The sequence below is a fragment of the Mytilus trossulus genome, chromosome 4 (genome assembly GCF_036588685.1).
Source record: "Mytilus trossulus isolate FHL-02 chromosome 4, PNRI_Mtr1.1.1.hap1, whole genome shotgun sequence".
Lineage (NCBI taxonomy): Eukaryota > Metazoa > Mollusca > Bivalvia > Mytilida > Mytilidae > Mytilus > Mytilus trossulus.
This window is the reverse complement of record NC_086376.1, coordinates 44,644,824-44,716,912: the sequence shown is the minus strand read 5'-3', so window position 1 is coordinate 44,716,912 and position 72,089 is coordinate 44,644,824. Positions and strand designations below refer to the sequence as shown.

The 72,089-nt window shown below is 31.6% G+C and overlaps 4 protein-coding genes across 4 annotated transcripts; 2 read left to right on the top strand and 2 right to left on the bottom strand.

Annotated features, from left to right (window-relative positions):
* Positions 1–11,488: 11,488 nt before the first annotated feature.
* Positions 11,489–11,971, top strand: LOC134716641 (potassium voltage-gated channel protein Shaw-like). The gene has a single exon (XM_063579651.1). The coding sequence runs from the start codon at positions 11,489–11,491 to the stop codon at positions 11,969–11,971; it is 483 nt and encodes a 160-aa protein (XP_063435721.1).
* Positions 11,972–19,340: 7,369 nt separating this feature from the next.
* Positions 19,341–22,643, top strand: LOC134713964 (potassium voltage-gated channel protein Shab-like). Its single transcript, XM_063575228.1, has 2 exons — positions 19,341–19,818; positions 21,577–22,643. Exons 1-2 carry the CDS (start codon positions 19,375–19,377, stop codon positions 22,639–22,641), a joined length of 1,509 nt encoding a protein of 502 aa, XP_063431298.1. The 5' UTR covers positions 19,341–19,374; the 3' UTR covers positions 22,642–22,643.
* Positions 22,644–27,930: 5,287 nt separating this feature from the next.
* On the bottom strand, positions 27,931–34,472 carry LOC134713963 (uncharacterized). Its single transcript, XM_063575227.1, has 6 exons — positions 34,300–34,472; positions 32,044–32,151; positions 30,610–30,694; positions 29,815–29,976; positions 29,200–29,282; positions 27,931–28,181 (listed from the first exon to the last, which is right to left on the bottom strand). The coding sequence occupies exons 1-6, from the start codon at positions 34,414–34,416 to the stop codon at positions 28,173–28,175; spliced, it is 564 nt and encodes a 187-aa protein (XP_063431297.1). The 5' UTR covers positions 34,417–34,472; the 3' UTR covers positions 27,931–28,172.
* Positions 34,473–40,591: 6,119 nt separating this feature from the next.
* LOC134713962 (uncharacterized) lies at positions 40,592–51,418 on the bottom strand. The gene is made up of 6 exons (XM_063575226.1): positions 51,276–51,418; positions 48,737–48,844; positions 46,242–46,326; positions 41,773–41,934; positions 41,236–41,318; positions 40,592–40,650 (listed from the first exon to the last, which is right to left on the bottom strand). Exons 1-6 carry the CDS (start codon positions 51,393–51,395, stop codon positions 40,642–40,644), a joined length of 567 nt encoding a protein of 188 aa, XP_063431296.1. The 5' UTR covers positions 51,396–51,418; the 3' UTR covers positions 40,592–40,641.
* Positions 51,419–72,089: the final 20,671 nt, after the last annotated feature.

The following is a 72,089-nucleotide window of genomic DNA, read 5'->3' as shown; positions in this document are numbered from 1 at the left end:
CAAATGCGGCAATTAACAAATTCAACATTTTAGAAGTTCAAAATGAGGAAAAAAATACATTAGATCAATCTGGTAAAGCGTTTTTAATGCTTCAATATGTTAAAAACATGTGTGTCTATTCTAGGAATACATTTTAAATTTATGAAAATAGCGACCCTACAAAAACGGCGTGCAACTGTTGACACAGCTAAAATAGATTCGTAACATACGAACATATATTTCAAATGATTCAATTTAATGGTCGTCCCGATATAGCCTTTCTGTGCTGTTAAGGGCCAAACAATCAATCTAAAATAGCAACTGTCAGTGATTAATTGAGATTTTATTCATATGAATCAGTCAACACACGTACGAACTGGTCTTTGCAACTTCCATCGTTCCTTATAAAGCAAGTTAAGGCGTTGAATGTTTTAAATGTGATTTTCAACTAATAGAAAAATAGATATTGTATTTTAACAACATGTTTAACAAACACAAATAAACGCAACAAAACTCCTAATTATCACTCTAATTATCATCATATAGAAACATGCTTAGTCCACGGTTTTAGTTTGTAACCCGGATTGTTTCTGTTATTCGATTTATAACTTTTGTACACTGGTATACTATTGTTGCCTTAATATGCCATAACTGTAATTATATTTTTTTGTAGTATCTGATCATATCAAATCATTTATAATCGCGTTCTGAATGATTTTTGATTGTCAACTGAACAATATTACAAACACATTAAAAAAACGACAAAACGTATAACAATTGAATTATTTAGTATGTTCTAAAAAGGTGGTGGACCGGGAAAACTTATTAATGAGGTCAATGCCAGTACTGGTGTTTTTTCAACTCATCGACTTTGTACTTGTTTGGCTTTCTAACTATTTTGATCTTAGCGTGACTAGTGAGTCTTATGTAGACAAAACGCGCGTCTGGTGTAATAATTTATAATACTGGTTCCTTATTCCTGATATAAAATTGAGAATGGAAATGGGGAATGTGTCAAAGCGGCAACAACACGACCATAGAGCAGACAACAGCCGAAGGCCAACAATGGGTTATTGAATTATAATCCTGGTACCTTTGATAACCAATTAATGCACGAGACAGGTCGACAAAAGTAGATTCAGATTCAGATTCAATAGTTTTAAAAATAGTCTCACCACATACAACATCATGAAAACAAGATAAATTATATAGTTAAATATACAGTAAACATATTTAAAACATTGAATATATGTATGTGCCATTCTTAAAAGTATTATGAGAGACTATTAAAATACATATCTATTCTGTAACTTGGCATTGCACAAGGTAATGTTTTTTTCTGGCCGTTTATGACGTCTTTACACTAAATCCATTGTATGTTGGATGTGTACGGATTGAGTGTTTAGTCTAAGAGGCATGATTTTTTCATTAGTTGTTAGTGGCTTTGGACTAGCTGTCAGATAACTGCGAGTACTCTCAGATCTGTTCATTGTGTCCTTTTGTGTCGGGATGTTTAAGGTCCCGGCCACGTCCACTTTTATTTTTTGTCTATCTGATGAGTTAAGCCTTTTTCAACTGATTTTTTTATAGTTCGTTTCTAATGTTGTACTGTTATACCACTGTCCCAGGTTAGGGGAGGGTTGGGATCCCGCCAACATGTTTTACCCCGCCACATTATTGATGTATGTGCCTGTCCCAAGTCAGGAGCCTGTAATTCTGTTGTTGTCGTTTGTTTATGTGTTACATATTTGTTTTTCGTTCATTTTTTTACATAAATAAGGCCGTTAGTTTTCTCGTTTAATTGTTTTACATTGTCTTATCGGGACCTTTTATAGCTGACTATGCGGTATGGGCCTTGCTCATTGTTTAAGGCCGTACGGTGACCTATAGTTGTTAATTTTTGTGTCATTATGGTCTTTTGTGGATAGTTGTCTCATTGGCAATCATACCAAATCTTCTTTTTTAAATTTCATTTTATATAATACTTCAAATAGTTAATGATATAAAATACTGTTTCTCCTTGTTAAAATGTTATAGCAGGTTTTGGCAACAATGTTATGCGTTTACCTTTCTACATTGGCTAGAGGTATACATGTTTAACCCCGCCGCATTTTGCGCCTGTCCCAAGTCAGGATCATCTGGCCTTTGTTAGTCTTGTATTATTCTAATTTAGTATGGCGTTCATTATCACTGAACTAGTATATGTTTGTTTAGGGGCCAGCTGAAGGACGCCTCCGGGTGCGGAAATTTCTCGCTACATTAAAGACCTGTTGGTGACCTTCTGCTCTTGTTTTTTTTTCTACGGTCGGGTTGTTGTCACTTTGACACATTCCCCATTTCCATTCTCAATTTTCCATTGGTATTTTAAACATATATTCAAATAAATGTTTCTTCTTCTGACAAAAAGTAGAAGAAGAATGTTTTACCAATAATCATAGACGACACTTTACCTTTATCAAAGATAAAATATGCTTTTAATTTTAATATTTGCGAGGTATTGGACAATTACTATGAAAAAAGGTTTAGACATTGATAACTGGAAACACATTACTATAAATGTTTGAGAGGACAGAACACCACGTCAAAATGTTTTTCCGAATTGATTTGTGACAGACTGAATGTTTCCAGCTGTCAAGCACAAGTACATCTAAATATCAACTCTGTCCTTATTTCCACCATTGGATTGGGTTAGTCCATTAATTTAATATAGTATTTCAAGACCGTCATAGCCATGATAATTATTTGGACCAGTATTGTAAAAAAAGTTGTAAATGTTTTGGATCTTATATAATAGTATGAATTTTAATATAATTTATTCGTCAGAAAAATTACGTCACTGTTTGTGGTGTGCTCGGCTGTTTTTTGAAGGAAATTGTCTGATGTTATTTTGCAGTTTACATGTTGAAATGTACTATTATATTATTATATCTGCGTTTCTCTGTGCTAATTATTCTTGGTTTTGCGTGTACTGTATTTGTCACGTAGTTTTGTCATTTTAAAAATATTTTGAATATTGCCATATTAGCGGGAAAAGAATATCTTGATCAAAATAATAATGTGCGGTTAAGATAAAATTCCTGTTTGATGTGTAGATATTTTAACAACAAGTTCTTCTTTAAGTTATGGAAAATCTGTCAAATTTTTTGATACGGAAAGTAGTTTGTGATGTGCTCTGCTGTTTTTTTTTAAGGAAGATGACTGTTGTTATTTTAATTAATAAAATGTAATTCGAAAAGATCTATCATCAGTTGAATGTCAAACTTTTGCCAATGATGTACATTTTGTTAGGCCAATTCATGAATATATCATATTTTGTCTCTAGCTATATATAGTGTATTGTTTTTTTTCTATTTCAGGTGTCAAATAAAAAAATCGTTTTACATTTTGTTAATTAACAAAATGTAAATCCAATTGCTCTACTATAATGTTCTAAAGTCAAATTATTGCACTTAATGTATTATTTTAGATTAATTTTTCCAAAATATAACCATAATGACTCTGATGTTTCACTTTTACTTTTTTGATCCATTTCGGGTGTTAAAATTATTAATTGATTTATATACTTAATCAACTTCGTACTTTATTTGGCCTTTTTAACTCTTTTGGATTCGAGCGTCACTGATGAGTCTCTTGTAGACGAAACACGCGTATGGCGTATACTAAATTTAGTCCTGGTATCTATGATGAGTTTATTTGGACATTGAATTCTATTTGGCAAAATCAAAATACGCGTAATTGACCCAAAGCAAAATGGTTCAACATTACAATATTTAGCCTCTACTGTATTTGTGAAACAGTTATAAATATCATAAATATTTCGACTTATGGTTGTATGAAAATCTTATTACATTTTTAATAGAGTAATCTTTCCTGTTACCTTAGACCTTAACAGAATGATCAAATACGATCACTAATTGATTGGACCAAATGACGATGAATTAAACATAATTTGTGATTTTGAGTTAAATTCATCATATTACACTGTTGGTTCCCGAGGAGTTTTATCAACTAATTGTCAATCAATGTCTCGGTACTGGTATGATAGTACACATTCTTCTTCCATTCTAATTTGAAAATTTAGAAATTTAAAATCATTTAGAAAAAAAAAGGTTTCATTTCTCTCTAGGAAAGTTGACGTCTGCATAATTTGGATAATCTTTTATGTATCTTTTAGTCGTATAGCTCCTGCAGTATTCAAATTCTCATAATTCCTTTAATAAAAAAAATAGAACTGATCTGTTCACTTCTTATTTTCATTCGTATTTGATGAAAACTTAAGAACTTAAAGAAATCAATGAATAAAGTTATTGAGTTTCTGCTGTTTTGCGCATACTAACTTTGACTTTTTCAGGTAACTGAACTTTTGCCAAAAATATGCAGTCAATGGAGTTATTTTCGAATAACACTTTTAAATTTATCAATGTGATGAAACTGTAAAACTATAAGATGTATAGGTGCTTATTTTTACAGAGAAAATATAAGGAAAGTCGAACGGCATCTGGAAATGTTGACCTTAGAGTGTAAGCTATCCTTGCATGTCCATTCTTGCCATTAAGCTCTTGATGTTTTATCCACCCTTTGCTTTCATTTGTTTTGTTGTTTTGGTTTTTGAGCGTCATTCCGCATGAAGATAAATGTATACGTTCATAAAATATCTTGAAGTAGCATAGATTGTTTAAAATTTGATTAGATTGAGTAGGTGTGCTACATTTTACACAAATCATTGATGTGGATTATTTATTTTTTTCCTTCTCAAAACATATAGGTATTTAAATTCATTCTTTTTTTTATACTCATCTTTTAGTTAAGATCTTCTTTTAAAGGCAACATAAGACACGATGAACATGCTAGTAGAATAGCGATCATGGTATAGAGTCCCTTTAAGATACCACCAGGGTTATCTGATCTGACACAAAACCAAATTATAGATTTTACTTAAGTCAATATCTTATGCGGATACAAATAAACAGTTCTTTAAAACACTCTCCTACAGAAATATACAAATTTCAGTCAGTTTAAAAGTTGTTATCATTCTGTGTTGAAGCGAGACTGTTCGTTTACCATTTGCCATTTCACATTAAAGAACATGGTGTGACCCTCGAATATTCTCACCCGTCTCACTTGTCTTACTTTCGTTAAAACAAATGTGACAAATAGAATACGACTTTCGTTTTTATTGAAAAAATAATATTTTAAAAGAATTATCCAAACATTTATTACATAATCAATCTCATCGAGTGATATGTTAATGAATATATCTATAACATGGCTGGTAATCTACACACGCAGAACATTTGGTTCTGCAATGAAAACCGTGAGAGCATCGTCCAGTTGTGCTTGAGTGGAGTTATTATCACCGCTTCAAAAGGTATGTACATTTCTAAATCGTAGTTTTCTTATTCAACCGATCAAAATATTGAAAATCGGAGAATGCTATGCTGTGGTGAAGACTTGAACGAAGCGATACATGTATCATTTATGGTTGTACGTGGAGATGAACTCCTACAAAATTAGTTGCCCCACGAGAAATTGCTTAAAAAAGTGACATTTAAATTTTGAAATGGTTATATTAACAGACCAACAAGTTCAAATGTAGGTTTTTTTCGGTCGATTGGTATATATGTCTTTTTGGGCGTCGTGTATGCTGTCCGGTGTTGATAGACGTCTTTATAAATCTAAAAACAACATGTTTTCATTATTTTATGCGTGAGGGGATCGGTTCTGATTGAGGACATCGTGAATGTGTCAGGGGACGTGAAATCGTATATTTATTTCCAAGCTATGAGTTGTTGAAAGTTGCCAAAATTTGTTGAGATTGTTCATGAACACATTTGAGTGCATAGGTAAAATATGAGATACTGTAGAAGCTTGAAATTAATTTTGGGAAGATAGGTTTAATATTATATCTTTTACGAAGAAGAATAAAAAAGATGTGTAAACTTTTTTGCTTTCTTGATTCAAGTAAAAATTTTAATTTTCCCTATCAGCCCAATATATATTTTTTACGAAAATAGTTTTCTCCCCTTTATTGTTTATTTGAAGAAAAAAAATGATTGTGAAAACACAACTGTTGTTTGTTAAAATATTTTGATTTATACAATAAACCACCAAGTCTTTTGGGTGCAGATTTGGGAAACTAATCGGTTTACTTATTTGCCCAAATCTACAAATTTTGAGACAGATTCACAATTTATTGGTTAGACTGTTTATGTATATAAAGAAAAGATCGACGCAATTGAAAAATGAAAACGTCATACGCCAAATATTTCATTTGAAATTCGATCTCATAATTTTTGCTGCACACAAATCTGTTTTTTTCATGAACAATCTAACCACAATTTAGGCAATTTTCAACAACTCATAGTTAGGATATATAGAAAATAACTGTCTTTAAATATCAGCTGTATTTGTACGAGGCTAGGAAACAAGATGTATGCGAGCTTTAAGCGAGCTACTACACTTGTTTCGAGCCGAGTACAAATACTGCTGATGTTTAAAGACACTAAACAGTAACTGTTATTGTCTTTATCCTGCAATTAATTCTGTATATTATTTGTGTTTTGAAAGACACAAAAACACATTTACGATACAGTAATCACATATTCAGCTGAAGAAACCCGAATGGTCAACAAAAATACATTGCTCAAGGTGAATAATTATCTATTTTTACATAACAACTAATTCCAACAGATAAAACAAATAACAAAACATTGTCCAATTTGCAAGATGAGTGTACGAGTTGTCCTACGCTTCAGACTCGACATTCACTAAACATTCATGCTGAAATCGACATGGTTGTTTTTGTTTCATACACATTCAAGTTTTGAAATGGATAGTTGTCATCGTAGAAAAGACTGCTTTTAATGTGTGTATGTTATCAGAAAATTGGTGTGACTCTTATTGCTCTAAAGAAATGTTTAAAAACAAACAGTACAGAACGTATAAAAGAATCGTAAATTCGCAATCAGTACGTTATTGGAATGCATCTGAAATACACATTCTGAGGTCACGCATGTTCATACAATACTTCGTCCGGCAGTGGGCGGACCCTTAAAGCGATATCTGTATATTATACTGATACAGCATAGCGATATCTGTAGGGATGTACAAATGTATCTGTATAGAAGAACATCCAATTGCAGGATAAAAAGATATGATTTCACGTCCCCTCACGCATTCACGATGTCCTCAATCAGAACCAATCCCCTCACGCATAAAATAATGAAAACATGTAGTTTTTAGATTTTTTAAGACGTCTATGAACACCGGACAGTATACACGACGCCCAAAACGACATATATACCAATCGACCGAAAAAAAACCTAAATTTGAACTTGTAGGTCTGTTAATATAACCATTTCAAAATTAAATTTCACTTTTTTAAGCAATTTCTCGTGGGGCAACTAATTTTGTAGGAGGTCATCTCCACGTACAACCATAAATGATGTATCGCTTTGTCCAAGTATTCACCACAGCAAAGCATTCTCCGATTTTCAATATTTTGATCGGTTGAATAAGAAAATTACGATTTAGAAATGTCCATACCTTTTGAAGCGGTTATAATAACTCCACTCAAGCACAACCGGACGATCCTCTCACGGTTTTCATTGCAGAACCAAATGTTCTGCGTGTGTAGATTACCAGCCGTGTATAAGTGATATTACGGAACTGGCAAAACACTTTTTCCATTTGTATTTCAGAGAGTTTAGTATGAATTCCTTGTATGTAATATGAGTAGGAGTACAAAATTTGAACGAGTTGGAATATAGTTCTATCATATTAAACAAATATGTTGTCGACCAAGGAGTTCAACATTTTTATGGTGTCGTGTTAGTTTGTATTTGCTGAATCGGTTATGTTCGTGGCACAAAGTTATATTTCTCTTGACCTAAAACAAGAACGTTGTATCTATGTTTAACGTTTGTTTGTGTGTGTGTGTGTGTAGAAAAGCAACTATTCAGTGAGAAAATATACTAGTGATCACGCAAAAACTGTTTGGTTTGATTATAATACATTTATCGATTGATAATCTATTGTTTTTTTTAGACAAATTATCCAAACATAGTGAGGCACTTTTTTTGTTTGTTTTGCAAAACTAGAACAAATAGTCTCAAGCCGGATTCAATTGTGCTACATAATTGTTAAATATACAACACTTCTATTTAAATGACTTTGTCTTCATCGAATTAAATTCTGTCAGTCTAAAAACCTGTAAGAACTTTTGTATCCTCGCTGCTCTCCAACTTCATACTTTATTTGGCCTTTTTAACTTTTTTTTTAATCGAACTTAACTGTTGAGTCCTTTGTAGACAAAACGCGCGTCTGGCGTAAACATAAAATTTCAATCCTGGTATCTATGATAAGTTTATTTACAACTACTGGGTCGATACCACTGCTGGTGAAATTTTTGTTCCCCAAGGGTATCACCAGCCCAGTAGTCAGCACTTCTGTGTTGACATGAATATTTATTGATATGGTCGCAATTATAGGAAATTTATATGTTTATTACTTTTGGTGTAGATTGAACTGATTTTTATTTCTCTTCAAGTATGTCTTGCATATACACATTGTTCCTGTTGTTTTATAGGCTGACTATATAAAGTGGCACAAATTGTTTATAGAAATAATTGCTGCAGGTTTCTTCTTAAATTTCAATGTTTCAGCTGTTATATTTTTCTTTCTCCACAATTTTGTTTTTCGAGTCATGTGACGGACAGTTAGTGGTTCTGTTGTGTTATGTCGTGGGGTGTTTTACGTGTTCGTTATTTTTCTGTGGTAAGCATGTCAAAATCTACTATTGTAGTGTTTTTTTTCTTGGTATTTCTCTGTCCAGAATGTTCTTGCATTTATTTGTACTGTATTCCTGTCAGGTAAAGTTGTCGTTTTAATGGTATATTTAGCATTACAATAAAAGAGTTTTGGCTAGCCACAAAACCAGGTTCAACCCACCATTTTGTCTTAAAATGTCCTGTACCAAGTCAGGAAAATAGCAGTTGTTATCTGATAGTTCGTTTCTGTGCGTGTTGCATTGTCGTTTTTTATTTGTTTGTTGCACTTCAGTTTTTCTTCTGTTTCGTTACTTTTCTCTTACAGTTGATTTGTTTTCCTCGGTTTTAGTTGCAACCTGGATTTATTTTCTCTCAATTGATTTATGACTTTTCGACAGTGGTATACTTCTTTTGCCTATTGATCATTTTTATTTCTTTTAAAAGATTGCCATTAAAGGTACTAAGTGTGATTAGTACATTCAATCAGCACTGGCAATCAGATCCACGTATGGATTCTTTAAAGTTCTACAGACGTATATCGAAAATCTCTCGTCATAATCTTTGCAATGTTGCAGTATTCCCCTTGCTCAATTGATAGATCGGTGAACAGAGCTTTTTAAAATAAAGAAAATGGTAAACGAAGATACAAATTCCATGGTTTGGATAATCAAACTTCTTGCTTTGTGGAGAGCCACACAAAAGCTATCGACCGGTACAATGATTGTATTATCAAGATGCATGACCTTTTTATCGATAACAAATTTGATGAGTCGAATCAATAACTATTTAAGTAGGGAGTTGGTAATTAGTATTCTATCGAGTATTAATTGTGCACCACTGCCTGACGTCTTGATTTTGTGTTCGTATGTAGCAAAATTCATAGTTACCTTGTTTGAAGACACCTTGCTAGCTAGGTTCTTTAGTTTCAAGTTCACATTCACCACAAAACCTGTATCTAAAAGTGCCGGCTTGGTGGTCTCGTTGTGGCGTGTTCGCCTCGAGCTGGGTTCTAAGTTATAGTCGGAGTTCCATCAGACACTCATACAATCAAAGAAGTCTGGTAATTTAATTTAATATTCTGATATATTGATGATGTTCTTTCCATGAACAATTAAAAACTTTCTGATTGGGTTCCATTAATGTATCCTCTAGAAAATGAAATACAAGGCTTTCTCTGCCTCGATCTTATACTCATACCTCGAATTAGACATAATCGGTCATTTCAGTACCAGAATCTATGACAAACGAGACGATTAAAATTTTGAAATTATAAATTCCCTCCGCCTAATCAGTAATATAATAAATTTACCTGATTATGGGATAAACATTTCCCAACTTCTTATGTATTCAAGAGCCTGCAGCTGTTACTCAAACTTTATAAAATGTCACCATTTTCGGAGAAAACTTAACAAATAATACATGATGGTCTTGAAGTTTAGATTATAGTTACTGACGGTGTTTATCATCTTTTAATTTGTCTTTTTTTGTATATTTTCCATCTTTAGTCCCTTTTCCAGGTAATATCATATTTTGTATTCCTGTCTTTCATTTTTGCTCATTTGCCTTGTCTTTTGAGTGTCGACAGGTCGTTTTATTCCTCTTTGATGACAAAGTTTTTTTTATAGTGATTAAGAAATTTCACACATTTGACTGCGTACCTGATTTTTGACATGTTAACCTTTTATATCTGTTTGTTTGACATGTTGTTGTGAGTATAATGGAATTTTACTTGAATGTCATACAAGTGAAAGGTAAAGCTTGCTTTGAATCCAGATGTATTCCCTCATTCACTACTTAAGAAGAAACCTGTACCAAGTCAGGAATATGAAAGTTTTTGTCCATTCGATTGATGTGTTTTATCATTTGAATTTGCCATTTGATTAGGAAATATCCGTTTTGAATTTTCCTCAGAGTTCAGTATTTTTCGGATTTTATTTTTTTCCATAACGGTAAATTTTCGATGGGATGATTTCAACTTCTCCACTTTGAACTCTTGGTTGAAAAGTTTCCTGGTGAGCAGCAATTCTCTATCAATGAAATCATAGAAGGAAATAAAAGCCCTGAAATATCGTATCAACAGGGAGATATATACTCCATATGCATATGCTGCTCAAATGTTGCTTCATAAGTTAACTTCCAATTTGATATAGTTCACAATTTGTTCTTTCATTGTCGTACTTCTGTATATTTTTTATTTTGCGGTTTGGTATTTACTACATTTTTATATTTCTGAATGTTTCTACATTTGAATTAGGATCCGAACCTTTTTCTTATCAAGTATTTGTTATGGGATAAATTTTTGAATGATTTCTGTTAATTAATTTTATTGATATGAACTAACATCCTAGGTGATATCAAATGCGTTTATAAAAGGTTTCAAGTACTGGAGATGACATTAATATATCTTTCGAAAAAACATCAATTTCAATACAAACCACATAATTAAAGTCTACCAAGCTTAGACTAAGATGGAATTAATCATCAAATACCAGACATGCTGAACGAACAAGTTCATACATTGACAAGAATAAAAGGAAAAACATTGATAGTGCATTCCCATTGAGAAAGTAATTGGTTTATTATTGTTTTAATGAGTGTTTACAATTTTCTTTCATTTCCCTAATTATCAATACTTCATTCGATTATGCTATTAAATGTTTCAGTTCTGGCATCTCTATAATTTTGTAAGGTTGGTATTACATATTATTGGATATAGGGTAATCATTCCAAGTATACTGAAGATGGAACCCTTTACAAACTCGAGCAGAATTCTTTTGAACATATCTGGGACTAAATACGAAGTTACTCGAAAATCCCTTCTTACTCATCCTAGCTCACGTTTAGGAAAACTAGTAAGTGCATCTCAAAGCACAAAGCAAGAAGAACTTCATTTTAATAGACCACCCATGTGTTTTGAATCAATTCTAGTGTTTTATCAGACCGGAAAATTACACTTGCCTCCAAACGTTTGTCCAAATGTTTTCAAAGAGGAATTAGAGTACTGGGAAATAGATCATGAACTTATGGAACAATGCTGTTTAATGAATTACATGCAGTTTTTAGAAGGTTACAAAACTAAAACAGAGTTCAAGAACAGTATTATACAAAGCGACAAAGGTACTTCAAAACCATGCAGTGGTAAAACTCGTATCTGGAGGATTATTGATTATAAGGAAAGAACATGGTTAGCAAAGGTAAGAAACGAATGGAAAGAACATGGTTAGCAAAGGTAAGAAAGGAAAGAACATGGTTAGCAAAGGTAAGAAAGGAAAGGACATGGCTAGCAAAGGTAAGAAAGGAAAGGACATGGCTAGCAAAGGTAGGCAAGGAAAGGAAATGGCTAGCAAAGGTAAGAAAGAAAAGGACAAGGCTAGCAAAGGTAAGAAAGAAAAGGACATGGCTAGCAAAGGTGAGAAACGAAAGGTCATAGCTAGCAAAGGTAAGAAACGAAAGGAAATGGCTAGCAAAGGTGAGAAACGAAAGGAAAGAACATGGTTAGCAAAGGTAGGAAAGGAAAGGAAATGGCTAGCAAAAGTAAGAAACGAAAGGAAAGGACATGGTTAACAAAGGTAAGAAACGAAATAAAAGGAAATGGCTAGCAAAGCTTATACCGAAAAGGAAGATAAAGTCATGGTTAGCAAAGGTAAGAGAGGAAAAGACATGGCTAGCAAAAGTAAGAAACGAAAGGAAAGGACATGGTTAACAAAGGTAAGAAACGAAATGAAAGGAAATGGCTAGCAAAGCTTATACCGAAAAGGAAGATAAAGTCATGGCTAGCAAAGGTAAGAAACGAAAGGAAAGGACATGGTTAACAAAGCTAAGAAACGAAAGGAAAGAACATAGTTAGCAAAGTTAAGAAAGATTAGGACATGGTTACAAAGGTAAAAGTAAGAGGGGAAAGCAGCTAAATTGAATAACAATGAGATGAAATTGAACGAGGTAGCAACATAATTTGGTACGGAAGCGATTTATTATTCTTATTCTTATGTTTACTAGTTTTTCAAAAGTATTAAAGTCAAGACACGAAAAACAGTCTTTTCGTTGGATTTTGAAACATGACACGTTTGCCCTTAAGCTATTATTATTTTTAAGTTACAGTATTTAGTCTTCATGTTTTTAAAATTCTTCGATTTCAAGAATATTTGACGCACTTCAAAGAAAGATTTCTTCAAATCTATAAATGATCTTTAATCATAAGTATTGTTTATAAATTCTCAATTTGCTAACACCTTTCTTAATACAATTCGACACAACTCGTCACATTCATTATACATAATTTCACTCCAATAAACGCTACTTTATAGTGAGGGGAAAAAATTTCGGAGAAGTAGGTCAGGATTTAGATTTTATTTCAGGTAAGCGGTAATGGTAGCCTTACCCTCATTCCTCTGCTTATATCATAAAATTGGATATGTAAAAACTCGCATTTTCGCATACAAGAATCAATTGTAATATTTAGGCTTTTTATTTAAATAATTGCTAGGGAAATGTATATCATTAAGAGTTTATAACACAAATCCATCTTAATACAGAAATATGGAAAAAAGAAATTAAAAAAGTTTAAATGGATGAAAAATTCTATTCAAAATTTCAATTTTTATAATTATTTTTTTTTTTTTAAATTTAAACATTTGCTTATGAAAGGTTTCAATGAGCGTTTTTTGAATACAGAAATAATGGAGAAAGAGGGAAAAGAATTAAAAAAAACCCAAAATGGATTAAAACTTCTATACAAACATCAATTTGAATATTCAATCTATTTTATTCAAATATTTGCTAATGATTTTTCGATAACACATTTCGCAAGGAAGTGTTTTTTAAAATATTATTATTCGGCCTCGAAGGAGGCTGCCGACCCTAAAATGACCATAAACAAATCATAAGTGAACTCCGAATGAGACGAAAAGACTTCATAGAAAACTCACGACTAATCAGCCGTAAAAGATTGCAAAACAAGATACTTGTATTTACGTTGGTCATTTTTTTTTTATGAAACAAAGCAATACCAACTCTTTCAATTTATCTTTAAGTTTGGAATGTTGAAAACTGGTGTAAAGTGTAGAAAATGTTTTAATACTATTGCAAGATGAAAGACAGTTACATTGTATGCATTCTAAAATATCTTTGGAATTATTAAGTATCATAACTGATTCACGCCAATTCTAAAATAGACAGTTTCACAAAAAATTTGAAGTCCGGCTTTGATTGCTGATAGATGGATGTTAATAATTTAGAAAGAGGTTTCATGGAACACTTGGAAGATCCAGCAATATGTCGTTGTTTGTAAGGACATTTATGTAGTTTAGGTATCCAATACAGTGATGGAAGACCCAGTTCTTCATTTTTGGTTCAAATTCCAATAAAACATAGAACAGACCAATGATTATCCAGGATTTCCTCTTTGGTAAGTCTCGAGAGGGTATATATTGAGTTTCCAAGTGAATTACCAATACCTTTTTCCTTTATAAAGCAGTTAATGTAATGAGTTTTACGCACAAAAACGATAAGTTTTATTTCCAATTTATAGATTTAGGTTCACGATATTTCGGACCCTCGTGCAATTAGGAGGTTTAGACTTGAAGATGTAAACATTGAGATCCTGCAAAACGTGTTTGTTATTGAATGCACACAGGAAAAGGGGGTGGATATGATACAAACTTTAAGACAGGAGTTTTGACGACTCACATACTTCTTATATTACATGTATGTTCCCCAAGGATGACGCGATAACCTATGATTTTTTTTGTTTGTCCTCTTTGTATCTACCTAATGAGTAAATGAAATTTGAATATCTTGGCCGAAAAAATAACTCGTATGAATGATACTAGTATTGCGATTTGCCGATGTTATATAAAACAAAAGCGTACACCATTTAGATCATCTAGCAAATATTGAGCAAACATATTTTTCATGCCTTGATTTATTCTTTTCAGTTATTCCTGTTCGTTGGTATTGGTTTCGTCTTACTGTCCGTAATTACGCTCGCTCTTAGCTCTTTGCCAGAGTACAGAAGAACCCTAACCGCGTGTGAATGGCATGAGTATGTTTCCGCCGATCATGAAATGGACGTCGAAGTGAAAAAATATTTCGGGAAATACGACTGTAAAACGCTTCAACTAATAACCAGTGGAAGTGATTTTCATTTCGACATTGTTGAAGATGATGACCATAAAGGACATTTCCATGAGGATGAACATTTCAATGGAAGGAATCCTGAAATCTCAACCACTTTTGAAAATTTTACGATAGAGGGACTACAAGATGGTACTGATATCAACGAGGGAGGAAGACGAGAAACCACATTGAAAACCACATTACCAGATGTGACTCTCAAGAATAACATTTTCTATCAGATTGATTATATTGCAACAGCTTTCTTCACAGTAGAACTGTTATTACGGCTTTGCGTTTGTCCATGTTTAAAACTATATTTTATCAATTTTCTCAATGCTGTTGAATGTATTGTTCTTTTTGGTACATACGTTGACATCATTATGTTTAATATGAAAAGTATATACAAGTTTTCCTCTATTCTTACAAGCATTATTGATTTCATCAAGTTTTTGAGAGTTATAAGATTATTGCGGTATTGTCAACACTTAGCTGCTGTACAAGTTCTGAGATTTTCAATTCGGAAAAATGCCAAAGACCTCCTTGTATTGTTTTTTCACATCGTTATAATTTTGCTCCTTTTTGCAAATATTATTTTCTTGGTAGAGGAAAGAGACAATATCAATAGCATACCACAAGGATGGTGGCTCGGTTTAGTTACCTTGACAACGGTTGGTTATGGGGACTTGACACCAAAATCCTTTTTGGGGAAAATAGCCTGCTCCTTATGCGCTTTGTGTGGAATCATAATGATGTCGTTAACTATTCCAATTTTTGTAGAAACTTTCGTAAATTTATACGGCATCCCTCACATTGGGAATAGGTCAAAAAAGAAAGTTGGTCAGTCCATGATGTTGGCCAACGTTAAGAAGATCGGTATAAAAACTGAAAATACTTCAAGAAAAATTGAGTATTAGAAACTCTCCACCAGTTTAGAAACAATGTGTTCTTTTTTTTTGTATATTTAATTGTTTTATCAATTTGATTCCCACATCGTTCAATTGTAATATTTTGTTACAACTTGGCAGCAGCTCTTCTCGCATAGAAACATTATTTCTATAGATATTTTCTTGAATTGAAACGTTTTTCATTTTGTCAAAGATTATTTGCATAGCATACATGAGATATATGTGTGAATAAACTATATAACATTTCAACTTGCTTAACAATGTAATTATTAAATATGCATTGCAAACGTAAGTCGAAGGTATAAATGTCTCAAATGTATTCAAAAAGTCACTTATTTATGATTTTAGCGTTTAAACAAAATTAGTATTGAGTGATGTCTTTTTAATTGTTTCTTTATTTATTATTCTAGTATATGTTATAGTAATAAGCAATAGCTTCAGTATTATGAACAAATACGTAAATAATACAATGCAAATTATGCTTACCCCCAAAGAACAAAGATTGTCAGTTTTGGTTTTAAGTAGAAGATAATATTGCTTAAATATTTAGATTCGATACGTATTTTTGTTTTTGTCCATACGTTTGTCTCTTGCCTTTTTGGATTTTAAATTTGATAAACATTACGAATATGAATATGGGCAACAGTAGTATACCGCTGTTCGAAATTCATAAATCGATTGAGAAAAGAATAAATCCGGGTTACAAACTAAAACTGAGGGAGATGTATCAAATATAAGGGAACATGAGGCATTTCTTTAATCCAATTTCTAAAAGTGTTCACTTATGTCTTTAATATCAGTTTCCGTGTTGTTTGCATACTTGATGCCATAAATTATGATCAGATGGTACATGTCAGTTATTAAATGTCCTAATAGTATTGAAATTCAATTAATAGGGCATAAGCTGTCAGATTTCGGCATAGGCTGTCAGATTCCTGTTCCCCGATTCGACTCAAATTCTTATATTTTATTAATAACACACCAAAACGTACCAGTATATCAAATATATCAAAATTACAAAATGTATCATATAGAAAAATCAATGCATGGGCTCGATAACGAGTATTAGTATTTCTTGTGTAAGTATTTGATGTAGTCTAGACGTCATCTTATTCACTATCGAGTTGACCTCATAGCGGGTTTTTCTTTTGGTTGTTTGATTTGATTTCATATTTTTTAATAGAAACAATAGATAAATTGTTGTTTTTACCTGTATAAGAATGATTTTTGTGGAACAATTCAGTCAATTAAACTGCCCATCCTTGTTTCACTTTCATTGTTGTTATTCTTTAAATTTGATATAGTCGAACACATACAGTAATTAACCCAATTTGCATCTCAAACACGGGGAATAATATATTGGCTTATGGAAAGAGAATGAAAATATAAGATTATAGCTTTGACAACTGTAAATGTATCCAAATAAACTCATCATAGATACCAGGATCGTAAAATTTTATATGAACGCCAGACGCGCGTTTCGTTTAAAAAAGACTCATCAGTGACGCTCGATTAAAAAAATCTTTAAAAGGCCAAAAAGAGTACAAAGTTGAAGAGCATTGAGTACCAAAAATTCCCTAAAGGATACAGTAATTGAAGATGTTTGAGATTTTTAAAAATTGTTTTTAATTTTTTGTATGTTTGAAAGGTCATTACACAATATTTTCTATTTGCGAATAAAATTAAACATTATAATATTTCTTTTTAAATGACAATGTTGATAGATGAATTGCATTTGAGTGAAAATTTCAAGCTTATACAACATGCAGATTTGGTTTTAGCAACAACACCATATTCTTTTCTCGAAAATCATCCCAAAAAAGTAAACTTAAAAAAAGAAAATGGCGACTCATAATTAGCAGATGTGAAAAAAACTACCGTCTACAATTATTGAATAACCGAAACGATAACATGTTTTTCAGCTTTGTTTTGGGAACCATTTTGATTTGAGCACCATAAATCAGTTGAATGAACAAGAAACACGCATCAACAAATATACAGACTTCACAACCCCCGCATCTCTTTTATTTCAGGGTTTCTTAAAAATTAAAGCATTGGTTTTGTTAAAAAAAAATGGAATTGCATTATTACCCAGAAATATATTCCAATAAAGAATTTTAAGTTAAGTTCAATTTATGTTTTCTATCATCATCAATGCATTTTCAATTAAAAAAAACCAATGTGGCCAGTAAATGTTGTTTACCCAGCTGATTATTTTTTTCTGTCGTAAAGGTTGTCACTTGCCATTGCACATCGGATGCTGTGTTACAATCCTTAATAAAACTTGAAAGGAAAGGCATTACTAGATTAACAAACGCTTTGTTTTGGGAACCATTTTGATTTGAGCACCATAAATCAGTTGAATGAACAAGAAACACGCATCAACAAATATACAGACTTCACAACCCCCGCATCTCTTTTATTTCAGGGTTTCTTAAAAATTAAAGCATTGGTTTTGTTAAAAAAAAAATGGAATTGCATTATTACCCAGAAATATATTCCAATAAAGAATTTTAAGTTAAGTTCAATTTATGTTTTCTATCATCATCAATGCATTTTCAATTAAAAAAAACCAATGTGGCCAGTAAATGTTGTTTACCCAGCTGATTATTTTTTTCTGTCGTAAAGGTTGTCACTTGCCATTGCACATCGGATGCTGTGTTACAATCCTTAATAAAACTTGAAAGGAAAGGCATTACTAGATTAACAAACGCTTTGTTTTGGGAACCATTTTGATTTGAGCACCATAAATCAGTTGAATGAACAAGAAACACGCATCAACAAATATACAGACTTCACAACCCCCGCTTCTCTTTTATTTCAGGGTTTCTTAAAAATTAAAGCATTGGTTTTGTTAAAAAAAATGGAATTGCATTATAACCCAGAAATATATTCCAGTAAAGAATTTTAAGTTAAGTTCAATTTATGTTTTCTATCATCATCAATGCATTTCCAATTAAAAAAAACCAATGTGGCCAGTAAATGTTGTTTACCCAGCTGATTATTTTTTTCTGTCGTAAAGGTTGTCACTTGCCATTGTACATCGGATGCTGTGTTACAATCCGTAATTAAACTTGAAAGGAAAGGCATTACTAGATTAACAAACGCTTTATTTTATTTACACTAGTTGGTGGAATGGTCTACCGCACTGGACACAGTGAAGTTCTAGTAAAATCATTAGCATTAATTATCTATTAAATATATATAAACATGACATGAAATAGGTAGAATTTATTTTCAATTTGAGATCATGGAAAATAAATTCTTTCTTCAAACAATTTCAACAATGAACCTTCAGTCTAAAGAGTTTTTTTTTATCGTAACCAGTTGACTTTTCTCCCTAAAAATCCTAAGTGCCGCTCCAATATCAAATGACATGTCTCCTTGGTTTCAATTTGTAACTTTGTAATGCAATTAAGACCAATTGTCATTGTTTTAAATGTTTACACCAGTAATATTGATATTCAATATTAAATATTGATAATATCTTTGTATGGTATTCTAACCATTATACTTTGTATAAATAGATAACGAGGTAGTTAGCTTTTGATTGTGATTGGGGACTATCTTCATGACACAGACATGGATGAACTTAATCAATCAGAGAAATGATGTCTGCGTCGAGAGTAAGGCTAAATATGTCAGGGACTTCATTCCAAATAACTCAAAAACTTCTTGAAGCGCATCCTCATACAACGTTGGGGAAACTTATTGTTAATGCAGATCTTTCAAAATCTGAGGAATTTTATTTTGATAGACCTGCAACACCTTTTGAATCTATTTTGACATTCTATCAAACAGGAAGACTTCATCTACCACAAAACATATGTCCAAATGTGTTCAAAGAAGAGCTGGAATACTGGAAAATAGACTATAAACAACTAGACAGATGTTGTTTGCTTAACTACGTACAATTTCTGGACAGTAACAACACTAAAATAGACTTCCAGAACGCGATTGCACCAGAAACAACATGTTTAACTACACCTCTATCTACTAGAAATCGCATTTGGAGGATACTCGACTACAAGGATACATCATGGATCGCAAAGGTATTTATATATACATGTTATACATAAAGATACGAAAAGATGGAGATACATATACGTCAATGAGACAGCAACACAGCACATATATAAAACCAGCATGTTGAGCTCTGAAATCGTATCGTTTAGAAGAGAAGAAAAAAAAGAAGCTTTGGACACATCAATGGTCATCATTATAAAGGAACAAAATGTTATCATATACAAATTAATACATACTATCAAAATAAAAAACAGGACTAAAAGCCCTGTTTATTCATAACTTTTTAGTGTTTGTATATATTGTGTGCGATTTTGTGCCTTGTTCATTAATTTTACTCTATATCCTTTTATTTTCTAAAGTAAAAAGCTGAAATCATTAAGGACCAGAAATTCTGAAAGCTCATGTTAAATAGTATACAGATAATGTAATATATTCTTTGGGAAGAAAAATGCAATGATTTAGATTGAAACTGATATAATACTTAATACATTGTGTTCGTCCGTTGCGATTGTCTGTGTGAATCTCCATCAAAACGTTCAAACATAAACATTTAACACTAGGGGTATGTAAATACATAGAAAAGTTTATATATGATAAAAAGAGATGCAATAGTAAAACATATTTATGAATATTTATGTTATACAATCGAAGAAAAAAGACGACATATTATAACTGTCGTACAAGTGATAGGTTTAGCGCTATAAAACCAGGTTCAATCCACCATGTTCTACATTAGAAAATGCCTGTACCAAGTCAGGAATATGAAAGTTGATGTCCATTCATTTGATTTTACCATATGATTAGGACCTTTCCGTTTTGAATTTTCCTCGGTGTTCAGTATTTTTGAGATGTTTTTACATGTGTTATATTTCCTTTTTTTTTTTAAATTTCCAATTTGCAAAATAGGAAATATAACACATGTTCTTTTTTCCAACAACGTCATGGTCAATAATATATTTATTATTCTAAACAATTTCGTTTGGTAACTAAGAAACTATTTAGAAACTATTGGTTCAACTCTCTCAGACAAATAAGACTGGCGATTGCAGTCCCCAGTTTGATATCTACGCTCAGATAATATTTAAGACCTATTTATCAGTCTATCAGACAAACGCAAAGAAAGAAAAATTTGGTTGTTAGTTTTATGTTCTTTTTTTATCGCTTCTATCGCCCCTAACGTTTCTGTATATTTACAGTATTTTGGTGTAAATATTTATGTTTGAACTTCTTGAAAGAGATACATCCAGACAAGCGCAACGGACGAACAAAATTTATTTATTGTTACACTCCTTTAAGTGATATCATTGCAATTATAGTTTGGGTTTTGAAATTGAATGAACGTTTGGTTATATTGAAACGGTAATGAGACTTAAAGATGTAACAATTATCAGGTTGTATGTATATTGATTTTGTAAAATATCAGTTGCGAGTCACAATATGAAGCTTTTTGTCGAGTGAGCGCAGCGATCGAAATCAAAACACCTTCATATTGTGTTTCATACATTCAATTTTATTAAGAGCTGTGCAGGGTGATAAAGACAGTGGGATGACCGATAAGCAATTTCATTTAGAGCTGAACATGGTTATATAGACACTGAGACGACCAATTAGGAATGATATACAAACAAATAATTATGAATCCGATTTATTTTCGAGTAGAGTTATATCATATATCAATATGTGCTGCTAGTTTGTAGATCAGACACTGATAAATTTTATAAATTTCGTCAACAAAGATTTTTATGAAAGTAATGGCCTTAGAGTTGTTTTTCTTTCCATTTCAGCTAGTTTTGCTCATCGGTATTTTGTTCGTTTTGCTGTCTGTATTAACACTTGCGCTCAGTTCGTTGCCAAGATACCGTCGTCCACTTACTACCTGTGAATACTACGAATACAGCTTAGCAAAAGATAGAACAAACCCAGCGATACTTAATTTTTTAGAGCAGCACGACTGTAATAAACTACAGGTATCTGAATCTGGAGACGAATTCTATTACTACTACTACGACTATGAGTATGAGTATTATGATCAAGATGACAATACTACTGAACTTCCATCAATACAAACATCATCACAAGATCCGGTTAAAACGAAAAAACAAGGAGCAATAAAAATTGAGCCTTCAAAAGTTTCGCTCAAATTAGACATTTTCTACCAGATAGATTACACAGCAACTGTCTTCTTCACTTTAGAACTCATTTTGAGACTTATCGTTTGTCAAAGTGTTTTTCAGTATTATAAAAACGTTTTGAACATTATCGATACCATTGTTCTACTCGGAACATTTGTCGATATCGTTCTATGGAACTTACAGTCATCATATAAGTTTTCTTCCGAACTGACTAGTTTTATTGATTTTATCAAGTTTCTGAGAGTTTTTCGCCTTTTGAAATATTGCCAACATTTCACTTACGTTCAAGTGGTAAAATTTTCAATAAGACGAAATGCTAAAGATCTACTAATAATGTTATTCCATATTTGCGCCTTTCTTTTGATTTTTGCAAACATTATATACCTAACAGAAGATCGAGACAATATAGATAGTATTCCACAAGGGTGGTGGCTAGGACTGGTCACCTTGACAACGGTGGGTTACGGAGATTTGTCTCCTAAAACATTTCTGGGAAAGGTGACGTGCTGTGTGTGTGCACTTTGTGGAATATTCATGATGTCAATGATTATTCCAATTTTTGTTGATACATTTGTAACTTTGTACGGGATAGCTAATGTAGAAATCGCTGAAGAAAAGAAGGACCAAGAACATACCAAAGTATTTACTAAAGTTGAGTCGATAACAGCACTGAATATGACTCAGACTTTTCAGGAAAGACACAAGACTGTACAATGAAGTTTAACAAATATTTTATAACAAGACCTTCGAATTGTTAGATATTAGAAATCTTATAATTGATATGCATATTTTGTTTTACTTTAACTAAATTTGTTTGTTTTTATATGGTTAGCTAGTTTTTTAGTCTGCCTTCTGTGTTTTACTTCCCTTCAAATATGAAAAGGTACTTGATAATAAATTACGATAATATGCATTTCAGAAGCAAGAGACTGGCAAATCACGTTGTGTTCGACTGACAATAGACATGCCATGTGCTCTTCTATAGGCAATATAATAGATTTTTTCAGTAATTGTCCTATAGTAAATATTGAGTCTTTTTAAAATAGTGAAAGAGACGTGTACGTTTAAGTTCATGGAATCGATGTTATTTTCTTAATTCAAAGGTTTCATGCTAAGTATTGAAGTATTAAACCAAGTCAGAGACAATCGAATATAACTATATTTGTATCGATAAATTTGTTTAATATGCGTTAACGCTAGTAGCACTCCCTGTAGACCCTGAATTATTGATGCAATTAGAAATTATTTGATCCACATCTAAATCACGCCATTTGCAATATAATATTAGTTACATAGTATGCTAGTGACCTAATACGGTAAATATGGGGTTAGTAAATTCAATTCCCCATATGGAATTTACTGACCCCATATATACCGTATTACGTCACTAGCACACTTTATAACGAATTTATCTTACCGAATATCTTAACATGTGAAATTTAGACTAGTGACCTATCAAAATGAGCAAGTCTTCGATACTGTTAGAATTAAGAAACTAGCTACTTCCATTGATCCTACAAAAACAGATGCCAACAATAACAACTTGTTAGGTTTAAATATGTTTAATGAATTTATTTCCATCTTAATAATCAATTTCTTTGTCTGTTAAAACCTTTTAGATTTTTTTCTCAGTACCGATTTGTTTTTATAAAGGGGAGCAACACCACTACTAACCGGTTATGAAATAAGCCCCGCCTCCCTTTAACCTATTATCGAATATAAAGGGACGTAACGCCACTACTAACTGTGTTGGAAATAAGCCCCTCCTCCCTACTAACCTTATATCAAATATACACGGTTTCCACAAGGACGCTTTTAATTAATCATATTTCTAGAAATGTATAGGAGGTAAGATGAAAAATAGTACTAAGTTCATTATATCAGAGGAACACCTCGATGATAGCATATGGAATAAATTTTTTTTTTTTTTTAGACCATTGGTTTTAGAGTTTGAATTGTTTAACACTAGTATTTTGGTAGCCATTCATAACTTGCTGTTCGGTGTGAGCCAAAGCTCCGTGTTGAAGACCGTACCTTGACCTATAATGGTTTACTTTTATAAATTGTGACATGGATGGAGAGTTGTCTCATTAGAACTCATACCACATCTTTCTATATCTGTAAACAAGATTGTTCCACTGTACACGGATGCTCCACTCGCACTATCATTTTCTATGTTTTGTGGACATTGGGGTTAATTATAAAACTATAATTTAGCATTAAAAGTATGGAGATAATATTATAGTGAACATGCATGTGTACTAATTTTCAAGTTGATTGGACGTCAACTTCATCAAAAACTACCTTGACAAAAACTTTCACCAAAACTTTTAACCTGAAGCGGGACAGACGGACGAACAAACAAACGAACGGAAGAACAAACGGACGAACGGACACACAGATCGACACATGATATACCCTTAGCTGGAGCATAATAAAGTACCCAATGGTTCTTATTGTTAAATTTCTATATACTTTTAGAAGACAGACACTAGAAAATAATTAGATAAACGAGAGTTGAAATCGTTGATAAAAAGTAAGGTGAAGCAAATTGATTAGAAATGAACTATTTGTAAGGTTTTCTCAGAACGAGATACTGTTATGTTTTGATTTAACACAATTTATTGTGTTAAAACTGCACATCCCCTGGTTAGTCGTTGTTTATATAAACCAAATAGTTTGTTATATTCATAAGAATGATATAGTTACACATGATGTGTTAAGACATAGTAATAACACATTTTGTGTGTGTGATATAATACAATTATCTTCGAACACTTTTGTCATTTATTTTATATTTTTCAGTAAATTTTCTATAGGAATACATGTAATTGTCAACTCTTTGAAATATCAGAAGATCCGTATTTGTTTTTTTTATCAGGTTTTCTTAGTATAACACTTTACTACATGTATGAAGTCGCTTAGTCTCTTCGTGTTTGAATTTGTCTTTGCATTAAGTAATTTAAAAAAGTTTCTTTTTGTGAAACTATATAACCTTACCATACAAAAACTAAAATTCTGACATTAATTTTAAAAATGCAATACACCCAAGAGAGATAAAAACTAAAATTAGTATAGTACATCCCGCACCATAAAAGATGATATGTACATAATTGTGATTTCGATCTTTTTGTGTACAACTAATGCTCCGAATGATCTTAATGGAAGCAATGATGATAATATACACCGGAAATGACTAAAATAATACAAATCAAATACTTAAATTGAAAAACAAACATTACAAAATAAGCACCAGTTATACCGACAAATGTTGTTAATGTGCTCACTTTAAATAAAATATAGATTTTAAAATTTAGTAAAACAGTTTAAATGCAATACTAATTACAATTATAATTGAATATAACTGGATATTTGCGTTATTTTTTCTAATCATTCATAATAGATAGCTAATTTTTAACCAACGGAGATTCATTGTCTATTATCATATACTATTTCCGTGAGCTCGAGTGCAAAAGGTTGATAAATAAAGATCATTATCATTTATGAGCATAGAAAGTGATCAAATTTCGATCATTATTAAAGTGGGTGTTAGTATTATCGACGTGGTTACAAGATTTCCTTTTAACTTTAAGTTTCATTAAAACAAGTGTATTTTAACAAAACCGAGAAGGATCCTTAACATTTATCGATAGTTGTTAAATATCAGAACTAAATCAAAGTTCTGAAGTACTGAACATCGGATGACTGCAAGTTCTTGTGGATGGCCAAAAGCACTTGTCACAAAAAAAATCCCACCTCTATACCCGAAACTGAGGTAAATTTACAGAGATTTGTTTTATGAGACCAGGTTGAGCGTGGATGATGAATAAATGACAGGAAATTCAACCTCACCGTAATAACTAGTATATTGTAGTGATACAAATCAGTATACACTGGTTCGTTGTTATATATTAAACTCATATAGCAGTTACATGTACATGTAATTATCATCCATTTGTATATAATTCTTTTCTACTTTTGTAATAATAGTGCAGTGCAAGTGCATGGTGGACACTGTAAAAATTCGATTTTTCTAAAAGATTGGATATGAGTAAGCATTTATATTTTCCCGCAAAATAACACAATCTTCCATACAGATTTATCGGTCCTTGCCGGGAGTGTCACTAACCTTCTTTGTGATAGTCTTCCGCATGCTTTGACACATTTTTTTTCGGTACGTGTACATAGATATTATCAATGATATTTTCCCTTAAATTTATAGAATAACTAATCGAAGAATTCAAATAGAGAAAAATATTCAACGAGTGACCGAACACCACATTAATAAACGAATGCACGTAGCGCATGCGTTAATCATCAGTGTTGTTCGGTCACGAGTTGTATGAAGTTAGAAAGTGAATTTACCACGTTTATTTCACATGTGAAATTATCGGTTTTTATTTAAAGGCATAAACGATACAGTTTAGATCCTGTATTTAAATATTGATGAATCTTCATTACCTCCCCTGTAACTTCATCGTATGCCCGTAACTTGGAGGAAATCAATGTAATTCATTGCAACCAATGTAAAACATTTTCATATTATTAATTTATGTTCTAAACAAAAGTATTTTTATCAGTATTCATTGAAGAGATGTATTTATAACAAACGATAAGGAATGCTCTTATGAACTCGTTCATATCCGCGTAGCTATCATGTTTATAAATCGTGTAAAAACCCAAAATGAATATTACGTAATAAAAATCTAGTCGATAGCAATACAATGGAATGCCCTCACGGTCATCCGCTGTAAAAAGCAGAAAAATAATGGTCATTGTCCTTGTTTTGGAAACATTCGCCATTGAAAATTTGGTGGACACCGATTTCTCTTGATTTTTCATTCTTTTAACATTGGCACAATGTTTCTTTTAAAGAGACAAAGAACAAAAAAGATAAATATTTTTGTTGTTGAAAATTAACTACTAAGTATGTAATAATATTATGAAAAGGAAAGTAGGGGTTAACAAGCATATTGTCAGGAGGCGGTCCAGGTATTGCTTCCATTACAAGTTACTGATAATAACATAAAAGCTATCACTGTTTTGGGACAAACATATTGACATGTAGTTTTGAAAATTTGGACCTCAATAAAGACTTTAAAATGATAAGCATTGCTGTTATGAAGGATTTGTATGGTCTTTCTATACAAATCTTTGTAGTTATGTTTATTTTGAAGAGGTATTTTTTTCTGTGTTTTTATCACATTTAGTGGATTTACAAAAGGTAGTGACAATTCTAGTCAATTCAGATTGGAGTCGAACGTACTTGGTGCAGGACTCCAACTCAGAGTTGACAACATAGTGATACCTTAGTAGATCTACTTATAATATACATGAGCAACATGAAATGTGCCACATGCGGAGCAGGATCATTCTGTTTACCCTTACGGAGCACCTGATGGCACCCCAGTTTTGGAGGGGTTCGTGATGCTAAGGCTTAAGTTTTCTTTATTGTGTCTTTTGTTCTATTATTTGTCTTCTTGTCTTTTTATTTTTTAGCCATTCGTTGTTAGTTTATTTTCGATCTAAGAGTTTGACAGTCCCTTTGGTATCTTTCGGAACTCTTATAACACTCGGTCCCGATATATTTAGAAATATAAGTCATCTATATATTTTATTCAGACTCAATATTTGCAGGTACATGTAACATTTAGTACCAGACGATGTTTCATTGGAAGTTTTCTGCGATGAAAATAAAAGGTCATGTTTATTCCTCAACAAAATCCGCTCACAAACCGAAATACCTTTTTTTTCAAAAGAAGACAATTGATTGATGCTTGCTTTACGTCCAGTGACAATTATTTCCTACATATTCTGGATGAGTCAAAAACGAACATGAATATCATTTTACTATAATTTAACCTTTTCTTTACAATCATGCTCAGATAGTTTATTTTACTTCGAATCATATCAATGAACATTCAGCGGTAAGACTGTAATTTCATTGCGCCAATGTACTTCGGTCAACACTTTTAATGCCCAATACAATTACAAAAAAGCATTCAATTCTTAAATCTGAGTTATTAAATTTATTGAACAGATTCTGAGTATTTAAAAACATTCTCTTATAAGTATTGCCATACTGACTCCTATGAAGCTATGGTGATTAATAGATGTAGTTTGTTTAATGTTCAACATTCAGTTTTTAATTACAACGAAAAACATTTGTACAAACCACACGAAATTTATTCAAGTTTTTCATAAAACGAAAACAAGTTAATTTATCATTTCCAGGAACGTTAATGTTTTTACATCATCTGAAGAAAAAGAGAAAAAAAACGTGGATTAAACTTAACATACATATATATATCAAACAATACAATACAATATGCTTTATTTTAAAAACAATCCGTCTCATTGACATGTGAAACAAGAGGTACATTATAAAATACAATTACATACAATTAAGGAAATAAATAAAACAACTTTGAAATGAAATGTATAGAAAATTACTTTACTTTATATTATAATCTTTTAACCATTGCTATATACACCTTTGGTCCTGATCATAACTGTAACAGATATAACGCAATTGAAAGCAATTATACATTGATGTGTTTTTTATCCGAATCCAAGATGGATGAAGACTAACATATTTGCTTACACTTGTATCCCAGATTTTACAATCAGATGACAAAAGTTCCCAAAGAAATGCATATCATTCCGGTAATGATTTTACTACCAGTTTTCTGAGAGTATAAACTCAATTGCACATTACCATGATTTTTTTTGTTGTTATTACGTTTTTTGCTATGTAACAGTCTTAGTTTCATATGGTGCAGTTACATTTTTCTTCGGTACTCTTCACGTTAATAAAAATGTAGCAATTTGCATACACAGTTCTACACAATTCCACTAATCAGGATTTTGCAGCATCTATGCATGTGCAGTTATAGAAAATATTATTTTACAAGATTTTGGTAATTAAGAATATCATAAACTGCAATAGGTAGGGCAGGGTTTCTTGGAACACGAATTATGATTTTATTGTGAAATGTTTTGGTAAAATATTATTTGTTCGACCTGTCTTATTTGTCATCTAAGTTATCATGTCTTAGAAAACCCGAACATATCGTCAACAACAGAAACAGAAGATCTTGACAAATTTCGAGGTATTCTGCATTCCACGATTTTTTCTCGAAGTAGATTTGTTTATGTCTTCTTTTTTGTAACTTTTTTGTGAATATAGTTTACGCCTTAATGCATAATAATATTTTAGAAGTTCACAAAAAGTATATTTCCGACAGATTTTGCTAAGACAAAAATTCAACGTACACAACTAGCTGGTAACATCGTCATCTTTGGGTCTGATTTTGCAGCCATAACTCCGAAATATTCTACAGTCATTTTAACGCCCTCTACAAAAACATATACAAGATGTTTTATTACTACAATGTTTCAAGCTAAATATATATACAACAACTCTTAAAAAAACTTTAATAAAAGATGTTTAAATACGTTCCGTGGTTCTTTTTCTATGATATTTAATTTGTTGTCTGCATCTTATATTTACAATGACGACCAAAAAGAGAAAATTCCACATCTTGCTAGACGACTTCGTGACATTAACAGTATAGAAACATATTTTATTATTTAGCTTAATTAAGAATATTTTGTGGAGATTATTTGTCTATTTGTTCGCTGTTTTTCATGTTAAGGTCAAAATGTCTATTTTTATTCGTCTTTGGTTTTTTTCATTGCACCCTTTTTATAAAAAGCCCTGTGTATTGGAAGAGACTCCTGAAATGAGTCACTTCATGTTGAGATGTAAAGATCAACACATCGTCTTTAACGAGTAAAATCTGTCTTTTGTTCGCAGTCTATACAAAAAACAATTCCGATCTATTGTACCATGTATTTTTAAATGGCATTGATTTTCATTTATCTTACCTCCATTAGGTAAAGTACCAGTTGATTCGTACAAATATGGTATACATCCATCATCAATTACAGTAAAATATGTATTATAGACATCGGTCTTCATATTGTACATGGTGACGGATATCTTATTTGCTCCAACACCAATGTAAGATTTAGCAAATACAGCATCATCTAAAATATACATCAATTATATTTATGATTATACTTTAAGGTCTCAAAGGCTGTTGAACATACAGTTTGAAATACCACTGCAATGTTCATGACGACAACAAAGGAAATAAACTTATCATACAATCCAGGATTAAATTTTGTATTAACGCCAGACACGCGTTTCGTCTACAAAAGACTCATCAGTGACGCTCGAATCCAAAATTTAAAAAGGCCAAACAAAGAACGAAGTGGAAGAGGAACAGGGACGAAAAGAGATCAGTTTGACCCAGTTTTATAAACTGATTGTATAAATTTAACTGAAAAAGTAAAAACAAATGACAGTTCTGTGATCTTGTTTTTGAGATATTATGATAATCAATAGAACATTTGTGAGGAAATGATTGTCTCTAGAAATTTCATATATCAAACATTGATACCCTTTACGTTCAAAGCAAAAATTATAAAAAAAAAATAGCAAGGATTTAAAAGGATTTTTACATTCTCCCATTTAATATCATTCTTTAAGAGTTTAAATTTTTTTTTGCTTTTGTATCTTTCCTGAAAATAAATCCCTCGTTCTTTTAAAAATCTGATCTCCCCCATCCCCCAAATAGATTGTTCTTCTATTTTACTAGGAAATAAATGTTTCCTTACCGGGGAGACAACCTTCTCCAATACCAGTATTAGTAATGTTTAATCCCATGCAGGATCCGTTTTTATCTACTACATACTGCATGCCCTATATAAATGTAAAAACCTAACGATGTAAATAGTACATAAGACTGGTTTCCTGTTCATTATCTGTATGTTCCCAAAGAAACACTCGTATACCAAAATGTTGCAAAAAAAAGCGCCAACTTAATGGGTCTATAAGAGAAAGTAAAATGTTAATACCAACAATTTTTTTAATTATTTTCGTTGCAACTAATTGAAAGGCGTCTTATTTTTAGCTTTGTATAGGGTTTTCTTAAGCGGAAACTTGATTAAATCAATACAATACTTAAATCAGTTTTTTTTCCATACATGCTTAAATGAGTGGCTAGGGTATACACACATGCTGAAGAGTTCGTTTATAGCACCGAGGGATGTACTAATAGGTAGATACATTGTAAATCAGACCAGAACGAGCTTATTATATCTGATTTCCTATTAAGGAAAAAATAGTCCAACAGTTCTTATAAAGGTTCAAAGTTGGCAACGTGTAAGGACAAACTGCTTATATCCGTTTTAGTTTGGGACGATCCAGGGATTAGGAATGTGGATTTATCAATATGCTTGGTGTTTAAAAAAGTGTTTTACCCTCGTTTGCCTTTGTTTTTGTCGCAAAATCTAGATGGACAATTAGTTGGGTTTTTTTGTGGTTTTTTTTTTGTGTTTTCGAATTGTTGTCAAATAGAGCTATCATACTCAAAGTCGTCTTTTTAATCATTACATTTCAATAGTATATCATAACATGTGACAAGTGTTTACAATGGTGTAAACTTCTTACCTGTAAGTTGGTTTATTATTTAGATGTATCAATTTTGAAAAAAAAACACCGTTCAGAATCAGTAATTTAAACTTGGGTGGGAGGGAATATCTGGCATCGATTGCATACACAAGAATATTTCTAAACAGGTTTGGTTATAGTTTTCGGTGAGGGGTCTCTCTTGTGCTTGGTGTTATTAACTGGAAGCAATTATAGGTACTTAAGAGCAGAACAATTGCCGTCCCGACTTTTTTTTTAAATCCGTTAATTTGAGATATCTATTTATTTCAACTATTGTCGTGTCTTTCTGTGTTTAACTTACATGAATATATAAGAAACAACATTTGTTTACGATTAACTGTCATTTCATAGTTTACTTTCCACCGCATGACTTATAATATTTAAAACAAAGTGACTAAAAGTGGATTTAAAAAAACGGGGAGGACACATACAAATTGTCCTATCACGAAATAACTATGAAACCGATAGATTAATTGATTTGAAATGTTAGATGTATTTTAAACCCTTGTATCAGACCGCTACACCCTGCAAACTGACATTTACTGTCTGTTGGAAAGATGCATCATATATTTATAGATGACTATTATTAAAAAACTTACCGAAGTAAAGTTGGCATATAGTTTTTGGTTAAGTGCCATTCCTTGATCAGTAGTTACATTTTGAGAGATAACCGCAACACCATTGTCCATATAATTATCTTGAAGAATCTGAAATAGAAACATCGAAATCAGTATTTAGGCATCGTTTTGTTTATCATTGTAAAATTGAATTGAGGATTAAGATTTCAGTGGGTGTTTTTTCATAATCTAAAAATTTAGAACGATAGGGTTGATTTGTTATTGATTCCATGTAAATGATGATTATAAGAATTAAAAAAAAAATCCAAACAAGTTCTCTGGTGACAAAATGAATGATACTGATGAAAAGTACACCTCATGTTTACATTAATTTGAACAGTTGCGCATGCATATCATTTTTACAGCAAATGATCGTGAGGACATTCCGGTGTTATGTTTCCGCAGACATATCTACACACGTGACTTGAATTTTTGACTGATAACCGACCATATTTCGTATAATGACGCGGATATCATCGAGGGCAAAATAACATTCCTTACCCTTGTTATATATTAATTTCAGCAATACATATTCATGAAAATTAGTTTTAAGAACATAGATAAATGATATGAAAATGTTTTGTTGTTAGAAATGGGCTCATGCATGCGGAAGACTATATCAAGAATATATCAAGAAAGGTTTTGCAACAAACGCGTGAAAATATGAATGCTTATAAAAAAACGAATTATTACAAAAGAGTGTCCACCATGCACTTGCAATGCAGAATAGTAGAATAGAATGATATAGAAATGAATGAAATTTATATAAGCCTGTTATACATATATTTTAATAATATCTAACAACAATACTGATAGAAAAATGATTATATAACTAAAATATAATAGTTATTACGGTAAGGTTGAATGCCCTATCATTCATTAATCATCCACACATGAACCGCTTGTCTCACCAAAATATATCTATGTATCTTAACCTAACTGTCAGGTAAAGAGATGTGATTATTTTTCTTTGACAAGTCGGCAGTGCTTGTGACCACCCATCAAAACTTGCGGTCATCCGATGTTTAGTACTTCAGTACTCTGATAATTGATAGTAACTATATATAAGCGAAGATGTATCAGAATTATATTTGCAATAATTCGTTTTATTTCCTTTTTTCATTTTGTGCTTCTCTGTAAGTATACCTTTTTCCTTCCTTTTTTACATTTCATAACAGTTGTAGATTTCTGATGCCTTGGAAAATATTTTTCCAGTTTAGTTATGTTTTTATTTTTTTTTTATTATTTTTTTTTTAAAGACACTTCAATTAATGAAAACCTCTTATAATCTATTTATCTCGGCGTGTGTTTTAGTTGACATCAACGATTTCATAGTATTTGGTACAAAAATAATGATAAACAGCTACTCCAAATCAGATTTGAAGTTTGTTTTTTTAAATTCAAAGCATTAAACAAAATGAATACCGCAGACATCTTTAAACATCATTTAGAGACGGTCATGCTCTTTTCACATTAAAAAAAAAAATCTTGAAGGGTTTCCCTCTTTTCCAAAGACGCTCTTTTTAAGTTATAGTCAAAGTATCCAGCACTTGGTCATGTTCGACAATCTTTGTTGAACCTTCTTCTTTGAAATGTGCTTGTCGGGAATAAGGCGTACTGTTTCCAGTATCGATTTGCCAGTCGGGTCAATACATTGTTATTTTTTCTATTTTGTCAAATAAGTGAGATATCTCTGTGTTAACAGGTTATTTTCACCCCACCAACATTACATCAATTGTTTTGACGACTATCAAAGTTAACATATTAAAAGGTATAACCATAAAAACTTAATAAAAGATGTCAGTTGTAAGTTGTGCAGTAAGGAAAAACTTAAAACTTTTAAATCCCTTATCCTCCCCCCTTAATATACATTTATATGAAAATAAAAAGATGTGGCAGGATTGCTAATGCTATAAGTAAACAATCCATTCGCATTGGAACAAAGGATTCGGTTGTATATTGTATAAAGTAACCTATAAAAGGCAACGAAAGGATAAAATGTGGAACAGTTCAAAAGAACAGTATGCACATTTTACGATAAGACTGAATGTTATACTACATTATCACGAATCAAAGTTATCAAACTTCACTATATAACCTTAATAGATATGATGAATAAAGCGGAAATATTTATTTAGATTAAAAACCGCTCTAAGGAAGGAATGACAAGACGATAATCCTTATCGCCTAGTGCTGTCTGTGCTCTTACGTACATTGTATGAACCATTTTTTCCTTACCTCTAAATGGGTCTGACCACTGGCATAATTTACAAAATTCGTGGATGTCCATGTCTTTGGCGGACAACAACCAAAAGTTATAATAGGTAACAGTACAAAAATAAGGTAACTAAGCATTCTGAAAGGTCGGCGTTCAAGGTGAGATAAGTGGCATCTATTGGTATCGTAGACTTATAAACAATTTGAATGTTGATACAGATGTTGATTTCTCAAGATTTTATAGATAAAGCAGAGTGATGTTCGATAAGTTCATGTCATTATATAGGGTGAATAGTCTAACAACATATTTCCATGGTTAGTTGATAGTTCAAGAGAAATCCGGAAATATTTTTAAATAATTACAAAACATATTGATGACACTATACATCAAATGATTTAAAAAAACATATCCCGAAACCGTGACAAAGGAAAATGGTTAAAAAGATTTTTTCTGTCATGATTAACACTTAAAACAATTCAAACCTAACGTACATGTATACATGCATAACTAAAAGTCTTAGAAAAATGATAGATAAAAACACGACCCACATATATTTCACCTATGACTGAATTCAGCTTATTTTTTCCTCATTATTGTTACCTTTGTTTGGAATTCTATTGACCCTAAACTCAATTAACAAAGTAGATTAGAATTGACAGGAAAAGATGCTTATCAACAATAGTGTAAATTCCATCAGAATTTTAATTGCTTATTATTTGCAAAAAATAGTTGCTGTGAAAAATATTGCAAATCCAGAGTAAGACAAAATGCAAGTACACATACACATTCCGAAAGATATTAATTGTTAATCAATTTTGTTTAGAATAGTTTAAGTTTGGAAAATATAGAGCTATATTCATGCCACAAAACATATCTGTTTTACCTTAAACATTATTCTTATTGATATGTTGATGCAACACACATGTGCTCTATATCATTTGTTAAAACAAATATTTGTAGCGATGGGCAACATTGAAATGACTTTTGCATGTCCAAATAAGCTCAATAACTCACCCTCAAATCTATTCTGATTCAAAAATGTCCTTTGGATACTTTGGATTCATTTATTTTCGTGGGTAACAAGTTTCATGGATTAATGGAAACTTGTATATTGAGTTTCGAGGTTTTTGGAAATGTCTGCATGCATTCCTTAAGATAATCTGTAATTCGTTGAATATCAAAATTCGTGGTTCCACTGTACAAAATCCACGAAAATTAATAATCAACGAATACTAGTAATAATGTTTCCACAGTTATTCAAAATCCTAGTTTTTAATTATATTAAGATATTTTAAATCGAAAATGAAATTAGTTTAAAAAAAGCCGTAGTAAATCTTATAACTCGTTTTGTGTTGGAATTTAGTTTACCCATAGATAGAATAAAACTGTCTACCCGTGATCAAAGGCAAATAGTTAACATCCAGTCGAAAATAAATTAAAACCAAGAGACTAAAAGACAAACAATACGCAATGCAAAACAAAACATAGAAAACATAGAAAACTAAAGACTGAGCAAAACGAACCGAACTTCAGGTAATCTCAGCTAAGATATTCTATTCCTGACGTAGAAAAGCATTAGTATTTAAAAAAAATCTAATATTTGTAAACACTTAATTCATAATTATGACTATTTCAATAATAATTCATTCATGTCAACACATAAGTACTGACTTCTAGGCTGGCAATACCCTCAGAGAATAAAAGCTCCATCAGCAGTGGCATCGACCCAGTGGTTATAAATAATCTCGTCGTAGATTCCAGGATTGAAATCATATATTTGCGCCAGACGAAGTGATAATAATTGAAAACCGATGTTTACTAAGGATGTTTTATCCCAGGCTGAAAACCCTAGCCGTATTGATCGCAACTTTATGTAACTTTGGTCCCCAGCGCTCTTCAACATTTTACTTGCGTTGGCGTTCGAACTTTTTTCATCTGAGCGCATGTCTGGCGTATAAGATTTAAACCTGGTATCTTTTGTTAGCTATTATTCGTGTGTTTCTCTGTTCTGTATGTTCTCCCATTTATTTGTATTGTAGTCTTGTCATGTAAAGTTGTCATTTTAATGTTATATTTAACATTGCCATAAAAGCGGGAGGTTTGGCATGCCACAAAACCATGTTCAACCCACCATGTTTTTTCTTAAAATGTCTTGTACCAAGTTAGGAAAATGGCCATTGTTATATTATAGTTCGTTTATGTGTGTGTTACATTTTAATGTTGTGTTTCTTTTGTGTCGTAGTTCTTCTCTTATATGTGATGCGTTTCCCTCTGTTTTAGTTTTTAACCCGAATGGGGGTTTTTCTCAATCGATTTATGAATTTCGAACTATTGCCTTCATTTAACACTCCTATATTCAAATCTTATAAAAAATTAAAAGAAGTTTGCTGTATCTTTTAACTTCTCTTTCTGCTATATAGATGATGTTCTCTCATTTAATAATTCAAATGTTGTGACAATGTTTAACGTATCCATCCGATCGAACCAGAGATACAACGAATACATTTAAGTCTGTCTCATATATTGAGTTGCATGTAGAATTTGACAACTAAGGTCAGTTGAAAACAAAACTACACGACAAAACTGATGATTTAGGTTTTAACAGTGAACTTTCCATTTTTATGTAAAAGCATTCCAGAAGCACCTGTATGTGGAGTGTATATTTCCTAGCTAATACGATATGCTAGGCGTTGTGTTTCCTATCATGATTTCCTTGATGTTAGACCGTGGTGTACTGTCGTTAATGCATTGGCGGTGCCAGTTGCTGCTGCGGTTTACATGTTGTAATGTACTATTCATTTATGTATTTCGCTGTCCTTAGTGTCTTGCGTTTATTTGTACTGTGTAAGTATCACGCAGTGTTCTAATTCTAATGGTATTTTAACATAGAAAATATGAGCGGGAGGTTTGCCTAGCAATATAACCAGGTTTAGCCACACATATTTTCTTTAAATGTCCTGTACCAAGCCAGTAATATGTCAGTTGTTATCAAATAGTTCATTTCTAAGTATGTTGGCGTTTGTTTGTTTGTTGCAGTTGTTTATTTCTTCTTCTTACAGTTTGTTTACCTCGGTTTAAGTTTGCAACCCAGATTTGTTTTCGCTTGATCGATTTATGATTATTGAACAGCGGTATTCTACTGTTGTCTTTATCAAACTTTTTCGTGGTGATGACTGTTAAACGAGTTGAGTGTCGTGTCCTTACTCAAGAATGTTTTGTTTTAGGAGATAACCCTGTAAATGATAGTGTGACCATGGACACGTACATCCTATCAATAGAAATTTTATCCTGAATCATAGGAAAAACACCCAACATCTCCTGGTTCTAAATGACAATATACCTGGACAAAGGAATATATCTTAATCTTGTTCTATTCATATCATAGATAGTGTTGATAATAGACAACGTAAGATAGATCTCATGGCACACGTTCTAATCTAAATCAACGATTTAAACATCGTATAAATTGCATTCAAATGATAAATTCAACAACATTGACCGTTATCTTAATGATATTCTTTTCGTTAAATAATCAAGAATTTTAAAAAACACTGCCGCAATTAACCCAAAGGAACTTACTTTAAATAAATCAAATGTAAATAAAGGCAACAGGGGTATACCGCTGTTCGAAATTCATAAATCGATAGAGAAAAAAAATCCTGGTAACAAACTAAAACTGAGGAAAACGCATCAAATTTAAGAGAACTACGACACAACAGAGTAATAAGAGTAAACGCTTATAGCTACATGTCCTTTACTAGATTTAGATATATCAGTTTTACAAGAGAAACTACACTCTAAATCTTTTTTTTCGTTCCATATTGTTTATTTTCCTTTTTTTGGATAGAGATGTTCCTTTGGCACCATCTTATCGGTGTTTACTTTTCGCAACTCGTTCGCTATGCCCATGTCTGCCGTGACGTTTTAGATTTTAACGAACTTGTAAATTATTAAGTCAGGGATTTCGTTACCACAAATTACTTAAAACGTTTTAAATAACTCGTCCATGAAGATAAGTAAATCAACAGCAAACTAAATAATATTGTTAAATATATGTTCCAGACTGTATGAGTATTTGGAACGTACGCGTACGGTCTGGACCGTATACGTACTTTTTCAAAATAATCATACGGTCGGACCGTCTGACTTATATTTAGAAGTTGGTCAAGTTTATTAGATACAAATGCATATAACAGATCAACATAACTTAACTCTCAAATTATTAATTTGTGATAAATAAAATTGAGAATGGAATTGGGGAATGTGTCAAAGAGACAACAACCCGACCATAGAAAAAACAACAGCAGAAGGTCACCAACTGGTCTTCAATGTAGTGAGAAATTCCCGAATAAAATGTTTGTTTGAATTTAACCCATATTCTCCAATAACATGTATAATCAGCTCGTACTGGACCATACGCGTATACTCATACGGTCTGACCGTACGAGTATACGTATACGGTCCGGACCGTACGCGTACGGTCCAAATACTCATATGGTCTTGAACATATACATATACATGCACTTTTATAAATCTGCAATCTGTCGATTCCGGTATCTTGGCAATTCTCAAGGTCATGTATTTGTTCGACTGTTTATTGCGTCTTTTAAACTAAATCCATTGGATGTTGGATGTGAATTGATCGATAGTTTAGACTATGATGCATGATTTGCTTTTATTTGTTTTTGGATTAGAACTTACTGTCAGTAACTGCAAGTACTCTTAGATCTGTACTAATTGTCATAGTACTTTAGGTCTTTAGGTCTTCATATATGTATTTGTATTTGTATTTATCGTTGTTCGTTCTCATGTTGAACTGCTACACTACTGGTCCAGTTTAGGGTGAGGATTGTGATATCGCTAACATGTTTACCTCCGCCAACATTCTGTATGTATGCGCCTGTCCCAAGGCAGGAGCTTGTAATTCACTGGTTGTCGTTTGTTGCTGTTTTACATATTTTTAGTCGTTATTTTTTTTGTATATTACTTAGTACTTGAGTGTCGAAATTTAGTGTTGACCTTGTTTGTGGTATTTGCTGAGTGATATTGAAAATGATGATAGAAGCATTTATAAGTTTGAGCTTAATACATGTGTTATTTCAAGTTCCTATTCATTCTTAAGGTTTTTCGTATTAACTAAAGGTAAATTTTTGATAAGCAGCATTCTTTTACCCTTTTTTTGGAACTCTGGATTCGATCTTGAAATAACTGGATAGACTAATCCACGTTGTACTTGTTTGGCTTTATAAATATTTTTATATGAGCGTCACTGATGAGTCTTATGTAGACGAAACGCACGTCTGGCGTACTAAATTATAATCCTGGTACCTTTGATAACTATTACTACTTCAAAATAATCAAAAACTATGGTTCTACCTTGGTTCCATTTTCCTAGAAGTATTTGACCGTAGATAGATTAATGTATTCTTATTCGTCATGAAGAAGGTAAACTTAGACTAACGCATCTGACGAACTTAAAAATTACCTTTTTATTGGTTATATTATGAGCAAATATATGTATCATATACATGTATGTCCATGGACAGTTTGGAGACATGAAGGATAAGTTTCGAAATTTCACAACTTCAACTGTCGCAAATACTTAAAGGAATGTGCTCAATAAAGGCAACAGTAGTATACCGCTGTTCGAAATTCATAAATCGATAGAGAAAAAACAAATCCTGGTTAAAAACTAAAACTGAGGGAAACGTATCAAATATAAGAGAACTACGACACCACAGAAACACAACACCAAAATGTAACACAAACAGAAACGAACTATAATGTAACAATGGCCACTTTCCTGACTTGGTACAAGGCATTTTATGAACAAATGGTGGGTTGAACCTAGTTTTGTGGCATGCCAAACCTCCCGCTTTAAGGGCAATGTTAATTATAACATTAAAATGACAACATTACACGACAGGGCTACCATTAATAAATGGGAGAAAATATAGGACAGGGAAACAAATGAGAACACAACCTTGAAATATTACTAACATGCCTTTCCTACGCTTATCTTCTCACTGATTCTATTTGCTTTGCGTTTATCTTTACGTGTAGTAACTATGTAATGAGGTCACTTGATAACTGTTTCTGACTGTCAACATATCACCTAGTATATTTGTTTTTGGTTCTTAGCAGTTGAACAAATGATTAAAAAAAGGTATAGGTGACACCCTTTAACCCTTTTATACTCTCCTAAATAATCACATTCAGTAGTTTTAAGTCATGATTAAACTAAATGGTAAGTATTAAAAACTAATTATTTGACCAATGTTGATGATCATTTTTAAGATATAAGGCAACCACTGATACAAACTATATACAGTTTATTGAAAAATTCTGGAGTATTGACGTTCTTACATCATCTGAAGTAAAAAAAAAAAAGCAGATCTAATTAAATGTACAAACAAATACGTATTCTAACAATTTTTAAAAACGCAATTTTTTCATATTTCAAGATGGCTCTCGAATATTCATCATTCAATTATGAGGGTATTGAATATATGAAGCCATTACAAAAGCTGTTTGTTACAGCGAAATGACGCCTGAACTGTCACACATAAGGAACGTGAACGTTTCTTTTACAAAATTGTTATCTCGTTTCAAATGTTCGACATTTGTTATGTCGCGGTCGTATTTAGCTTGCTATGCTGTATCGGTTTTGGTGATGGTTAACGACCTTAATATGACTTTTAGGTACTGACTTATTTCTTTTTGTCTCTAATGTAGCAAACAAACTACATCTTATTAAAAACTATCTTTTAAACAATCTCATCATCAAAAACGATGTTTGATATTGAAATTTCAGCAAATCATATAAATATTAGTGATTTCATCTTTACTAAATTTTTATAAAAATCTATATAAGCTTAATTTAGTTAAATATTTTACCAACTAGTTATTTTTTATGGATATTAATGACAGTTTTCGCTCGAAAAATATCTACTTACACAGGAAGCTGGCATTTTCATTATATTTGCATCTGGTTTAACAGCCACAACTCCAAAATACTCTACGGTCAATTTAAGGCCATCTGAAATAAATGAAATAATACTATTATGATGTTGTGTCATACCCATAAGGTTAAAGTCAAGTTTTTCATATTGTGTTAGTTCTGTTATTTGTTTTGACAACAAGATTATTTTGCAATTTCGTATTCGTAGTTTCAACGATATGACATCCATTTTGTATATGCTTGAACTAGCTGAAAGCAAAACCATGATGCACATTGAATATTTTATTTATAAGTGGGAGGTCACGCTTGTGATAAAACCAGGTTTAATACACCATTTTCTACATTACAAAATGCCTGTTCCAAGTCAGGATTATGACATTTGTTTTCCATTCGTTTGGCGTATTTGAGCATTCGCTTTTGCAATTTGATAAGGGACTTTTTTTTAAAAATTTCTTCGGAATTCGGTATTTTTGTTATTTTACTTTTTTGTCACAGTATAACAAATTTCAGATTTAGACAGATTTAGACTTACCTCCAGTCGGCAGTGTTCCAGTAGTTTCGTACATAAGTGGTACACATCCATCGTCTATTACAGAAATGTATGTCAAGAACCCATTACCAATCAGCCGGAACATAGTAGTGGGTACCTTATTTGCACCAGCACCAATGTAGGATTTAGAAATTGTTGCATTATCTATAATTGTAATGATAACATTGCAAATTTGGGTTTGTATTTTTTTTTATGTCAGACATTGACAGATACACTACTATCGAGATCAAATTTTAAAAATCGTTCAATTTTATCAAAGTTTCAAAACTTATATATACAGACACCAAATTTGTATCAAAATGAGATATATATATATGGCATTGCTTCTTGCAAAACACATTATAAAAATATACATAATAATAAAGATAATGATTTTGAAGATGTGTTTATTGATGTATAAACTTGGACGGTTCACTCACATACTGAACGAATCCAAAACTTGATGTTGAATGTCTGAGTGTAAGACCAAGTTTACACGCCGATACATTCAATTAAGATAATTAAAGAGGGACGAAAGATACCAAAGGTACAGTCATATACTTATAAGAAACAAAAAACACTGAAATCATTTTCTGATAACAGTCTGGAGCGTGACCAGCACAAACAAAAATGTTTCGGCTTGGTGAGAATTTACGCCCTTTAATTACTTGTGTGTCATTTTCGCACCCCTTTTTGCAATATTTTGTAATAAATAAATGCAGATTGTTGCCATGGTTACACCAAAAAGAGATCATATTTCACCTTTTAACCATTGAAATGAAATCTTTGAAAGATTCTCTGTCCAGAAATATACACACTGTTATTCGGTCTACTGATCACCAAAGCGTATTTCTAAAATTTAAGCCAGGGGTATCAGAAAGGGGCAATGGGTATTGGAAAAATAATAATTCAGTTTTGCAAGATAAAGATTACCAAGAACTGATTAATACTTTGATAGATAAATATAATTTCGAAAAGGAAACATTAGATTGTAGATTATTATGGGATGAGTTTTAAATCGCGATAAGGGAAGTAACCACAAATTATTGTAAAAATAAAGCATGTTAACGAAGGGACGGAGATATACTCTTGAAAAAGAATTAGAAGAAGAAAATAAAATTAAGAGACGAGACAAATATAGATGACGATGAAATAGAAAAAGACATTAATGGTATTGGAGAAGAGCTAAATAAGATATATGAAGAAAAACCGAAGGGAGCTCAAGTGAGATCCAGAGAAAAATGGGTAGAGTTTGGTGAAAAAAATAATTCTTACTTCCTTGGGTTAGAAAAACAAAGAAAAGTTAAAAAAATCTATAAGTAAGCTAATGGGAGATAATGGGGAAATAATTTCGGATCAAGAGAAACTTTTAAACAAAATAAAAGATTATTATGAAAACTTGTATAACAAAAAAAGTTTAAATAAAGATTTAACAGAAGAATATATCAGCAATACAAAATTAGAAAATACCGTTGATGAAAATGACAAACTAATATCCGATGAGAAAAGTACAGTGGAGGAATGCACATATGGTATCTTTAAAATGATATTAAATAAATCTCCAGGTCTTGATGGACTTACGGTAGAATTTTATAGATTTGTTTTGGAATAAACTTAAATCACTACTGGTAAATGTCTTAAATACAGGATACGATAGAAACAGTCTTTCATATTCACAACGTTCTAGTATATTAACTTTGATATTTAAAAAGGGGGATCCATTACTTTTAGAAAACTATCGTCCAATATCACTTCTTCATATAGATTTTAAAATTTTGTCATATGTTCTTGCGCAACGCTTAAAAAAAGGTTCTTCCAAAAATTATAAATGATGATCAAACCGGTTATGTTAAAAATGGATTCATTGAGTTTAATCTGAGACAAATCCAAGATGTAATAGACTACTCGGAAACATACAAAATAGAGGAAGCAATTGTTTTTGTGGATTTTACAAAAGCATTTGATTCTTTAGAATGGGATTTTATGCTTGGAACTTTGAAACATTTTGGGTTTAATGAATCATTCATTAAGTGGGTTAAAACTATGTAAACAGATGTTCAAACATGTGTTATGAACAATGGATGGGTATCAGAAAATTTCAAAAATTCACGGGGAATCCGACAAGGCTGTCCTTTATCAGCGTTATTGTTTGTTTTGGCTGTTGAAATTATGGCTCTTAAGTTGAGGAATAGCAACGAAGTAAAAGGAATCATTATCAAGTTAGATGGGAAAGTCACAGCATTAAAATTTTACAACTAGCAGATGACACAACATTATTTTGTAAAGATAAAAACGATGTAATATCTGCAATGAATATAATCGAATTTTTTGGCTCATTTTCGAGACTATTGGTAAATAGAAATAAAACAGAAGGATTATGGATAGGGAAATTGAAATCATGTAAAGATAAAATTGCGGGGATTAATTGGGGAGATAAACCCATTAAAGCATTAGGGGTGGTTTTTTGACATGATAAAGATGAATGCAAAAAAATAAATTGGAATTGTAAAAAAGATAAAATGATGAAATTGTTCAAGACATGGGAAAAAAGGAATCTATCAATTTTAGGGAAAATACTAATTATTAAAGCATTAATTTTGCCGTTATTTACAATTTTGGGAAGTGTCTGCTTAACTCCTGAAAATTATCTTAAAGAAATAGAAACAAGAAGCTTTAAATATATTTGGGATAGGAAGCCAGACAAAGTAAAAAGAAACCTGATAACACTTCCTTATGTAAAAGGAAGCCTACAAATGGTTGATTTTAAAAGTTATTTTATATCGCTTAAAGCATCATGGGTATATAGACTAGTTAATGGTAAATTTGCCAACTGGAAGCTTATACCTTTTAAATATTTAAAAGTGTCTAATAATACTTTAATCATATTTAATATGAATTTAAATGATATAAAACATTTAGAATATTTTAAATATGTTCCAGAATTTTAAAGAGAAGTAATGAAGTCCTGGATTTTGTCTGGGGGTGGGCAAACAAAACAAGCAGTGACATATGCTGATAAAAGAAAACAAACAATTTGGGGGAATAAATTTATTGCATTTCATAAGAAACCAATTATCTTCGAAAACTGGATTAAAAGTGATATAATATACTTGAATGACATTCTAGATGACATTATGTCACTATCAGAAAATTATATTTTGAAAAAATTAAAGTATAAAGTAAACTGGATTGCTGAATTTCATAAATTGAAACAATCCATTCCACAAAATTGGATTGACATGATTAAACAAGAAAATTCTGTCCAAAGTAAAGTAAATATCCAGAGAAATAAGATCACATGGAAAGATCGTTATTTTGAGACTACATTTTTTTCAAATAAAATGTTATATGACTCTCTAGTGAATAGTGAAAACGAAACGTCAGTACGGATAAACAGATGGCTAAAATTTTACCATTGCAAGAAACTTCAAATATGAATTCAATATATAACTTTATTTTTAAATACTTAACTGAAAATAAATTAAAAATATACAGATGGAAACTACTACAGTTTATTGTACCAACCAAAAAGCATTTATTACTATGGAAAATAACTAATAACAGTTTGTGTAATTTTTGTAACATAGAAAAAGACTATGCTCATTATTATTTCAATTGCTCTTATTTAACAAGATTTTGGCAACAAATAAACGATCTCTTGAAAAAGAGTAATTTAGATTTTTCAATAAAATTACACCACATGATATTTGGATACAAAATTACAGACAGCAAGTATTACCCAATAAATTTTTTAGTTACATTTTTAGTTTTAATATATATAAGTCATACTATGTATCTGAGCAGAAAACAAAAAACATAGACGTATTCAGAATATTTATTAATGAATACACCAACAGAGTAGATACCAATATTAATGGACATAAGACAATAAGTCCAATGTTACTTTCAATTAAAAGAAACATGATCAATGAGTATTTTTTTATATTGTTAGTATAGAGTTTTGTAAACAAAATGTATGTCAATTAATTTAATCAGCTGATTATACCCTGGGTAGTCAGTGGATTGTAACAGGGTAATTCAAGAGAAGCTTGGAATCTTGATGGTTTATGTAACAAGCAATATTTGATGTAGTTCAAAAAACAAAAAAAAATATATATACACATACAAATAGTAAGCCTTATTTACTAGATAGGAAGGAAAAGAGGGTGGTTAAAAATAATTAGTGTCAATTTTTTTCCCTAATTGTGTATTTCTAACCATAAAAAAACCCCAATAAACAAACAAACAAACAAAACAGTCAGACATTGTCTTAAGTACACTTATTTATTCAGAAACATAGAAAATATATTTGATCAAGGTGATATCACTATTTAATAATCTATATATGTAAATATAAGTTAGCTAGATCAAATCTTTCAAAAGAAGACAGAAATGCCGCCAAAATTATATTTACAAACGTGAAGGCTGACCCATATCCTTTCGGAAATTATCTATCAAATACTTCTACGTACCTGGAATACAAGTTTCTCCTACCCCAGTAAAAACTATACTAGAATTCTCACATCTTCCATCTCTAGTCATAACATATTGGATACCCTAGTAGATTGAGAGAAAAATAATAATGAAGTTACGAACATGTCTATGTAGAAGTTCGAGGTACTTGAAGCATTTGATGAAAAATATAATTAAAATTTAGTATCTTCATGGCTGACACACCATATTAAAACTATTAAATAAAAATTTGAAATACACAATAGTTTTTTTCTGTCTTTAATTCCGCGCAATGTGTTTGTCTATATAGAAGAATGTATATAAAAACATATTTGGAATAACCTTAACAAAACTGAGTGCACACTGATTAACCAGCGTATAGTCCATGTGGATGATGCATTTGGCGAAAAAAAAAAATCAAATTTGGCATCTTAATGGCTGGTACACGATATTTGAATTATTGAATCAATATTTTTTTCTGTTACAGTAATTCCATAAAGAAATTTTATTCCTAATGATGAAAAATCTGAAAAAAAGTCCAAACGACATCAAATTAACTGTTCCACGATATTTTTAGTTGTAAATATATAACTTCTTATGTGAGGCATTCTATGCAATGCTTTAAAACATACATTTCATGAGATATAACAAATATATCATAGAATAAGTAGTATCATATTTCCTATGATATGTCATACTCAACTGAAACTGAAATTGAATCTAGAATTGTACTATAAATCAAATTATATTGTTTTCAATTGAGTTGTATTGGTTCATTGCAATATTTATCAAAGGTACCAGGCTTATAATTGGATACGCCAGACGCGCTTTTCGTCTACATAATACTCATCAGTGACGCTCAGATCAAAATAGTTAGAAATCCAAACAAGTACAAAGTTGAAGAGCATTGACCCAAAAGTCCAAATACGTCTAAGGTTATCTATGCCTGGGATAAGAAAATCCTTAGTATTTCGAACAATTTATACTTTTGCAAACAGTTTGTTATAAAAATGACCATATAATTGATATTCATGTGAACACTGAAGTGCTGACTACTGTGGTGGTGATACCTTCGGGGAAGAAACGTCTTCCAGCAGTACCATCGACCAAGTGGTGAAATGAATTGATCCTTTTTTATTTTGTTATCTTTAAATAAATTGATACTATGCTAATCATGTTTTCCATAATTTTAGTATTGTAACACAGCAGTTTCCTATTTTATTACTATAGTTCTATCTTGTTATCTGCTGATAAGTAAACACGTCTTTCAAGAGCAGTAAATTCTATAAGGTATCATTTTCAGATGTTGGCAATGCTGACTATTTGTAGATTTCGATCTGTTGGATATTTTTGTTGTTTACATTACAGTTTGTCCTTATTTACTAAAAGGAAAAGAGTCTATTTACAAATGTACCGTTTTTTATCATGATAATCTCATCTGAAACAACTGAGTCAAATATAACCAAACTTCGCCACAATCATCAATGGTGTATTAAGATTCACAAATGTGTCTGATGATCCTGCTTGCCGATAAACAGTTTCAACATGGTTAAAATTGAACATATGGGTGAAATGCAACTGATATCTTTTAACCCGGAAACTGCTATTAATAGAGATACTCAGAATCTCTGACATGAGAAAGTGATCAAATGATTAGAGTTATTTAATGTCAAACTGATTAGAGTTATGTCCATGATCAAAAATTAACTGTCAGACGACTTCTGATATGTTTTTTTTTGCCAAAAAAAACCCCTCGAATTTTACAGTTTTATCTTTATTTTTACCAATTTTCTCAAACATTGTAACAGATACACAAAATCTTAAAAGACAGAAATAATTAAAAAAATCACAAGATCCACAATCCTATTACCAATGTTATTTCAACTGACGGGCGGAGCATACGTTTTAATTTGCATAAGGACAGTCTATTTGAAGATGTGTGTGATAAGAATGATTGTCGTTATAATTTTTACTGATTTCTAATCACCTATCAGTGTCATCAAAGGCATTTACAAAACAATGACTGGACACTTATCCTAAACACCTAACTATAGATGGACTGGATTATTATGAGCGAACCGGTAAAACTCCCCCCACTCAAGTAAAATAAATCGAGTAATGTCAGATTTTCTATATATATATATATAGATATTTGTAAAATAGTTGACAATACTTTCATTTTATCCATTGAACTATTTTAGCCTTGCAACTTATGTTATTTTGCAGGCGGTATCATCATTCACATATTTGTTAAAACTAGATACCAAGGATGATTGTGAGGTAGCTCGGTTTCAATTTGCCAAGTTATTTCTAAGAAGAAGAGTTCTGTAAAAGTAAACGAACAGACGCTGGACAACGGACACCAAATGATGATAATATATCACGTGGTTCTTTGGGCAAGGTGAGCCAAATATGGCAAATAACTGAGTTAAAACAAATAAAAACAAGCAAAACAAAGTCCATCAACAACTGCCCGAAAGAATAAGTACTAATATACAATAATGAAGTAACTTACCGTAAGATAGTTAAGATATATTGTTTGTCTTGTTAATGTTCCGTCATTAGCAGTCAGGTTCTGGTGAACTGTCATCATACCGTTATCATAGAAGACATCTTGAAGTATCTGTGAAGAAAACATATTTTCAGGAAATAAGACATATTACGTCGCTAAGATAATGCTACAACTATTGTAGTTATCTGTTATTAACTTTTAAATTTGAATCGCTTTACAATTGTAAATATTCATTGGCCTGTATCATGCCAATACTTTTCAATAAATTTTGCTTTTTCAGTTATTTTTTGTATTCAACTTATATCATGCCGAGGCCTTGGAATTCCTTATTGTAGAACATATGTCTCTAAACGGTCTATTGTGTCTTCAATCTTTCTGTTCATATTGATAAAATAATCCACCAGCCATTGTATGTACAATCGCACGAGTCCAACATATATCTATAGTCGATAAAACTAAAACGCTAATTGCATTGTAGTATATGCTGTATTTTGACAGTTTTCCAAAACACGGTATGAATTAAACCAAACATCTTCTTTGTAAAGCTGGTCTTGGGGATGTATACCACTATATATGTAAATGTAACACTTGTGAAATTAAGGATTTAAGGGGGAAGTTCATACCTCCATATTACAAACAATATCCAAATGAAAAAAAAAAGTACTTGGCTGCTTAAATATTGTTATAGTCATGTGCTGTCTAAGCTCTCATTTTTTTTTATTCAAAAGGTAGAAAAGATGCTTGTCTTATTTAAAACTGTAATAAACACAGACTTATTTCTGAAGGTGTATAATTTAAAAATGTATACTGTTTGTATTATAAACTATATGTTGTAATTAATATTGTGTATAATATTCCCCTGTTGCGCTGTCTTCTGCGGCTGAGTTTTCTTTAATAAACTATGAAAAAAACGATGAAAAAAAAACTAGGTACAGGACAATTTAAGCAAAAAATTGAGGGTTAAACCAGATGTTATGCCTAGCAAATGCTCCCGTTTATATATGGCAATGTAAACAAAACCGTTGAAATGACAAAAAGTAAAATCACAACAATAATGAACTCCGAGGAAAATTCAAACGAAAAGTCCCTAATCAAATGGCAAAATCAAATGCTCTTACACATCAAACGAATCGATGACAACTGTCATATTCCTGACTTGATACAGCATTTTCTGATGTAGAAAATTGTGGATATAACTGGGTTCAATAACTAGCTTTACCTCTCACCTGTATGACATCCGCACAAAAATTCCATTATATATTGACAATGATGTGTGAACAAAGCAAACAGACATAAGAGCTAAAAATGTCAAAAATAGAGGTACAGTAGTCAATACTGTGTTATATTCTTAAGCAATATGAAAAACGAACAAATATGAAAACAAAGAAGTACATTAGTGAATAGGAAAGATAAGAATAAAAAAAACCTATAACACAATAATGGGTTGTATAAGTACAGAACCGCGTCATATTTAAAAAAAACCAACACTAAAGGCTATATAGACAAAGAACATAAGCAGAATAGAGCGATAATAATATGTATTAAACATAGTACATTACAAAATGACGGGATGTATAAGTACAGAGCCACGTCATATGTTACATTACAAGACAGGAATGCAATACACATACATAAAAAGAACACTCAGAAGTCAGAACAGAGAAATACATAAATAAATAATATAATAGTAAATATCCATCTATTTACCACAGTATAACATTGAACACGTAAAATTAGTTTACGACATTACACATTACACATACACCATAAGAGAACGACCATTTAACTTCAAGGATGTGGGGGGCATTGTTTTTTCCTCTGATCCCCAATTTGATGAAAAAAATATTCTTGTCTTGTATATGATAAAACATAAATTTCTGATACCAGATTTCCCGAAACCTTATAGTGTTATTACCTTTTTTAAGTTATGTTCTCAATTCGTAAATATTTTTGACAGTAACACCCTCGCTTTACGTTTTGTCGATACACATTTCGGATGTTCATCTCTATATAGATTTTGTTATTATCAAGCCGTTGAAAAGTATATCAGTTTTTAAACCTTTAAAAGTTAAGTTAAATTACTTGAACAATTAATGAATCAATTTTGTGCTGAGAATTGTAATTAGACGATTGTGTAAAGTTTACTCGTTTTGTCTTTTGACTTGTGATTTTAAAAATTCACGACTGAAGATTAAAAAATTATCGAACCAATAAAGTTGTTAAACACACTGGAAGTACTCCTCGGCTAATGAAAAGTTAAATACCTAAAATATCGAACTCTAGGGAAAATCCTACATGGAAAGTCCCTTTTCAAATGACAAAATCAATGCTCAAACACATCAATGGAATTGAAAACAACTGTCATATTTCGACTTAGTACAGGCAATTCCTAAGGTTGAAAATGTTTGATTAAACCTTATTTTATAGCTACCCAAACCTCTAAATTGTATGCCAGTTACAAAACAAATCTTAACTTTGAGAAAAATGTGTGAACAAAACAAACCGACAAAATCGGGGAAAAAATTGATTTAACATTTCTTACCTCTAAATGAACTTTACCAGAGGCATAATTTGCAAAGTTTTTGCCCGTCCATGCTTTTGGTGGACAACATCCTGAGATAAAAACAGGCAACAGGACTAAAACAAGACAACTTATCATCATACTGGCAGATTGGAATTGTTGAATGTAAGTTTTACAGCATTGGTTAATATATGGTCAATCTTATGACGTAAATGTGAATTTCGCAAGATTACATAGATAAAGCAGAAAGGTTTTGATAAGTAATGTCATTATATAGAAATTCAAGCGAAATCTAATACTTTTAAAAGATTTAACCATCTGTTGTCATATAAGAGTTCATTTTAACAACATTTAAGACTAGATTTAGGCACTTCAATTTGGTTCAAAAACATACTAAGGTTTGTTTTAAATAAAATAATGATTTAGATAATGATGATGTTATATATTAATAAGATAAACCATATAACGCGAAGTTTGTGAAATTTTTCTTGATTATTTCATTAATTTGTAATATTTATAATATGTAAAACATCTATAAAGATGTATATATATATATATAGAGAGAGAGATGATGTTCTCTCAATAAATAATTCAAAATTTGGAGCAGAATCTGCTTACCTTTCCTGGGCACCTGAAATCCCCTCCAATTTTCTATGTTGTATCTTGTGGACTTTTATTTGTCTGTTTGTCTTTTTCGTTTTTAGCTATGCCGTTGTCGGTTTATTTGCAATCAATGAATTTGACTGTCCCTTTGATATATGTCACCCCTCCTGCTAACTTTCAGAAGCACCTGCAATTACCCCACGTTTACATGTGGTACTCTTTACTCAATATTTATATTTTCTGTGTATTGTTTTGAAGACTGTTGCTTGTATTTCATTCATTTTTGTTTTTTTTTTATGCCAAAGTTTTTAAAGATGTTAGACACTAATATTCATTTCTTTTAAATTTTCCTATTAAAATGTAATATTTGGCCTATTTTCATAAAAGTGTGTTCACTACCAGAATTTTTCTATATACACATTGTGAAAAAATCTCAGCTGAAAAAGTAAAATTAACTAGTTGTGGTAGTGTCTTAATTGTGGACAATATCCCGATGTAAAACCTAGTAAAAGGACCAAACCAATGCAAATTATCATTGTACTGACAGATTGGTTTTAGACTTAAGCTTTTTAGTGTCTATAACGAATTAGTGTTCTGTAAAAAAGAAAAGTCGCCAAAATACCGAGCTTGAGCCAATCAACCAAATAGGAAAGTAGTGTTATTTTCCTGAATTTGTACAGGCATTTCGTTATGTCTCACTGAAACTAAGAAAATATTGAAGATTGAAATTTAAAGATTGTGTGAAGAAAATAAATGTTAGACACATTGTATCCAAAATGAAGAGTTCTTAAACATATGAATGGAATGGAAACCAACTATCACATTCTTGACTTCGTTCAGACATTTCTACATAAGAAAATATCTGTACCAAGTCAAGAATATGACAGTTGTTGTCCATTGGGGTGATGTTTTTGAGCTTTTGATTTTGCCATTTGATTTGGAAATTTCCGTTTTTAAATTTCCTCGCAATTTTTGTGATTTTACCTAGTGATTTTCTTTAAATAATATACCAAATGTTGTTTAACAGAACCCCCTGGTTTATTATCTTTTTTTTGTTTTGTTGACAGGACACACATACTAATATCTCTAATCACAATGTATGGTTCTTTTACCAGCGATTTCGATAAGATGTGAATCAATCAATAAATATTTTTGTTAAAACAATTTTTATATCGGTGTATTAATTTCTTTGTGCAATAATACGAACATACATGTGACCGTCTGAAATTATTGCCTAACACGTAAGATGCAAGGACGGTTGGTAAACACAACAAGGGCAATCAAAATAGGGAACATTATTTATAAGATATAACTCGTTCAGACTTCATAGTCCAAAAATGTATTGTGTCTAGGAAGGATATTTTGGAGGTTTTTTTTTATTACCCCTATGCCAAATATTAATTCCCGACTTAAACAAATGTTGTGAACGGCTTCCATTTTAACAGAAAATTTCATATTTGAGTATTGTACAGAACTTTGTCACATCACGAGATATTCATCTGAATGTCCCAACTTGTCTATACTAGTCATCAAGAGAATCAATACAAGGCAATGTATTTTTCATATATATATATATATATATGATGAAATTTGGAGTTGGTCTGGTAGGACCGATTTTGACCTCAAATTTCAGGTGCATCTGACGAAAAACTTTGACCTTTTTTAAGCACTTAAGTAATTATTTCATTTGATTCAATTAGTTTATATGAAAGATTTTAACTGGTTTAGTCATTAAAAACGATCCGATTCAAGCTCAAATATGACAAATCTACCAAATATACCGAAAAATGGCACTTTTCAGATGCTTTTTGTAAAAAATTAAAGTGGGCGCATCCGTGTTCATTCACAACCTTTATATATGTTATGTATTATCATCAAATACAGCTTACATTTCAATATTAAGGATGAACACGAATGTGGCCACTTTCGTTTAACACGGAAACCGTCTAAAATTTAACTAAAATGCTAGAATTGTGGAGATTTCAGTAATTTAGACTGACTTACTGGTGCTACTACCCGATATATGTGCATTGTATTGTCAAAAACATCCCATATTTATGAATCAGAAGCATTCTTTTGTCCAATAAATAACTAAAAGTTTATATTTTCACAATTTTGTACAACTGCTATATTTTGGGGTCAAAAAGGGGTCTTACTGACCTACTCCTTTGATACACTGTACCAAGGTTAGAAAATGCCTAATTGGTCTGATATTTACAGAGTGTTATTCTCTTATCAAAACCATTGATGTAATGCTTATAAATTATTTTTTTTTTGAAAATTGTAATTTTAAAAATCGTATTTTCAACCGAAATTTCAAAATAGGATATGAGAACTAAAAACTTTTTACTTATATATGGTTTGCTTAAAATTTTGAAAGCCTAATAACCATCTTCAAAATTGAGTGCCGCTTTGGTCATAATTTTAGCAAAATAAATTTGACCCCTTTTTTAGCTCACCTGGCCTAAAAGGCCAAGTGAGCTTTTCTCATCACTTGGCGTCCGTCGTCCGTCGTCCGTCGTCTGTCGTCGTCCGGCGTCCTTAACTTTTACAAAAATCTTCTCCTCTGAAACTACTGGGCCAAATTAAACCAAACTTGGCCACAATCATCATTGATATAGTTAAAAATTTGTGTTTTTCGACCCGGCCAACCAACCAACCAAGATGGCCGCCACGGCTAAAAATAGAACATGGAGGGTAAATGCAGTTTTTGGTTATTACTCAAAAACCAAAGCATTTAGAGCAAATCTGACAAGGGGTAAAATTATTTATCTGGTCAAGATTTATCTGCCCTGAAATTTTAAGATGAATGGGACAACCCGTTGTTGGGTTGCTGCCCCTGAATTGGTAATTTTAAGGAAATTATCTTGAATATTATTATGGATAGAGATAAACTGTAAACAGCAAAAATGTTCAGCAAAGTAAGATTTACAAATAAGTCAACAGGAGCAAAATGGTCAGTTGACCTCTTTAGGAGTTATTGCCCTTTATAGTCAATGTTTAACCATTTTTTGGTAAATCTTAGTTAACTTTTACAAAAATCTTCTCCTCTGAAAAAACTGGGCCAAATTTTACCAAACATAGCCAGAATCATTATTAGGCTATCTAGCTTAAAAATTGTATATTGTGACCGGGCAACCTAACCAAGATGACCGCTCCGGCTAAAAATAGAACATAGGGGTAAAATGCAGTTTTTGGCTTATAATTCAAAAACCAAAGCATTTAGAGCAAATCTGACAAGGGGCAAAATTGTTCATCTGGTCAAGTTCTATCTGCCCTGAATTTTTTATATGAATCGGACAACTCGTTGTTAGGTTGCTGCCCCTAAATTTGTAATTTTAAGAAAATTTTGCTGTTTTGGGTTATTATCTTGAATATTATGATAGACAGAGATAAACTGTAAGAGCAATAATGTACAGCAATTTAAGACTAAAAAATAAGTCAAATTGACCAAAATGGTCAATTGACCCCCTAAGAAGTTATTGTCCTTTATAATAAATTTTTAACAATATTCATAAAATTTGTAAATTTTTACTACATTTTCCACTGAAGCTACATAGACAAGTTCATTATAGATAGAGATAATTGTAAGCAGCAAGAATGTTCAGTCAAGTAAGATGTACAAACACATCACAATCACCTTAACACAATTTTGTCATGAACTGTCTGCTTCCTTTGTTTAATTCACATATACCAAGGTGAGCGACACAGGCTCTTTAGAGCCTCTAGTTTTCTTACTTCCCAATTTCAGTCAGATACTTTTAATCATATGCATTTGCTGTGGAAATGGTTTTTTTCCTTTGATAATTTAAGACCTTTTCCTATCATTTATATTTTAAAATAAATTGGAGTTCAAACTTGTGTATCGTTTGTTTATTTTGTGATAAGCATATATGTTCCTCCAGATTTGATCTAGGTTTTATCCACTATTTTCTACATAAGAAAATGACTGTACCAAGCCAGTTATATGACAGTTTTTCTCCTTTCTTTGTTGTGTTTGAGCTTATGATTTTGCCATTTGATTAGGGACTTCTCGTTTTGATCTTTTCTCGAGACCTCCGTATTTTTGTGATTTTTACTTCTGACATAGTTGACCTAAAATTTATGATCAACAATCATAGAGTATCTGTTTCTGGTGGGAAACATGCTATAAACCCTTTCATTCTTAAGGAACAATCACATAATATTTCTAGAGTGGAAAGAACATCAAGTAATATTAGAAAAAAACCATTTCAGAATATTAATTTTCGTTTTGAACAAATAGTTTAATTTCTGCCAATAAAGTATCTGCCTTCAAGTTGTTTGATGTATATATTATCACAACAAGCCCAGTTGATGCCGGGTTGTTTTTGAAATAGAAATTAGAATGGAACGTTTTCGTCTGGCGTACTAAATTATAATCCTGGAACCTTTAATAACTATTCAGAACTTTTCACACAGTTTCTGCACTTTAATCAGATAAGCTAAACATTTAACCCCAAATATTGTATATATTGGTAAAAATAGACGGAGTATACCAAGTAAACATTCATTACTCAAGGTTGGCTCGATACTTACAAAAAAACATACCAAAAAAGAAAAACGAAGAAAACACCAACAAAATCTTTGTTTTGACATTTGGAGCACGAATGATAATGGAATTCATTTTACAACGCACATTGTATCCCTATTTATTAAGCTATCGCTTAACAGTTCCTTTAGAAACGGGTTATTTCTCAAATTTATTAGAAAAGTTTTTTTTATGACGCCGAGGCTTCCTTTCAGATTCAGAGTTGGGGTAATTGTAATTGTAATCATTAATCAGCTGTAATTGATTACAATTTTCAAAGTAATCAGTGTAATCATTAATCATCCTCAAATCTGATTACATGTAATTTAATTTAATCAATTACTTTTCAAAATAGCCTGTAATCCTGATTACATTTTGATTACATTCTGATTACAATGAAAAAAATCTAAAACTGTGTTTATGTCAATAAATGATTTTTTCATTATTCATATTTAACTACATGTTAAATTATTTTTGTTTACTTAAAGCATGCTTATTGATTTGCATACTTCAGTAAAAAAATAAAATGTTACAGTACTTATTGAAAATTCATCATTAGCCAAAGCAGAGACATATACTACAAATATATGTCTCTGGCCTTTGAAAAAAGATATTGTACATATATTCACAATTTACAGATGTACACATATACATTTGATAATAACTGTTACATTACAGAAGTTTATTCCGATAACCAAATACAATGGTATACAGAAAATAATAACAACAAAGTTACCCTCAGTCACAACTGTGAAACATGAGGTTTACATAGAAATATTCAAATATGTACCGGATTGTCTATAAAATAAAAAGTTTGATAGCAAAGTAATATTTTGACGAAATTAAGTTCCTTTTTCACTTTTGAATTGAACAACTTGCTTTCATGTACAGCACATGTTAGTTAAGAGGTGTATAGATTCAGATTCATGACTTGGTGTTAGTCTTTTGTTACAGTATTGTTGTGTATTTTGCAGATTCATGATACTATCGGCACATGCGTATTGTAGTTTTTCGTTTCCAGATCTAGATGATTCCATATTCGGTTTGAATAGATTACCATCGATATACAGATTGTCTCTAACCAACAGTACTTTCCTCTTTTCTCTTCTGGCCTGTTTGGCCACCGGGTATAACATTTTTCTTTTTTGTTCTATTTCCTTTGGAAATTGTTCTTGTACTCCAAAATGTGTCCCTTTTAATTTGAATCCATTTTTTAATACAATTTCTTTGTCCTTAGTTGAAATGAATTTTGCCAAAATCGGACGATTACCTCCACGACCATTTTTCCCGAATCTGTGGACTGTAACGAAGTTGATTTTTTTGTCGATGTTTAACTTTCGTTTAATAAAGGAATTAAGTGTATCTTCTGTGTTTTCTTCTGAGTGAAATTGAATTCCAGTAAAGATTAGGTTGGTTTTCATAGAGCGCCACTTTAGCCCAATAACATCATCTTCAGTGTTACTCAATCTGAAATCTACGTTGTCATTACGATCTTTCTGTCGCAATTCTGCAGTTTTTAAACTTGTTATGTTTGAAATGTTTTCTCTACACCTATCCACCACTTTGTGCATTAAGTGACCCATGTTTTCGGCGCTCGTTTCCATTTCATTGCTCCTTTTCATGACAGACTCTACATTATTTTCTATATCATCGACTCTAAGGGCAAGTGAGTTAACCGTGCTTTGTATTTCAGTAATTTTCTCAATTTGCTTTTCAAATTTCTCGAATCGATGCTGAAGATCGCGAACAACTTCTAATAAACTGTTTAGAACCGTAACAGTTTTGGTATCAAAACTATATTCAGACATTATTATTTCACAAAAAGTCTTTCTCGTATACAGTTTTACTTTATCAACAAATATAAAATCGGTTTTAATGTATCAATGTATTGTATCTAAGGCGCCATATCCAACAATCTTCAGAACAATAGGATACTATTGGAGACGGTGCTACGTTGACGTCGTCAAGATAAAGGTATCGCTGATTTACAATTTTCCCAAATTCTGTTAGTTGGCATTGATTTTTATATATAATAAGTTTGCATTTTAACGAATTATCCTTTTACTGAATACTGTTGCACTTTTCATTCAGAATAAGTTCTAAAATTTACCGTAATATCCTCTTTTTTCGGGAGCTAAAATTTCGTTGCCGTTCCTTAGCAGTACATCCGGTATATCTTTCAAGTGATACTTTTCATTATTAACCCTGAATTATATTCTTTTGTTAAAATTGTGATTTTTGTCAACTTTGAATTGACAGGTAGGAGACCAATTAAGGTTTGTTTTTATTGCAATTACCAATTGAGCATAGCTGTAGGGCAATACATATGATATAGGATAAAATTTATCTAATTAGCACAAACTAATTAAAAGTTGGAAAAACATGTTGTTCAAAATGAACAAATTTTGGTATGGATTTGGACTTGACATGTAAAATGCAATGATTGTAGTACTTATAATTTGTTTACTATATGAAAAAAATTGTAACAATTCTATTAAAAACAATCGCATTGTTTTTAACTGGTGACTTTATTTCATTCATATTTTAACTTCCATAAATTGCATCTTGTAATACATATAAAGTCTTGAAGAGATCAGAAGACAAGTTAGAGCAAATAATTCATAAAACTTTATTCATTATTTAAGTCATAACTATTCAGAGATCTTTGGCGATAAATTGTGATAGGTCATAACCAATGACACAATGTGCATGTACATGTATATATATAATGAACTTTTGTGGTTTATTAAATTGATGAATTACCATTTTATAATAATTAAAAAAAATCCTTTTTAAAAAATGCTATACTTTTATTAATTGTTATTTGGATGAAGAGTTGTCTCATTGGCACTCACACCACATCTTTCTATATCTATATACTAGCTATATTAAACATTTATTCATTGACATCAAAAATGTTATTTTATTTATTCATTGTAATCAGATGTAATCATGATTACTTTGCCAATGTAATCATCAATTTAATCAGATACTTTCAGAAATGATGTAATCGTTAATTTAATTTAATCGTACAATTCACAAAGTAATTGTAATTTAATCAATTACATTGAAAGTAATCGGACCCATCTCTGTTCAGATTTGACAATTGTGCAAAGTTTGCGAGTATCCCGCGGTCTATGCAGATTTGGCGTACCCGTTTTCTTCTTGTTTTCCAACTTTCATTGATCTTCAATACGTTTTAAACACCCATAAATAGTTGGAAGTGGATGTCCTGTTTTCCGTGCAATATCAGGTCCTTCCGTACCAGCTTAAAACAGCACTGTAATTTTTCTCAGACGATCACAGTTTTTTACTATTCGCAAAACTATACGAAGTGTAAACAAAGCACTCCAAAAAACTTCGGATGACGTATCAAGTCAATGATCGACCTCATAAATTTTATGTTGTGCAATAAGAGAGATAACTCCAACTTATTTACAGAGAAAAACACTTTTGAAAGTTCACTTCTGATACCGCACAGTAGTATATCTGCACACTACAATCCAATATATGTCTCCGCTTATGTCTTCCTAAATATTCAATGCAACTAGAGGTTAGACAAGCAACTACCAATTAAATAGGTATCCTCTTTTCCTCTGAACCTGTAATGGGCATTTAATAAAGCTTCCACATATCTTCCCCATATGATGCGATTGTTGTTTTTTTTATTGAAGTTTTTTTTATTTCTCATGGCTATTGCTGGACCTCTAAAAACTAATATTATATCTGAAAGCAATAATTCTTCGTGAAACTTTCTCAGAATTTTACACATAAAATGCTTATGACAACGCATATTTTGTTTTTTCGTATATATTGTTTTCCTTAAACTTTGGAATTGTTTTATATGGATGTCTGATATAATTTTTAGAGTGTTTTTTCGCGGTACATGTAATTTGGTTGGATTTGTTAACTTGACCGTATGACAAATTCATTAAGAACGTAATGTTTTATTGCAGAAAAATTTACCTAGAGATTATGAATTAAATTTGTAATTGTAGACAACGAAGGTGAAAGCGCAAGTTAAAGTTAGGAACATTTAGGAATTCTTTATTATGATAGTTGTGCTATCCTGAGGTCTGGATATTATATATACAAATTTCATCATTGTAGTATAAATTCAATATTAACTTTACCCGTATTGTCTTCAACACACTTGAATCGAAAGTTTCCCTGAAGTTGTCAGTCCAAAATAAATCATCAGATAACATGAAGAAATGACTTTTGTGACTGAAATGTACTCTTTAGAAGATATCAGTTTAATCTGGAATAAAGTTTTTTTTGTACTTAGTATATTCATTGACTTTATGATACAGTTGAAATTCAAGGTCGTAGTTTACCAAAAGCTAACCTTGTCCTACATTGATTAACAAAAGGACATAGGATAAACCTATTTACATATATAATCAACTATTGACATATGTTCTGTTTATATATCTTGTATAAAAACGAAATAATGCAATTGAAGTAAACAATATTCAAAGAGAACACCTTAATTTCCAAACTGGGATCAATTCAGGAACCGGTCTCTTTGGTACATTCAAAGACTTTTCGTTAGCTATGTTGGCAGTTTTGCACTTGAATGATAACGCATGAATGACGTCACGAAATGACGTATTATTGATGTGATTAAATTTAGAATCAATAAGGATTGATTCCGAAAAATGGAGTTTAACTTTTATTAAAACAGTTTATCCTTATATGATAAACTTAACTAGTTTAGTGAGAATGGACGTCATCCTAAACCCGAATTATACGCAATGAACTAAAATTAAAAATCATACCGGACTAACAAAGTCATAGTCTACTGACTTGTGACAGGCGCAAAATTAAGGCGGATTTATACAGTTTTTTTTGAGATCTCAACCTTCTTCCTGTACCTCTAGCCAATGTAGAAAAAAAGATCAACAAAACACACAGTAAAACTCACGTTAAGAAAAGTCCGAGTTCGATGTAAGATTATGAAACAAAAGAAAACAAACAAAATGACAATAATATATGAATAAAAACATACTAGTAGCATTTACTGACATGCTAGCTCCAGGCCTCAATTAAACCGATTGAAAGATTATATATTCTATTCATCATATGAATGTCAGGCACAAACCCTTCTGTTTAGTATTATTCCATCATGAAATATATAAAAAGAACAAAACCCGTCTCATGTCAACAACTGTATTTAGAATAAATGTGTTTAATTTCGATTAATATCTATTGATCTTTAGCAATAACTTTAAACGTTGCAGACGATAAAGCAAGTTCTAGATAGCCTTTGCATAAACATATGATTTTGTTTCAAAAGCCTATAAATATGAAACCCTTCCGGAGCACCTTATATCATAGTGTGGTTCGTGTTGCTCAGTCTGAGTATTCCATGTTGTATTGTATGTTCTATTGTTCGTTTATTTGTGTTTTTTTTTATAGCCATGGTATTGTGAGTTTTTTAACGATTTATACGAGTTTGGATGTCCCTCTGATATCTTTCGTGTCTCTTTTGCAGTAATGTATTTGTATATTTTCAAAATTATTAAAAATGAAATAACTGATACTTATAAAAAAAAGTATGTATACCATAAACCTATATTATTAAGTAAGAACAGTTCCGATGGTAATAAAACCATGGGGTTATATTAGTTGCTTTTCCAAACTATAATTATGTCTAAACATCGCATCATTGATGAAATAAAAACAAACATTGCGAAATACCTTAAATAACGTATTGATATTTAAGTTTCATACAATAAATTGAAACAAAAAGGAATAAGATATACACCTTTTTTCTTTATTGAGAAAGTGATAAAATTTATTTCTGCTAAAATCGACGCTGTGTTTAGGGATAAGAGTATGCCTTAAACTTTAGAACTTTCTTAATTTTGAAATCTACTGTTAATAATAATGAGTTACTTCTCCGAATACAAGTCAGGTCGCTGTGACGCTTCATTTGTCGTGTGTATGTACATTTTACTATTCATTGCTTCGGGTAACATTAAGATTTGCTGTGTTTAGAAATTTCGGATAAAAGAGTTTCCAATAAAAACATTATAGGACGGATTGTGTAGAAAGCTAGAAACACGTTTGGTGGTTCTTTGATCAGAACCGACACCTAACCAATTGTTATAAAACAAAACACGCTGATAGTTAAGAATCACAGAAGCACATTATCGTCTAAAAAAGGCACTTAATATTATCATTATTTGACCTGTTTTGATACAATAGCTGCCATTGATTTTTTTGTTCACTATAGAGATTCCGTATATTGCCAAGTCATCGGATTTCCAATGAGGACTAACTGTGCACCGCTTATTGCGGACCTGTTCCTTTATTTGTATGTGCACGGTTTCCTCTGGGTCAATTTTTTTTTTGCTACCTCTTTCGCCTAATTGTGCTTGATATTCATATGATGAAGAAATAATCTTTCAATCAGTTTTGTAACAGCTAATAGTCCTTTGTTAATGTATTGTAACCGGAGAGCACGAATTTCATTACAAAATTGCTTTTCTATACCGGGACTCGAACCTGGGACCTCTGTGTTACAAGGCAGCGCGGTAACCGACTGAGCTAAAGAAGTACTTCCTTCGTTCAACCGCTAACGGCTGACTAAGTATCTACTAAGTTTTTCTAAGGGAAGCAATCCCGTCACACTTCCCCCACCTCAAGAGTCATTATACTCTATAATGATGATATTCTAATCTTTTGTTATATTTATATTTTAACCTGGCTAGGTAATTCTTCTAACCGTGGGTTATTATTATTGGGCGCCAATGTAACCGGAGAGCCCGAATTTCATTACAAAATTGCTTGTCTCCACCGGGACTCGAACCCGGGACCTCTGTGTTACAAGGCAGCGCTAACCGACAGAGCTAAATAAGTACTTCCTTAGCTCAACCGCTTACGGCTGACTAAGTATCTACTAAGTTTTTCTAAGGGAAGCAATCCCGTCACAGTATGTATAATCGTCATTTGCTTAATTTCTTTTGTTACCTATTCGGACTTAGAACGCTGACTTCTATTCAACTGTGTTTTATTGTGCGCTTGTTTTTCTTGTTAGGCTATATGTATATAATAGGAGATGTTTGGAATCTCACTAAACATATTTGAGCCTGTCGCATTAATATAGTTCAGTGTATGTCCCAAATCAGGAGCCTCTGGCCTTTGTAAGTCATATATGATGTTTAATTTTAGTTCTTTATATGTTTTGGGGTTTATTATGACGTCTCCTTTTCACGGAACTAGTACTTTTTTTTGTTAAGGGGCCAGCTGAAGCCCGCCGCCGGGTGCGTGATTTGACACATCTCTTTGACACATACCCTGTTTCTTTTCTTAATTGATAAGATTAATCAGTGACACTCGAATCAGGGTAGTTTGAAGGCTTAAATACAAATGAAGCCAAATAGTACTTAAAACCAATCGACCGTAAAAAGGGCATAAATCTGATAAAAAAATAAGAGGCGATAGGTAAGTTATCATTCTGAATTTCCAAAAGAAATATATATAATATTTTCCAAGGTCCTGAATTAAATTCCCTATATGTTTAAATCCTGACTTCCTGCTAAAATCATGCCCAATCCCAACGTTCCGAAAATGGTCTTTCCGACCGTGCATGGGCTGTACGTATAGCAAGTGAAGATCGTCAAAATCTCCTATCATCATACACAGTTGTTCATGATAGTTAACCATCAATTTTAGAAGTTCTGTATCCTTGACTTGTCAAGAGGAAATTCAAAAGGTATGAGTGCAATCATATCAGTATCTTTGAACTAATGAAAACAGAAAAAATAGGTCTTTCCCAATCAATACATGTGCCAACCTACTTATTAACCTGTTTTGGAGGAAATAAGTGCATACAAGATAAATCATAAATTACTTTCCAAACATACGAGCACCTGCGGTCGACCCCTTGTTTTTGGTGGCGTTAGCGTTGTTTAGATTTTTGTTTTCTGTGTCGCGATTTGTGTGATGTTATTTGTCTTTTTGTTTTAATGAATATCAATTTGAGCCGTTTGGATGAGGTTGAAGGTCATTTTCTTTAGTGTGCTAAAGGGGTAAATTTTAACAGAAACACAAAGATATTGTTGTTGAAATGTGATACTTAATCCGTTAGATTCCTGTTGCTGTGGCTATGGAAAATTATTCTCAAATAACGTGTGACCGATCGTATACTTTTTTTATTCCCTTTTCTTTTTGTAAAAAATAAATGAAAACAAAAACATATTCTAAATTTATGTAGATTCAAAACGATATACTAGCACAAACATGTTTACAGACATAATCAACTAACTATTTACATGTGATATGTTTATGTATATATTACATAATATTTGATTAATACAATCGGAGCATATTTTATTGAATGATTAACTTAACACTTGAACAAGTGATAATTCTTACGATAAATGTATATTTGATTACAGTATTATGATAACTGATAAAACAAAAACTACAAAAAAGGCTACATCACCTATGAAAAATCAGAACAGTGTCTTTTGTGACCAGTACAAAACCGTACATCCGCTCCGTATCAAATCATTTACAACATGACAAATATGACCACTCACTGTTTATTATTTGAAGTATCAGGAACCTTTCCCATAGGGAGTTAGGATATCATTTTAATATCATTCTAATCATTTCTATCACTCTCAATCACTGCCCAAAATTCAATATACAAACTCAACAAAGGGACTTTCATTAGGATATTAAAAAATTGATTTGAATATGAATGATTACCGTTTTACTTTTTGATATATTTAGCAACATAAGCCTTCTAGTTATTGTATGACCTGATATCACGCAGTGGATACAAAATTCTCAAAGTTTTCACAAATTCTTTTTTTCACCTGTAGGTGTAATACAAATAAATCATAGTATGTCACATCCGGTTGTATACGAAAAGTTCTAAAAAGGATATTTCCTTGAATTAGACAGTTGTAGCAAATTACAAGGCATTGCAGTATAATCATATAAAAGAGGGACGAAAGATACCAAAGGGACAGTCAAACTCATAAATCTAAAACAAACTGACAACGTCATGGCTAAAAGTGAAAAAGACAAACAGACAAACAATAGCACACATGCCACAATATAGAAAACTAAAGAATAAACAACACGAACCCTACCAAAAAACTACGGGTGATCTCAGGTGATGAGGAAGGGTTAGTAGATACTGATCTACATGTGGCACCCGTATTTTTGTTTATGTGATAACAAATCCGATAAATAGTATAATTCTGTAGGTCAAATTTATGAAAGGCAAGGGGTTTGTAGGTACGACGTAAGGAACATATCCGATATCATTTGTGAAACGGTTATTCCATAACGGTCAACCAACTCGTGACGGCGTCCGTAAAATTTACGGAGGGATGATTTCAACTTCACCATATAACGTGTTTCAAAGTAACATTATTTTTTATTTGGTGTTTCCATAGAATACTTTGGAAATTTGTGATAATTATTTTCTTATTCACCATGAATTGTTATGTAAATTTTTGCTATAGTACTTGACAGATAAACTTTACTCATGCCAAGTATTTCTTTATTTGATACAAAGATGATTCTGCATAATTTTGTGAAAAGTGCAAATATAACAAAGAACAGAACGGGGAAATTAATTGTGGAGTTACACCTGTATATAAAATTATTTTATGCACCTGAATCTTCCCATTATGTTGGGAAAGTATGTTTATTATCACAGTACTTGGATACATTGCCGTACGCAGGGAACACAAAAGAATAACCTAAGTTCTGGAATGTAAATACTACCGTACAGTGTAAGCACAATAAATGAAAATTACAGCATTAAAACAATTACTTAATTAACATACAAGTCACATTAAAGGTTTGGAAAAAAATCATCGATTTATCTGTCTGCAATCAAGTCACATGTATATAACACCCATATATTGATATAGGAAGATGTGGTGTGAGTGTCACGGAGACAACTCTCCATCCAAATAACAATTTGAAAAAGTCAACCATTATAGGTCAATATGCATGCAATATGCATGCTTGGAACATTCAGTTCTATGACCATATTCTACGAGAAATGAGTACAGAAATAGATAAATCTTCCAGTTCATATTAAACTAATATGTTTTGAAAAGAACTTGATGTATGTTTGACGGGGTATGATTTAAATAGTGAAACAATTATCTATCTATGTTATTTGTGTTGATGTTCTCCGTCTGTGTGTAACGAAAAGTTTTCATAAATAAAGACGTGATACAGCAATCTTATTGGGTGCTTTTCAATATCTGATTAACAGGATTTGTATAACATTTTGATCAGACCTTAAAGAGTTCGAATGTTCCTTACACTCATTATTTCAGAGAAATACTGACCGCGACCTATATGTTTTTTATAATAATAAATACGTTTTTCTCTAACACTGTTAATTAATCTCTTATAATGAATGATGAAATTAAAATCCAAAAGACGGGTTTGTCCTCGCAACCTTCTGTCTGCTAGATGAATCTGTCTAACAAAAGTCCTCTTAATGATGTTCGCTCCTATGCAATCAAATAACAAGATTTTTTTTAAAAGCTTTTATACATTGATAAAATTAAATAAGTTAACGGAATCATTAACCAGAAAAAAAACATATCTGTATCGCCCATTTTTGTATCTCCGAAACTGTTGGCAGGACAATAACAAGAATTTTAAAACAAAATCACAAAAAAGCTCTTTTTTAACTATATATATTTAGAGTTTATAAGGAAAGAAGTGATTTCGAATACAGAATGTATCTGATAAATGGCTGAAAACATTAAAAAAGCAAATTTCATCCAACAAATTGATTATAAATAGACAACATATACATATTGTAAACTAATGTACACTCTATTGATTTTAAGTTTAATTTTCAATTATCAAAGGTGTATTTTCATGATCATCATGTTCATCATCTTTGACAGAATACTTAGTGCAGCATATATTCATGTAAAGATTTGTATCCTTGTATGTTGTCCTGTATTTTGAAAACAATGTATCAAATAAAGATATAACAGGACTAAGTATCGTATAGAAAGCTGGAAAAATAATAATCCAAGCTGTAATAGTGAAATCCGAAATGTCATATCTTTCATAATGCCCTCGTTTAAGTTCTTTCTGAATGAACTCCTTTTTAAGCTTTATTTCCACTTTTGGGTTGCTAGAACATAATTTTTCCGCTAAAATAGGCATAATGGTTGCAACTAGAGCTGGTACTGGAGACGTAAAAAGGTCTTCTTTTCCAACCTTGCCTAGGGTGTCTATAGCTACGTATAAAAACAAACTTGTTACAAGTATTTTTAACGATAACATAACAAGTTGAGTACGAAGAGGTACAAACTTATCCACTATATGATTAAACAAATCTATTGGAATGGTCGGTTCCATATCGTTTTGCACAGCATTTTCATTATCTATTACCATTTTTAATAGTGTGTCAAGTAAACTTTTGTATATTTGGTAAAAATTTACAACATATTTAATGACATATAAAGATATCGCCAATACCAATGCCAAATTATCGTATGAAAACGATGTAAATAATGGCCCTGCTACGAAAAATGTATAAATGATTGTTCGTAGAATAGACTGTAAAATGTATACAAAATAAGGGCTAAAACAGAACAGAATAAATAAGGATATTGCTATTATATAAAGCAAGACAAAAAAGACTAATGACAGTTTCTTCCGTCTTGAAGGTTTTGGATAGCTCCATATGAACCTTATTGGAAATACGAAAAGTATATATCCGAGGAAAGGTATTATTGGTACAGGTAGGAAAGTTACATGTAACAATACATTTAGAGGAACAGATATTAATAATTGTAAGTACGAAATTTGTGAATTAGAAGCCAAAGGTGGGATGAAAAGATCTTTCCATATTTTCGAGCTGACGAAAATTGAAATCCTGTCAAGAAATTTCATTGCTAGTTTTGTATAGCCGTTGCAATCCATGGTGCTTATTGTTGGTTCATAAGAGTGAGTGGGTGACATTGAAGAATAAGCGTTGCTGGGACTAGATGTCGATAAAGGATCATTGATGCATGAAGAAGGTTTTGATAAATAATTATGATTCATGCTTTTTGGAGACTGAGAAATATTATTGGGATTGGAAGTTAAAAAATACATTTTCTTTTTCAAAAAGCTAATAATATCAGCGAGTGATATATAGGTATCATCTGAGTGGATATAGATTAAGGATACCACTAGAAAATACATTGGAGCAAAAATTGTACTTAAAATGCCCAAGATTATATCAAAATTGTGTTTTTCTGAATCGCAGTCAGAAAGCAAATTGTAAGTTATGCACGGATGATACACTTCTGCATATTTGTTGAAATCAGGAATGAGTTTCGGAAAATAAAATCTTTGAATAAAAAAAACAAACATTACTATCAAGTATAAGAAAGATATAAGTGATATTTCAGGAAGACAATCATGAAAGATTGTATCTGCACCTGTTTGTCCAGAAAATTTGATACACTTGTCAGAGAAGCTTTTCAAACAATTAGTTACTTTGCATTTTTTTCTACTGTTTAGTCTGAATAAATATCTCGTCAAACTATACGGTTGATCTCCCATTGAATAACTAGAAGGATTTTTTAAATGTTTAACTGTTCGTTTCGGAAGTAATAAAAATAGTAGTGGAAAATAGCATACAACTACTAAAATCGAAATGTTTATTATTACATTGACTCTCCCCTTTTCTATGTGCTGTGCACATTGAGTATTCTGACAATAAGAACTGAAACATTCGAAATCGTATCCAATCCAAGCTCCAGTAGCCTTATATAAAAATCCTAACTTCCATTCTTGTCCTTCAAAATATCTATGGCAAAACAACCAGTCTGCATTCGAATTAGTTTGGTTGAGAATCTCTTTAAAAATCATAAGAAATAAAGATTCCATGCAATTTTTATAATGGGATTTGTCTGTTTCATTGATATTTGTGAAGGCTTCAACCGGAAGATATATATTTCGTTGTATAGATGTTGAGCGGTTAAGTGTAACTACTTCAAAATCAGGAGAATATGTCAGGAGATTTGCGTGTTTCTTAAGAATCCACATCCACCTTTCTAATCCATTAGCATATAAGTTGTTCAGACTTTTGAAATACGACTTGTTTCCTGGTACCAATTTGTTTTGGTGGATATCGACGTTAAAACGAATCATTTGAACATCGCTTACAGTCGATAGCTGTATGAATTGGTTTTTCACTTTTTCAATATCGATTATTTCGAATTTACAAACAGAACTGTCTGTCATCAGTTTATCATTTAATAGGTGGTTAGATACTACCTCGACAAAACTCAAAAGAGAAATTACCACACTAATAAAAATGTGGACCTTTGCTTGATTCGAAGAAACCATTTTCCTGCAACAACAAACAATTTATTATTAAGGATGGCAAATTGTTCTACACACATTCTTTTATTTATGAACTCTTATTTTTTTTGAAAACGCAAAACTTCTTGCTTATTTCTAATATCAATAGTATTATAAAGAGATATATCATTGCATAAAAAACAAAATGTTAAAGACCTCTAAATAAATGATTTTTTTTCATTAGCTTGCTTTTATGATTACTTACATTCGATGTCTACAAAGTTTTAATAAACTGACGCCTTTCTGATCACTGGTTTTCGATAGGACGTCTCCAATGTTATGTATAGTTAAATCGTAATAAGATACCATCATCTTTGGACTTATGATTAGATATAGATAAAACATTTTCTTAGAAAAAAAAGTAAACCGTTCATGTGACAATTCTTATCAGAACAATTCAAAGGAAATTAATCGTTTTACCAAGAAATCGTAAAAGAAAAGTATAATTTGTTCAATACTTGTATGACGTGGATTTTGTTTAACGTTAATAAAATAGACTTAGGCAGTGTACATAGTATTCATAACCCTCATACATGTTTTATTGTAATTTTTTCGCCTTCTTGTGACATTAAAGTTTTCAGACTCCTACTGTCGTCGTTCTTCTATCAGTCAATCAACTTTTTTTGTATCATTATCATTTATTATTTTTCTAATCTGATAATTACGTAAAAAAGAATATATCTGGACTACGATACGATGATTGGTTTTTATTCTATGCTAAACGTTGAACAACTATAGTTCGTTTCTTTGTATGTTGGCGTTTGTATTGTTGCACTATAGTGTTCCTGTGGTTCATTTGTTTTCCCCTTAATTTTGACAGACGTATTAAAATAACTTCGTCTTCGCCATGAATGACTCTTGATTCTGTAACTGCATTCGTACTAGCAACCAGCAAATTGCCAACCATTATTTTATTGGAAATGATGACAAACGCATCAGAGTATTAATTGGGAAATGGATTAAATAAGTAAAGGTGCTGCTCGAATGTAGCTCATATAAATCGAGCTTTTACTATGGGAAGATCGAATTAATTTCTTTTGTCGTCAAATTCAATAATATTTGTGATGAGCAAATACACCGTTTGATTAGTCTGAAAGCGTACATCACCTTTATAGGAACACGTGGAATCAAACGTTACTTCTAGATTTGTTTTCCTTTTTTAGAAGCTCTTGTATGAATTACTATATACAATAGATAATCAATTACGGATAGTTTCTATGAAAATGATGTTTGTTTGCTTTGAACAGATGTTCTAATATCATTCTTTTTATTTCACGTTAATCATAAATACTACTTTTTAGGAGAAAGAAAAACAATAAACGTAGTAAAAAAAGTGTTTAGGAAACAAACAACTGTAAAAGAATGTTTTTGCATGTTTAATATGATAATCATTTACTTTATATAAACAAAGATGTACTAGTATTTTTGTACCACCTAATGAAAATTATCAGCATCTTAATGTTAAAGGATCATAGTTAGATTTTAAGCGAGTATTATTAAGGCCTTCTGACTATGTTGTTCATTAATCAGTTGACATCATATTTTCCACGAAATCTATAAAGTCGCTTTACTCACAGTAAATTGTACAAAAAGTTGATGGGGATATTTTTCACGTTAATCAGGGTATCACTTTAGATATAATCATTATATAATGTATATCTACTGCTGATATAAGTTTCAAACTATAAAGTCCATTTTGTAACATATCATCTTAGGACATTATAATTAGATTGCTGACTTACAATAATCAAGGCTAGGAATCTGATGTACAGTAGTTGTCGTTTGTTTATGTAATATATACGTGTTTCTCGTTACTCGTTTTGTTTATATAGATTAGACCGTTGGTTTTCCCGTTTGAATGGTTTTACACTAGTAATTTTGGGGCCCTTTATAGCTTATTGTTCGGTGTGAGCCAAGGCTCCATGTTGAAGGCCGTACTTTAACCTATAATGGTTTAATTTTTAAATTGTTATTTGGATGGAGAGTTGTCTCATTGGCACTCACACCACATCTTCCTATATCTATTAGCTTGTTTACCACTTCGAGATCTAGGTCGAAAATACAATCTTTGATCTTGTAGGTTCTGGAATACTGTAATTGATGAATATGGATTACAAATAGTCTGTTTTTGGGAGCATATACAGTGATCCTAAACCGCGAAAAAAGAAACGAAATGATGCGATCGATGTGCTTACAAAGTAAAACAAATGTATACAATATAGTCAGTAATATTATCTCATGTATTGGAATAGTTTTCACTGTAGTTTGCTGATACACATTTTTGGAAATTAGTATGGTGTTCATTATCACTGAAC

Bases quoted from the DNA above. Each gene is read 5' to 3' on its own strand.
- LOC134713963 (XM_063575227.1), bottom strand. From the start codon at position 34,416: ATGCTTAGTTACCTTATTTTTGTACTGTTACCTATTATAACTTTTGGT. The intron at 30,695-32,043 runs GTAAGTTTTTTA...ACATTTATATAG, and splicing joins TATATGCCAACTTTACTTCG to GGCATGCAGTATGTAGTAGA. The intron at 29,283-29,814 runs GTAAGATAAATG...ATGTTTTTGTAG, and splicing joins TGGTACTTTACCTAATGGAG to AGGGCGTTAAAATGACTGTA.
- LOC134716641 (XM_063579651.1), top strand. From the start codon at position 11,489: ATGGAACCCTTTACAAACTCGAGCAGAATTCTTTTGAACATATCTGGG.
- LOC134713962 (XM_063575226.1), bottom strand. From the start codon at position 51,395: ATGATGATAAGTTGTCTTGTTTTAGTCCTGTTGCCTGTTTTTATCTCA. The intron at 48,845-51,275 runs GTAAGAAATGTT...TTTTCTTCACAG, and splicing joins CTGGTAAAGTTCATTTAGAG to ATACTTCAAGATGTCTTCTA. The intron at 41,935-46,241 runs GTACGTAGAAGT...TTACAATTATAG, and splicing joins AGGAGAAACTTGTATTCCAG to ATAATGCAACAATTTCTAAA.
- LOC134713964 (XM_063575228.1), top strand. From the start codon at position 19,375: ATGATGTCTGCGTCGAGAGTAAGGCTAAATATGTCAGGGACTTCATTC. The intron at 19,819-21,576 runs GTATTTATATAT...TTTCCATTTCAG, and splicing joins ATACATCATGGATCGCAAAG to CTAGTTTTGCTCATCGGTAT.